The sequence below is a fragment of the Cnephaeus nilssonii genome (assembly GCF_951640355.1).
Source record: "Cnephaeus nilssonii genome assembly, chromosome: 8".
NCBI lineage: Eukaryota > Metazoa > Chordata > Mammalia > Chiroptera > Vespertilionidae > Cnephaeus > Cnephaeus nilssonii.
The window spans coordinates 22907197-22962135 of NC_137079.1; the positions used below are offsets into that span (position 1 = coordinate 22907197).

The 54939-nt window shown below is 54.5% G+C and overlaps 2 protein-coding genes across 2 annotated transcripts; one reads left to right on the plus strand and one right to left on the minus strand.

Annotated features, from left to right (window-relative positions):
- The first annotated feature begins 13114 nt into the window (after positions 1 to 13114).
- On the plus strand, positions 13115 to 47692 carry ADGRA2 (adhesion G protein-coupled receptor A2). The gene is made up of 19 exons (XM_079779422.1): positions 13115 to 13781; positions 25594 to 25665; positions 35764 to 35835; positions 36123 to 36194; positions 36363 to 36434; positions 36711 to 36874; positions 37296 to 37509; positions 38033 to 38197; positions 38779 to 38977; positions 39419 to 39568; positions 39694 to 39855; positions 40535 to 40759; positions 40945 to 41161; positions 42105 to 42313; positions 42989 to 43116; positions 43418 to 43541; positions 44038 to 44183; positions 44636 to 44725; positions 44966 to 47692. The coding sequence occupies exons 1-19, from the start codon at positions 13519 to 13521 to the stop codon at positions 46224 to 46226; spliced, it is 4005 nt and encodes a 1334-aa protein (XP_079635548.1). The 5' UTR covers positions 13115 to 13518; the 3' UTR covers positions 46227 to 47692.
- Positions 47693 to 48018: 326 nt separating this feature from the next.
- BRF2 (BRF2 general transcription factor IIIB subunit) lies at positions 48019 to 52115 on the minus strand. Its single transcript, XM_079779423.1, has 4 exons — positions 51867 to 52115; positions 51068 to 51127; positions 50120 to 50441; positions 48019 to 49358 (listed from the first exon to the last, which is right to left on the minus strand). The coding sequence occupies exons 1-4, from the start codon at positions 52018 to 52020 to the stop codon at positions 48623 to 48625; spliced, it is 1272 nt and encodes a 423-aa protein (XP_079635549.1). The 5' UTR covers positions 52021 to 52115; the 3' UTR covers positions 48019 to 48622.
- Between the last annotated feature and the right edge of the window lie 2824 nt (positions 52116 to 54939).

A 54939-nucleotide genomic window follows, 5' to 3' on the forward strand; every position in this document is an offset into this window, starting at 1 on the left:
TGCAATCTGCAGCCTCAACATTATTCTCTTGACCAGAAACTCTCCTGAGAGATAGTGTCAGAAGGAAAAACAAACAGAATAGCATCTCTGACAGCAAAGTCACTTAAAAACCTATTTGGGGGGGGTGCGATGAAGAGGGCCATGTCAGCACGTGGGGGAGGGCACTCCTCCACAGCAGGCCACCTGTGGAGACACATTTACTCTGGGAAGGGACAAGGACAGGACAGGAAGGGGAGCCCGGGAGAGGGCCGTGTGCAAGGCCAAGGCCAGCCCCAGGGAGCAGAACTCCCCGTCTTCTGCCCTCCCAGCCCCTCCAATGCTTCCAGGTCCACCTGGGTGCCTTTCTCTGCTGTGCACTCAACACCCAAATCCCTGGGACTGGGCTCCTTTGGGCCCCGTGGAGCATGGAGAGGCCCAGAGGATTGCTATAGGAGAAAGTGGTCCCGTTTGTCCGTGGAGCATGGAGATCCAGAGGATTGCTATAGGAGAAAGTGGTCCCGTTTGTCTGTGGAGCATGGAGAGGCCCAGAGGATTGCTATAGGAGAACGTGGTCCCCGTTTGTCCGTGGAGCATGGAGATCCAGAGGATTGCTATAGGAGAAAGTGGTCCCGTTTGTCCGTGGAGCATGGAGATCCAGAGGATTGCTATAGGAGAAAGTGGTCCCGTTTGTCCGTGGAGCATGGAGATCCAGAGGATTGCTATAGGAGAACGTGGTCCCCGTTTGTCCGTGGAGCATGGAGATCCAGAGGATTGCTATAGGAGAAAGTGGTCCCGTTTGTCTGTGGAGCATGGAGAGGCCCAGAGGGTTGCTATAGGAGAACGTGGTCCCGTTTGTCCGTGGAGCATGGAGATCCAGAGGATTGCTATAGGAGAAAGTGGTCCCGTTTGTCCGTGGTGCATGGAGAGGCCCAGAGGATTGCTATAGGAGAAAGTGGTCCCGTTTGTCCGTGGAGCATGGAGATCCAGAGGATTGCTATAGGAGAACGTGGTCCCGTTTGTCCGTGGAGCATGGAGAGGCCCAGAGGATTGCTATAGGAGAACGTGGTCCCGTTTGTCCGTGGAGCATGGAGATCCAGAGGATTGCTGTAGGAGAACGTGGTCCCGTTTGTCCGTGGAGCATGGAGATCCAGAGGATTGCTATAGGAGAACGTGGTCCCGTTTGTCTGTGGAGCATGGAGATCCAGAGGATTGCTATAGGAGAACGTGGTCCCGTTTGTCCGTGGAGCATGGAGATCCAGAGGATTGCTGTAGGAGAAAGTGGTCCCGTTTGTCTGTGGAGCATGGAGAGGCCCAAAGGATTGCTATAGGAGAACGTGGTCCCCATTTGTCCAGGGTGCATGGAGAGGCCCAGAGGGTTGCTATAGGAGAACGTGGTCCCCATTTGTCCAGGGTGCATGGAGAGGCCCAGAGGGTTGCTATAGGAGAACGTGGTCCCGTTTGTCCGTGGAGCATGGAGATCCAGAGGATTGCTATAGGAGAACGTGGTCCCCATTTGTCCTAGCGTCACTTTCCCATTTCTCACTGCCACCAGCTCTCCCTGGCAGCTGGCAGCCGCAGCCAGCTCCCCAGGCAGCAAAGGCCCATTCTCCCTAAGCCCCTTTGACCCGCCTTTGAGCTAAGCCGGCTACTCGGCTACTCGGGAAGCCAGGCCCCACCCTCTCCGGCAGGAGCTCAGGGGGTGAGGATTCTGGAGTGAGGGGTGCAGGGCGGGAGAGGGCACCATTCTGTGCTCAAGTTTCTGGGGCAGACATCCTGTTAGAGGAGAGAACTTCTTTTAAAGGAAGAAAAACTAATCAGGAGAAAGAAGCAAGAGCCTTCCCCTGCCTTTCGGACTTGTTTATTACTAGGATATCTGATTTCAGCAGAGGAAGCCGGCACTGGAGCAAGGTTTTTATTGGCCGTGAGCAAGAGGAATTCAGGGTTTGCCTTTGATTTGGCTTCCCCAGAACATGAGGCACTGAAGAGTGCTCACTGCTTTGATGGAGCAGCTCAGGACTTTGCGGGGTGTCCCCCCACCCCCGAACTCCGTTTTCTGAAGCACCCACTAAAATTCCTTTCGGGGGGATGAGGGTGGAGAAGGGGCCCCAGCGTGGAAGGCGGCCTCATAAACATTTCAGAGAGGAGAGCAAAATAGGGGACAAAGGTAAAAAGTTCTGAAATTGGCTCCAGGGGAGCACAAGTGAGGCCATGCTGGCCGCCCCCCTTCCCCGAGTGGGGATCTGGAGGAGGGAAGGTCTGGTTTGGATGAAAGCGCAGTGTCTCTAGCAGACAGAGCGAGGCAGGCTGCAGTCAGGCCCGGCCTGATGGTTTCAATGTGTGAGGAAGATAAAGGCAGAGATCCACAGAGGCAGCCTCTGCCAACAGCACTCCTCGCTGGGGCCTGGGCCGAGGCTGGCCTATGGGGAGGCGGGACTACCAGCTGGGCTACAGGCTCGAGGAGCTGCGGCTGATCCCCAGGGCTCCCCACAGACACCTTCACCCTCAGGCAGCCGCTGTTTGGGGTCTGGAGCCCCAGCCAGCCTGATCTTATCTAGTCCTGGCTAGCCTTCCTGCCTCCTGCTGGCTTCCAAAGAGGGGCATCGATGTGACTGGAGAAAGAGGGAGGTGTCCCTCCATTTGGGGGCTCTGGGTGAGCCCAGCAACCTCCCTTTCTCCAGTTTTCCCTCCGGAAGAACCTAGGAGCTGAGGTCTCTAAGTATCCCATGCTTTGCCTCGTCTTTACCCATTGAGGGTAGGAGTCAGCTGCCAAGGGTGCTGGGACTTGACCTGCCCTGACTGAAGAGGGCAGCCCCTCGGGTGGAGGATGGTTCTGCCTGGGTATGGCTCTCTTCCTTTCCCAGGTTTGTGCCCAGAGGACGAAGGTCACCCTCTCCCTCTCTGGGAGTGTAAGTCTTCACAGGCCTCTGTATGTGCCTCTGTGACGGGTCACGGGCGTCTCGCAGACAGAGTATGCGCCTGGGTGCTGGCTGTCCGTAGCAAGGCTCTGCTCACCTGGGAGGCCCAGGCCCGCTTTGGCAGCCACTGTGCCGCTTGGCGCTCTGAGCTGAGGCCCAGAGCCTGGGGCAGGGGGTGGGGAATGGGGAAACAGGGCTCCCACTGTGTCCACTTCAAGGAACGCAGGCATCAAAAGGACTTTATGCAGTAAGTTTGGGAACATACACGGAGAAGAGCTGCACGGGTAAAAGTAGATGGACACACACACACACACACACACACACACACACACAGCGCTTGCTCCAAGACTCTGGCACCAGTCTGTCTGGGTTTGAATCCCAAATCTGTTCCTTACCAGTCAAATTACCTTGGGCCAAAGACTTTACCCCCTTGGTGCCTCAGTTTCCTCATCTGTAAATAGGGGTGATATTAAGAGTAACTGCCCCATGTATTGCTGTGAATTTTAAATGTGCTAAAGCGTGGAAAGTGCTGTGCACAGAACCTGGCACGCAGTGGAAAGCTCAGCAAAGGTTAGGGACCGCAGGCTGGACCAGCCCGGTTGGGCTTCACAGCCTGAATTTCCATAGAGAAACAGGGTGGAGAGCTGATGGACAGAGCAGATAAGGATTGTTGGGAAAACTGTTGCCTTCCTTGGTAAATGAAACGTGATCCTCCAAGGCTGAGGAGGAGGGGGTCCCTCCAAGAAGCAATTCAAGCCCTGAGTGCCCACAAGCTCCCTCGTGGGTGTCTCACTGAGTGTGGCTTGCACACACGCTGCCCAAACACGGACACCCAAGCCTTCCCTTCCCCACCTCCCCACAGCTTTAAACTGAAGACCTAACTGGGGACTGGGGCATAAAAACAGCAAATCAGCCAGAGTGAAACCAAAACTGGATACTCTGGCTCACACACCCTGGGCGTCAAGACGCCAGTGACACACCCAAGCTGCCTGAATGAGTCCCCAGGACCGGAGGCCCAGAGGGAGGGCTCCTCTTACATTTCTCCCAGCCTCCTCTCCATGACCACGGCCTCCCAGGGCACTGAGGCAGCCTGATAGGTTTTAGGTAACAAATCCGACCTCATGCACAGAAGTCTGACCTTGACCTTCCAGAGAGAGAGAGAGAGAGAGAGAGAGAGAGAGAGAGAGAGAGAGAAAGGGAGTGGGGGGAGGAGATGCACAAAGAGGGCAAGAGAGAAGAGGAGAATAAAAAGCACAGAGAGAGGACCCAGCCGGCGTGGTTCAGTGGTTGAGCGGTGACCTATGAGACAGGAGGTCACGGTTCGATTCCTGGTCAGGTCACATGCCTGGGTTGCAGGCTCAATCCTCAGTGTGGGGCATGCAGGAGTCAGCCAATCAATGATTCTCTCTCATCATTGATGTTTCTCTCTCTCTCTCTCTCTCCTTCTCCCTTCCTCTCTGAAATCAATAAATATATTTTAAACACACACACAAGAGGCGGGGGGAGGAAAATGAGGAGAGGGAGAGGACAAGAGACACAAACTCCAAAGGGTCAGCCCTGAAAACCAGCCCACTGTGCACCAAGAAGGCAGCTGCTGCAGGGTATCAGGGTTCCATGCTATGACAGACTCTTCCAGAAAATTATAAATCCAACCTGCCAGGCTGCTGCTGTGTAAATGAGGGTCCTCCCTGACTAGAGAGGCTTCCCACTGGCTCCACGCCTGCTGAGTGACCCATGGGGAAAGAGCCGTGGTGTTGGGAGAGGGGGACAGTGACCCAGAGAACCAGGCTTGGAAACCTATGGAGAGCCACTGGGAGGTGGAGCTCCCACAGGCTGGACGTGCAAACCCACCCCAGACAGGGAAGCTCTCCCAAGTATGGAGCCTCCTTTAGGGGACTGACAGCAGGACCAGGTAAAAGCCACCGCTGGGGGGCAGGATTGGGAGACACCATTGCTTTTCATTCTAGACTCTTCCACACTATTTCATTTTTAACCATATGCGTGTATTGCTTTGATAAAAACTAATTTTTGTCTACAGTGGTGAAGCGAGAAGCAGGCTTCGCTGTAGAGGAACGTTTGAAGTTTGCCTCAACCTCAGCCCAGCCTTGGCCTTGAGCCCTGCAAAAGGAGACCCCACTCCTCACTCTCACCAGCCCTCCTGAGCCCAGGGCTGGGGACGACCTCCAGGCTTGTCCTCCACCTCTCCTCCAGCCCAGAACAACGCCTGCAACTTTCTCCACCAAACGGCGTTTTGCTCCTCCTCTGTTTTCTTCAGTGCTGCTTTAGGCCTCCCCCAGGGTGTGAGGGGCGCAGATGTCTGAGCCGGGTCCTGGATCAGGGAGAGCAGAGAGCCACACCTGCCCATACTTGCCCACCTCATTGCAAGGTAGCAGGTAGAGTGGGAGGGATGTCTCTCCCTCTTGCTCGCTGTGCTCCAACCACACAGGTCCCTAACTCTTCCTTGATTGAACACAGCAAGTGCCCTCCCACCTCACTTCCACTTGCTGTTCCCTCTGCATGGAATGCTCTGTCCTCCCAAATCCATGGGGCCTGCTCCCTCATTCCTACAGAACTTTGCTCAAAGATCGCCTCGTCAGAGAGGCCTTCCCCATCATTCTTCATTCCCTTACCCTGCTTAATTTTGCTTCATTGATCTTATACCATCGACTAGATTATACGTCGGTATCTACACATTACCTGGCTCCCTCTGCTATCATGTTAGCTCCACGAAACCACAGGCTGTCTTTTGGTTTATTGCTATATCCTCAGTGCCCCAAACTCTTATCTGGCACATAGCAGATACTCAATAAATATTGTTTAAATAAATGACGAAGGCCTCAGTAACACTTTGTTGAACAAGTTGAATAAATGTCTCCTCTATCTGTTGGACACTAACACAAGCTGGCAATCATAGAAATAAAGAAAAGAATTCCCTCTTCTGGGACCTTACATTGTAGTGGGGGCGTCAAATATGGAAGCAGTGAAGTATAACATAGAACGAAACTATGCAGGCACCAATCAGAAAAGTCGCCGCAAGCCCTGGGAGCAGCAGGTTAGCTGACATTTACTGAGGACTCGTATGTGCCAGGCTGGGGTGTTCTCTGACACCAATTCTTCAGTTCTCTGGCATCTACTGGGTGTCCCATAATTTAATCCAATTCTGACACTGACAACTCCGAGGTTGTCAGACCCCACAGGTTAAAGGCTCAGTCCCACAAGACTGCCTCTACTTCACATGTCAGTTGCAAGTCCCAGGCCACCTATATATCTGACTAACTGGCTATAAATCATCAGAGATTTCTATAACTCCCTCCTTTCAAAAAAAAAATTTTTTTTTACTAGAGTGGCTCACAGAATTTAGGAAAAACTTATATTTGCTGGTTTATTATAAAGGATATATCTCAGGGACAGCCAACTAGAAGAGATGCATAGGGCAAGGTATGGGGAGAGGGAACACGGAGCTTCCTTACCCATGCCACCCTCCCAGCACCTTGATGTGGTCACAGACCCAGAAGCTCACTGCCGTGGGCTCAAGAGGGTTTGTAAAGCTCAATCTCCAGCAGCCCCCTTCCCTTTCCTGGAGGCTGGCGGGTGGGGCTAAAAGACCAGCCCTCTAATCACTTGGTCTTTCTGGTGACTAGCCCCATCCTGAGGTTATCTAAAAGTACCACTCTACACTTACCTGGCAGCGGAGACACCATGATCACCAAGTGGTTTTCCCAGGACGAGGCTTATCCATTGCACTCCGGATGTGTTGACCCCTGAGATTTTCTCAAATGTGGGAAACTCAACTACACAATTTGTGGTAGCGGCGGGGGGGGGGGGGTGGTGGGGGGGGCTGCGTTCACACTCTCCCCAAAGAAAAGAAGTTACCACCCTAAATCACCTCATTAGTATAATTTCAGGTGTTCTCAGGGTGTCCTTGGGAATAACAAAAGACATTCCTATTGCTCAGGAAATTCCAAGGGTTGTAGGAGCTCTGGGGCAGGAACCAGGACAAAGACCAAATATATTTTTGTATCATACTGCACAGGCTTCATTTACATATGCCCACATAAGACAGGTCCAAATGTAGAGAATTTTTATGAATTTATTGGCCAAACTGACAATTGGCAGGAAGCAAACTCTAAATGGATTGAGAAAATGCTCTGGAGAATAGCAGTTTTGCAGCTTATTTTATACTAGAGGCCCGGTGCACGAAATTCATGCACGGGGGTAGGGGGGGTCCTTCAGCCTGGCCTCCGTCCTCTCACAGTCCAGGAACCCCACGATCGATTGCCCAGCCAGGGCTCTATGATGGATCGCCCCAAAGAGATAGGTCCTGTCCACCCAGCCAGGGTTCCCTGGTGGATCGCCCCCTCAGAGGAAGGCCCCACCCACCCACTGCAGCCAGCTGGTTGGTGGCCTGGGCCTCCCTCTTTGGGGTGATCATGGAGGCCCCCCCCCCATTGATCACCCCACCGGCCAGTGGCCTGGGCCTCCCTCTGCAGGGCGATCATGGGGCCCTGACCAATGGCATCACACCCGCCTTGGCTGGCCTAGCGCCAGTGGGTGTCATAGCATGGTCGTCCGGATGGTGGTTCTGCTGTTCAGCCTTTGAACGATTTGCATATTATGCTTTTATTATTATAGATACTACAATAAAAGGAGACATAAGGAGGATTACATGAAATCTATTGGTGGTAGATGACAGGGGGGTAGAAGAAAACAAAGCATAGTAATCTCTAGGATTGGAAAAAAGCAAAATGGAGAGACACATACTTCCTTTACACTGGTGGGTATAGGATAGTTAATACTTAACATTTACAGCACAGAGATGGTATTCAGGGAACAAGATAATGAGGGATTCTGTGGTCTTGTGCTTTACTGCACAGATTACTCTGACATTTCAAAGTTATCTTAGATGCAAAAAGACAATAGACTGGCTCACTTAAGGTAAAGATTGACCTTTGTCAAGGAAGCTACAGGCTTAGGACCAGACTACTTGCCATGACTTTTTAGTTAGAACTTTTTATGTTCAGACCATCCTATATGGTTTCTCTGTCTCTGAGTTTGTAAGCCATGCAGTGGCTCCTTTTTCACCCACACATATAACTGGCATCATCATCACAATCCTCTGAAGTAAATGCTGTTTCTTCCCCATTTCACAGATGAAAAAACGGAGGCACAGGTAAATTAAGTGACTTGCCCAAAGTCACATGATCGATAAAATGGAAAGACAGGATTTGTTTTTTGGGTTGTTTTTTTTTTTTAATTTCTTTATTGATTAAGGTATTACATATGTGTTCTTATCCCCCCATTACCCCCCAACCTCCCCACTCATGCCCTCAACCCCCTGTTGTCTTTGTCTATTGCTTAGGCTTATATGCATGCATACAAGTCCTTTGGTTGATCTCTCCCCCTTGAATTCAACTTCAGAGTTCATGCTCTTAGCCACTGTGCTCACAGCAAGGAGATATTCCATCATCTGGGAGAATGTGAGTAGATTTCACTCAAAGGATGAGTCAGATGTTAATAGAGACAGAGATTATAAACCCTGAAAATGTCTAAATTATGCACAGGTAGCTGGTATGTGGTGAAATCTGAGCACAAAAAGGAAGCCCTTGCAGCCCCAAGCATTCATCTAGATAGGAATGAATTCTCATCCATTCCTTCTGGTTGAGGCACAAACGTCTGTCATGAGCGCTCAGTGTGAATGCTCCAACAGGACAGGCAGTTCAACACAGCCCCCACAGGGAGGCACGAGACAGGAAGAGGGGGACAGAGTGCTCAGAAGACTGCCCAGTAGAGCCATCCTGGGAGGGAAGTGGGAGAATGGGGATGGGGGGAGGGTCACAGGCTCTGTGCCTCCACTGTCTTTATAGCTAATGGAGCCCTAGAGAAATGTCACATTTGCATTATTGATTCAATTATGGGCTATGATCGTACCCACTGTTGTCCTGGGTCTGTGTTAGGACCTTGCCTCTGAAAGGCAACAAGGCACAGAGGGAGTAAGAAAACCTAAGAATCCAAAGGCCAGCATCCAGGGAGGGGCCTCCGCCAGCTGGGAGAGGAGGGCAGGGCCGGAGCTGGGACGCGCTCTGATTCTATGTGTGTGCACAGCCTCCCAGCAGTGCTTTTCCCCCCTCGCCTGCTTTTGAGTGCTGAAGCTCCTCTGAAAAGTGTCTGTCTTCCTTGACCCCTTAGAAGAATAGGGGAGGGGGTCCTGCTTCTACCACCAGCTCTGGTTTGGGAATGGACATCTTTAAAGGTTCAGCTCAGAGAGGGGCCGAGGAATCAAAATGAAGAAACTTGAAAGGGAAACTCATGGGGGAATTGTTGAGAGCCCCTTTCCTCCCCTAGAAATTATAGAGCATGGCAGTTAAAAAATTGTGCCCTGACCGGTTTGGCTCAGTGGACTGTGGACTGTGGACTGTGGACTGAAGGGTCTCAGGTTCGGTTCCGGTCAGGGGCATGTGCCTTGGTTGTGGGCACATCCCCAGTGGCGGGGGCCGGGGTGCGGGAGGCAGCTGATCGGTGTTTCTCTCTCATCGATGTTTCTAACTCTCTATCCCTCTCCCTTCCTCTCTGTAAAAAATCAATAAAATATATTTAAAAAGTAATAACTTAAAAAAATAAAAAAATTGGAGTCCAGCCAGGCTGGTGTGGCTCAGTGGTTGAGCATTAACCTATGAACCAGGAGGTCATGGTTCGATTCCTGGTCAGGGCACATGCCCAGGTAGTGGGCTCAATCCCCAGGAGAGGGCATGCAGGAGGCAGCAGATCAATGATTCTCTCTCATCATTGATGTTGCTATCTCTTTCTCCCTCTCTGAAATCAATAAAAACATATTTTAAAAATAAATAAATAAAAATTAGAAAAATTGGAGCCCAGAATACCTGGTTCAAATCCTGGTTCTATTACTTACTGTATATCCTTGGGCAAGTTACTATTAAGGCACCTCTTCACCTCAGCTGCCTGTCTGTTAAGACAGTCATCTTCACCTTGCTGTGAGGACTGAGCTAATTCTTATAAGGTGCAGTCAACAATGCCTGGCACAGGATAAAGCACTCAGCGATGTTACCCTCCTTTTGTGCAGGTCCTGCCGTAGCTCTGCTCTGCCCCAGTCGTGGCGAGAGGGGACAGTGACTGTCACCCCATTTCCACTCTCAGCTGCTACTGATGGAGGGCCTGGTCTAGCCTGGGGTAAAAGGCCCCAGTCATTCCTTAACAAGGGGAAATGGATCAGCATTGATGTTGGGGACAAGAGAGAGGTTGGCCTGTAGCTAGCACTTGGCAAAGGCAAGCTTTTTCTGAGAGGGGCATAGCATGTAAGCCCCCAGACCTTTAAGGGAATACTTTTGGTCTAGGACAGTGGTCGGCAAACTCATTAGTCAACAGAGCCAAATATCAACAGTACAATGATTAAAATTTCTTTTGAGAGCCAAATTTTTTTTAAAAATTTGGAGACATTTATTTAACTAGACTCTAGGAGAGCCACGTGGGTTACACCTCTACCCCAGATTGGATTAAAACTTATCCCTTGCTTCAGTCAGGGTTACTTCGTCCCTATTATCATGGTTCCTTATCCCTACTCCATTCAAGAGCTTATCACACACCAGGGACTTTGGGCACACTCCCTAGCTAGATTTCCTGACATTGGGACCTAAGTTTGAGTCATCCTTCTATCCCAAACAAACCTCAAGACAAAAAGATTTTCATGTAGGCCACTCATTCACTCCACCCTGCCCCTCTGAGGACAAACAACCAGGAGCTTCCTATCAGAAAAGGTGAGTGGCTGGGAGAAAAGAGCACTTAAAAAGGAATCAACCCTGGCCTGTAGCTCCGTTGGGTAGAGTGTCATCCCAATACGCCAAGGTTGTGTGTTCGATCCCAGGTCAGGGCACGTAGAAGAATCAACCAATGGATGCATAAATATGTGGAAGAAAAATCTCTCTCTCAAAAGCAATAAATAAAAATAAAGAATCAGAAGGTAAGTTCGCACCTCTGGCTCTTTATTCCTAGTGAGTGATTCCGTTTCCTCATCCAGTCTTTTAAAATGGGACAGTAAAAAATAATAATAAAAATAAAAATAAAATAAATAAAATAAAATAAAATGGGACAGTAACCCCAGCCCCATTCACCTCCCTGGGTAGGTACCAGAAGCCAAAAATGATGAATAACAGACAGTGTTTTATAAATGTCTTGGCCAAGCCCCTCATTCCCACCTGTGGGGAGGCATCACCTTATTAAATGTCATTTGGCCTCTATTCAGCCTCAGAGAATGGGTGTTACAGCGGGATTCCTTTCCAGACTTGGAGTTTCTTCATTTAGCAAAAAGAGCTGACAGAAAAGCTGTGTGGCCCAGGCCAGAGGCCTCCTCTCCTCTCCTGTCTTCTCTGGGACGTTTTCCTCTCCCGGGCACAGGAGGGTTGGATGGCAGCGCCTGCCCTGGGCTGTGCTCGGTGGCACACTCCACTCTCAACCCTTCCTGAGGAATGCAGCCTCAGCCTGCTCACAGCCTGTGCCGAGGGCTCCTGCTGCGGGAGTCCGTTGCCCTTCTCTCTTCCCCCATTTGCAATCACTATTTATTTATCTTTGGAAGTTGAAGGAACCAGAGCCTGCAACTGGGAGAGACTTGTGGAGCCAGAGAGGGAAAGTGAAGAAGCCAGTGTCTGGGCCCCGTGTCTGCCGCCAAGGCCCACGGGTAAGGAAGAGAAGCTGCTCCCCTGCAAAGGGAGGTGGGAGACCCGATGAAAGACCACCATCCTGAGAAAGGTGCCACACACACACCAGCAGGGCCAAGAACACAGAAGGAAGGTGGGGGTCACCTTAGCGACCACTCGGGTGGCACAGTGAAGGATGGAGAGCAGGAGTCCTGCCCAGGGACCATCCCCCAACCTGGGCTGCCTGCTCCTCAGCAGCAAGGCTCTGTTAAGTGGCAGGAAAGTCAGCCTTTGTGGGGAAACTGAGGAAGCAGATGCACTGGGCCACATTTCTCTTTCCCTCTGTCCCCAGCCCGGTTCCCAGCTTGCATTCCAGTCCATCAAAGACCCACAAGGCAATTTTCATCCCCACCCCCAGCTGTCAAGGTCAGACCCTGCCCAAAGCCCTCAGACCTTTCTCTCTCTGACAAGGGAGTGCCCCTCTCACTCACTCATTCTCATGCCACAACTCACATTCATAAAGTAGGGGGCACGCAGGGCCCCATTTGACATCAGAGATTAGATAGCCTAGGACAGTGGCCGGCAAACTCATTCGTCAACAGAGCCAAATATCAATAGGACAACGATTGAAATTTCTTTTGAGAGCCAAATTTTTTAAACTTAAACTTCTTCTAACGCCACTTCTTCAAAATAGACTCGCCCAGGCCGTGGTATTTTGTGGAAGAGCCACACTCAAGGGGCCAAAGAGCTGCATGTGGCTCGCCAGCCGCAGTTTGCCCACCACGGGCCTAGGACGTTAGGGGTGATGTGCAAAGTCACAGCGCTGTCTAGAATGGGGCTCTTCTGACTGATAGTGCAGTGGTCTTCCCACACCCCAGCAATCCCTGCTTTTCCTCTTCTTGGGCTCCCTCAGTCCCACTGCCCTCTTCCCCCCTCCCCCACCCCCACCCCCCAACACACACACATAAGCACTTGGTGGTAAGAGGCAAGATCTAGCCCTTCTGCCTTGGCCTTTGCCCCCTCTTTGGCCAAGTGACATGCACGCCCGCTGGGCAAGGTCACAGCAGCGGAGGAGGGTCTGGGCCTCCTTAGGCTCCGGCTGTGTCCTGCAGGGGCTGGGGTAGGGCTGTGAGAGTGAGAGCCTGTTTCCAGGCTGACCCATCGGGTCAGGGGCCAAGGGAAGCCAAGTCTCATACTCCAGAGAGATGAACCAAGTTCAACCCAAAACATGGAGCGCCAGACACCTCTGGTCCAGCCCAGCCGGCAGGTCACTGGAAGCCCCAGAAGCATGGGGTGCAGGCTGGATGAGCGGGAGGGAGGAAGGTTTTTTGGGGGAAAGTGATGATGGTGGGCTTGAAGGTCTGAGATGGGTTGTGGAGAGGGGCGGGAGCGAGAAGGAGTCTAGGTTCTGGGCGGGTGCAGGGGACACGCGGGGCCTGAAGCCGGCTTGCCCACTCTCGCGCCCAGGAGGGCACCGGCCTGGCTGCGCATCGGGAGGCGCTAGGGCCTCGCGGACGAGCTGGCGAGGGGAGGGCGCCCCCTCGGGAAGGCGGGCGGGGTCTGGCGACGGCGGGAGCAGCGCCGCGCAGAGTTGCCTCCATCCATGGCACGAAGCGGCGGCGGCGGCGGCGGCGGCGGCAGCAGGATCCCGGCGCGATCCGTTAGGTCCCAGCCCAGCGCTGAGAGAGCAGGCGACGCGGAGCGGCCCGGGAGCCCCGCGCTGAGACTCCGGCCGCGCCGCGCAGGGCCGCCCGCTCTGCGCTGACAGCCGCGCCCGCGTCCACCCCGCCGGGGCGCGCGCCGGACATGCCCCCGGGGTGCGGCGGCGGGGACCCCCGGGCTTGCCTCCGCCCAGGGCCCCCTGCCCCGCCCTTGGGCGCCCCGGGCCCCTGCTGAACACGCCTCCCGTCCGCCCGGGTCCCTCCGGCCCGCGCGCAGCCCGGCCCCAGTGCTGTCGGTCCCCGCGGGGCTATGGGCTGATGGGCGCCGGGGGATGCAGGATGCGGAGGGCGCCCGCGCGCCTGCTGCTGCCGCTGCTGCCGTGGCTGCTGCTCCTGGCACCCGAGACCCGGGGTGCGCCCGGCTGCCCCGTCCCCATCCGCAGCTGCAAGTGCTCCGGGGAGCGGCCCAAGGGGCTAAGCGGCGGCGCCCCCAACCCGGCGCGCAGGAGGGTGGTGTGCGGCGGCGGGGACCTCCCGGAGCCTCCCGAGCCCGGCCTCCTGCCTAACGGCACCGTTACCCTGTGAGTACCCTACTCGGCCGGCCCGCCCGAGCCGACGGGAGGGCGAATGGGGACTTGACGGGAGGGGCGGGAAGAGGGGGACTGGGGCGCCACCGCCACTTCAGACCTCCGGGACCGGCGGCGGGCAGGCGCCGAGAAGGCAGGCTTGGAGAACTGGAGGAGAGGTTAGGGCTCCAGAGGTGTGGAGGGGAGGGGGGCCTCGAGGGGCCGGCGCGACCCGGAGAGAGGGGCCGCGGGCGCCCTCTCACCTGCACAGGTGAAGGGGAGCGCACGCTGGCGGTACGCCCACGCCCCTCGAGTTTCCAGCCTGGGCTTGTGTTGCGAACTTCGGGGGCCTGAGGTGGGTGGGAAGGCGGCGGGGGGGGGGAGGGGGCCAGGGGAGGGACGGAGAAATCTCTGGAAAGGTCGACGCCCGCGGCCAGTAGGTGGCTGTGGTCGTTACCACCGCGGACGCGTCCCTGGTCGGACGGGAGGAGACTCCCGGGTTGACCCGGCGGGCCAGGCTCCTCCAGTGGGGGGCGCTCCATACGCTCCCCGATCTGGCAGCCGGGCTTCCAGCCGGTTGATCTACTTAGGGCCGGCGGGAGGGTAGCTCGGAAAAGTCTGTCCTTGGGGTGACGGCGCCTGTGGTCTGAACCAGACCCCGGCGTCCCGATTCCTCTGGGATCCCTCTCCCGCCGCGCGCATCTGGGGAATGAGTTCTGCGCTGCGTCCTGCATCCCTCTCTCTCCCGTCCCTCCCCTGAATAGGATACCGCCTCGGGCTCTTTCTCGATTGACTTTTTAGAGCAAAGATGTCTAAGAAAGAAACCTGGCCGAGGAGGTTTCCTCCTTCCCCAGCCTCCTTCCGTCCTCCCGGTTCCCTTCCCAGGCAGAAACTGATTAAGCCCTCACGTTGCTGGCAACCCGACCCCAACCCTACTCGACGGGGGTCTGAAGTCCCCGCCACCGCGGGAGGGTTAGCGACCCCCTCCCCACCCCCGCGATTTCCTGCGCGGACCACGTGCTCGGAGCTCCACGCACGCCCTGTGGGGTGGAGGGTCGGGCCCTCGCGGCGGCCCTTTCCTTCCCTTTCCTGTCCTGGATCCAGCCTGCGAGCCGCTTCCCCTTCCCTGTCCTCCTGACCCCAGTGGCAACCGTTTCCCCTACGCCCCTTGCCCGAGTCGGGGCTGGCTCACAATCTACCCGATTGTGTCCAGAACAATACAGTAACGCCTCTGGTTGGGTGAGCTCAGACGCTGCCCGCTTCCTGACAGAACAGGACTGGTCAGCCTCTGACGTGGGCTGCCTGGCCTGCATTTTCTCCAGCTGGGGCGTGTGTGCGTGTGTGTGTGTGTGTGTGTGTGTGTGTGTGTGTGTGTGTGTGTGTACACACGCGCGGCGCGCGCATTGGGGAGGTGGAGGCGGTATGCCTGTCCTCTCCCACCTCCCAGCAGCTCAGAGATGTGGCCATGGCCTGAGAAGGCAGCCGTGGCTGCTCATTCCAGGTCCTGCTGCGTGTCCACTAGTGTTGAAGGGTCCAGACAGGCCTGACATTCCCCAGCCCACTCAGTTCTGGAGGAGAAAAATGCTTGCTGTGCGGGGTAGCTGGGCCATGACAATTCAGTTCCGAGAGGGGTACGTGTGTATACACCGGATCTTGTGGCTGTGCTCACACACCTGGGAAGGAGGCTGTCTGTTGGGATTGGGGAACCCTAAGGTACCGAAGGCAGAAAGAAGGGGGAGAACATGAAAAGGTGGCTTGGCAGTACACATCTTAGAATGATTTGGCAGCTAATCCTTTCCAGCCATGGCTAATTCCCACCGACGCCACTCCAAGGTGAGAGCAGGGCCAGCTCTGGGTGAGAATATATTGTGACAGGGTGGCAGCAGACACAACTGCCAGCTCATCTTCCCAAACCACCCCCACAGGAAGGGCCCCTTTCATCCTAGGCCACTGACCTCGCTGGTTTAAGATACCTTCCAAAGGAATCGCCCCCTGAGCCTGGCTGGACATCCCCACAGGGAGAACAGACCGGGCAGGCCAGAGAAGACCCTGAGCGCCCCTGGCCCATCCGCCTGGAGTGGGACCGAACCACAGCCGTGGACATATTTCTTAGGTTCTTCCTCCCACCCCCCACATAATCCTGATCCTGATTGCTGCCCACCTCCCACCCACCCACCCCCACTCTCCACCCCACCATGCTGGCTCCTAAAGGAAAAAGAAGCCACGTTCTTCAGTAGAAGCGGGGCGGGATTCTCTTCCCTGGGCTGTCCCTCCAGCACCCCCATCCCTACCCCAGCATGCATCTTGAGGGAAGAAGGAAGAGAGGCCTGAAAAGGGGCTGCCGCCTCAGCCTGGCAGCAACAGCAAGAGGCTAAGAACACGAAAACCTCCTCCACGCCTCCCAAACTCCTCCTCCCTGCTCTCTTTCATTTTCCACACCAATTTCCCCTTTCACCTTTTTGCCTGTCACCTGGTGCAAACAACAGGACTTGAGCCAATCGATTTTTGCAGTGGCTTTATCCTCCCTCCTCCTCCCCTGCTTTCGTCCAGAGTGGCCACCAGATCCCAGACCCTCCACACACCACCCTGCTGAAAGGTCCTCAGGGGAAGTGGGACGCCACCTTGGGAAGCCCAGCAGACACTGGGTGCTAGGACCATTTAGGCCAAGAAAGTGCTAGAGGAGGTGTCTGTCTGCAAAGACCCTCACTCAGAGAAGGCCTGAGAGCAGCTCAAAGGCTATTTCCCTCACAAAAACCCTTCCACCTCCACCCTATTATCTCAGCTTCTGCCTTCTGTTTTCATAGACTACATGCCCCCTCCCCACCCTTCACTTCCCCTCCCCCCTCTAATGGATTTTCATTCGCAGTTTTCCAGGCAAGCACAACTCTTGGCTTCCTTCCTGATCCATCTGTCCCACCCCATCCCACCCCCAGTCTCGAGGCCCAGTCCGCAGGACAGCTGTGGGCACTTATGCTCCTGTCCTTTATGGGGGCCGGTCCCAAAGGGGTGGCTTATTCAGGGAGGACGTGGGTGTGGGAGGGAGATGCAGACCACCGTGAGCCTCCCACCCACCCCTGGGCAGCAGCTGATGGGCCTGTTCTCTGGTTCTCAGCTCTGGCCATTAGAGTGAGGGGGAGGGGGCATTCCAAGGAATTCCAGGGAAGGACTGATAACAGAAAACGAAGGAAATCTCCTAGGAGGACATCCCAGGACATCGGAGCAGCGCCACAGAGGATACCAGCCCGTGTCATAAATTCCTAGACCGTTTGCACTGAAAAGGGCCTTGGAGATCAGCGAGTCCAGGCCTCGCTAACAGTCACCCGCTGGCTCTCAGCAGCTTCAGGACTGGTCACGTTCTCCTAGCGGTCTTCTCGGTCAGGGACTCCCTGTTCACCTGGCTAGACCTGAGACCCAACAGACACAAAAGCTGCTTTAAAAAGCCCTGTTCCTTCCCAGCAGGACCCAGGCCCTTTTGACCTGGGAGCATTCCAAGGCTGGGTGGGGAGGGAGCCAGACATGGGACAGGTCACTCAAATTCTCCCAGAGCCAACAAACCCTCATCCATTCAGCCTCCCAGGTTAGGGGAATGTGTGTGTGGGCGGGGGGGGAGGGGGTGCCCACCACATAGGGGAGGGGGCATTTGTCACACAGATGTGCCTAGCCATGGCTGGGTCCCTTTGCTCTGAGTTTGGTGGTCTTCAGAAGCACCATGGGGGGAGGGGCGGCCCCTTCACAGCCCTTGCTCCAGCCTCAGGGAAGTGGTTCTTGAGCACCAGTCTCCCTCTGGACCTCCAGCTCTGGACTGAGGCTTCCCCTCAGTGCCCCTCACCCCAGCCACCAGGATCCAGTTAGGAGAGTTTGGGGCAAAGTGTGCCAACTGCCATGCAACACAGCCTGAGGGGAGTGGAATGATGCTGGCTGGAGGGGCGGGCCCAGGCCAGCTTCCCCACCCCCTTCTCCTCCAGCCTCTTTCCCCCATATGGTTCTCATAAGGTCTGGGCTCAGAGACAGCAGCCAGAGGAAGTGGCTGTGTACAGAGAGCTTTTGTGAGGGGAGGAGGGGGGGAGGGGGAGAGAGTGAAGAGAAAGAAGGAAAGAAAAGAGGGAGAAGCAGAAGTGGGAGGAGGCCAGGACACTCCAACACACTCCCTTACCCTCCAGTGGTGCAAGGTCTCAGCTGCAACACCCCATGTGGGGTCTGGGACCCAGCCCATCTGAAATGAGGGGCCCAGAGGAAGTCTAAGTCCCTGACTCTTCCCTCCCTCCTGCTAGAGGAGCTGGAAGTTTTGGGATCCCTTGCCCTTAGGGTTCCCCCACCCGTGCAGGATGTCAGGGTCCATGGTCCCATCTCAGGGCAAGCACTGGGCAGAGAACAGAGCCCTCTGGGGTTCACTGGTTGAGTCTTCATGGCACCAAAGAGACTAGGAAGCCATGAGCTGAGCTCCAAAGACAACACGTATAATTCAGCCCCCAGTGGGTCCAGGACCCAGAATGGATTGTTTGGCCTGAATTATTCAGAACCAGGGCACGAACCCAGCCATTCCTGATCCCCTAGGAATCCCTTTCTGCTGGCTACCATGGATCATCCCTCAGTGTTGGGGTGGGGGCAGCAATCCCTCGCCTTAGGGGTGAGTCTGAGAATTTCCCCAAAGACAAAGGCAAACCAATGTAATTTGAACCTAACCAGAAATTGACCCTTAAATTTGGGGTCATGTTTTTAATGGGAGAGAGTGTTTCTAAGTTTATGCCACATGGGAGTCATTGGGATAAGAACCCTTTCCTGGAGGAGAAAACGTTCCAGCCACCTCTGAGTCGATCCTTGGCCTTCCATTCAATGGGCTTTCCTCACCAAAGCCCAGAGAGGGGAGGTGAGTTCCCCAATGCCACACAGCCTCGACCTTGGGCCCTTCATTCCCTCATCATCCTGAGGTAGAGACTGACTGCCCTGTGCCTCCTTGGGATCTGACTGAGAGCAGGGGAGGAGAGAGGAGGGAAATGGCCCTGGGCTGAGGAGCCAGAAGGAAAATCCGGTATCTGCAAGGAAGGGGCTGCTCAGAGGGGCTGTTTATTTTCATTCCCCCAGCCCAGCCGCTCTGTTCTATTTAGAGCTCAGACACTGACAGGACAAGGCTGCCTCCTCCCCTTCCTCCCTCCTTGGGCGGTGGGGGCGGGGGGGGGGCATCCTTCCCAAACTCCAGAACATTCCTTTGTTTTTAGGACTGGGTGACAGGGGTGGGAGAGCAGAGAAACTGGAGTTAGCTAACCTGGGCAGCCTCCCAGGACCCATCTTTCCTGGCCCTGGGAGTGGGGAGAGGCAGATGGGGGAGCAAAGGGTGTGCAAGATGGATGGGGCCAGGTGAGGGGCAGGGGAACCAATCTGTCACAGAGGAGCCAGGAATGGGGGAGAGGGAGCAGCCTGAGGAGGGAGTTCCAGCCTGAACTTGAGGGGCCAGACATCTCCCAGCTGGGAAGGGAAGGCTGAGCGCCCCCTCCCCCCAGGGCCCTTTGCCTGCTGGGAACTGTGTAGTGAGGCAGAAACCCTAGACTTCAGGCTCCCAGAGTCGCCCTGTCCAGGATGGGAAAGGCCATCAAACACTAGAAGGGGTGCGAGTCTTCAGTAGAGACCCATCTTTTGCAGAGAAGAAAGCCCCAAGAGAGGGGCTAGCCTGCCCAACGTCACAAAGCTCCTAGCCAGACCCCAGGGCTCCTGGCCCAGTCTGCCTTTCCCCACACTGACCAATGAGATGTCATCCCTGGGGACAGCAGGGGCGATACGCTAAGGATTTGGGAGCCAGGGAAAGGGGGCACCCACCCCCAAGGATAGCCTAACAAGTAACAGTGTACTTAGGAGACCACTGTCATCACTCAGAGTGTTTGAAATCAGACTCACCCAGGAAAAGTGGGACCAGGTTCTCTAAAGCATTCCTCCCAGTGTTTGCTCTCCCTCTCCCCTTCAGCTTCTGGACTATTCACCCGCTATGGTGGTCCAGAAGAGCTGTACTTGGAGCCGGGTTAGCTCCTAGCTCCGAAGTGAGCACTGGCAAGACTGACCTGGGATGGGAGTGGGGGGAGAGGTAGGAGGAAATTGCCTCCTGACTTGGGGAAAACCAGGGTTCAGCATGAACTGTCTATTGACTACCCCACCTTCCCTGGACCCCTGTCCCTCCAGACACCCATCCATTCACTCAGCCAGTGCCTGCGGTGTGCCCAGCCCCAGGCCGGGAGGTGAGACACCTGCTCTCTGCCCTCAGGGCCTTGGAGTCCTGTTGTGGAGACTGGATACAGACGCTCAAAGCAAGACAGGATCAGGGCCTCAGGGCTCCCAAGGAAAACTTCTGGGGTGGAAAGACGAGAGATGATTTATACTTATGTATAAACAACTGATAACAGATTGATCCTTTCAAGTTTACTTACATTTAAAAAGAAACTCACTTTCTTTACTCAAAATCTCGGCTCCCCGGTGGTGAGATTTTGGGCCATGTTTGGAGGAAGTGTTGAAGATGGATTGGAGTAATCTCCCAGCTTCCTCAAATCAGATGCACACAAACATTCCAGACACATCTCCTGTCTGACACATCCCCCTTCACCTTCCCTGCATGGACGAGTGTAGACACCCTGTCTCATTTATGCTCTTCATTCACTGAAGTTCTAGTGTGTTGCACAGGGCTGAGCACACAGTTGGTGTTAGTGTAAGTTTGAAGAACACATGAATGAATGCCTAGGTGTGAATGACCACAGCTAGGGTGCTGGGGTCCCCAAAATCCCCATCAAAGCACACTGGCCACCTACCACAAGCACCTGCTCACCAAGACGGGGTGCCTTGTAGAGAGGAGGGGTTAGAGAAAAGGAGACAAGAAAGCCCCATTCATAGAAGCCATTTCCAGACTGTTTTCTCTCTTGACCTTGACCTCAGGCCCTGCCTGGACAGCCCAGCTTCAAAGCGGAAGCCAGAGGCTGTCTCAGGACATGACCCCGTAAACCCTGGGGAAGGAAGGTCCTACCTGACTCTCCTGCTAACCAGTAGGGGTTCAGGGCTGACTGGACAGACTTCCAGCCAAGGGGCAGGATCGTGGAAAGGAGAGGCCTGCTGATGTCCTCTCCAACATTTATGTCCCCTGCAGTCAGGCGGAGTGGACACGAAAGGCCGCCTTTAGCCTGAGGGTGGGCGTCAAAGCAGAGCCCGTGGGCCAGAGGCAGTCTCACTTTTGGAGAACCTACTGTCCTATCACCCACATCAATGTGCTCCCCCATCCTTCATGGCACATAACCATTACTGCTAATCGACAGAGTGTGATATTTGGTAGTCATTTAGTTAATTAAGCATTTATTAATTTCAATTTTGAGGCATTTGTATGTCAGAGGCAGTGATTTTTTTTTTTTAAAGGTTTTAGACATCTCTGTGAGCCCTGGAATTGCTCGAAGGCCCTGGGCACTGTACCTGCAGGAGAGGCTGGGAGTTGAGCATCACTTTGATGCTCAGGGTAGATTATGGGCCTCAGGCCATTTTGGTGTCAGCAAGCAGACCACCTTCCCTCCCTCGATGTGGTCTCCCTAAGAGACTGCCGAGGTGCCAGCGGCAGGTGTGGGAGACGGGGCCTTCACAGCCCAGAAGGCCTTGGTGATGGCCTAAATTCCAGGCTCAGACTCTAGAGAGCATAGACCCAGTGTCCAGACCTGCGGTCCTTGCATCTCTGTGTTGGGGTGGGGTGTCTTACATGTATGACTCTTCCCTGCACATGGGAGAACCATTTGGTTCAGGCAACTGCTGGCCCCACGCCCTACAGAGTAGTGCCCACATGACCCCTACAGGGTCATCTTTGATGTCAGGCCGGGATCTGGTGAGTTCCTGTGGCTTCCCAGAGGCCACAGGGCCTCCCTGTAGACGCCAGCCACTCGCTCTCTTGGCCTCTAGCCTCATTAGTGGTAACTCTGCTTGCTTCTGTTCCCTAAAATAGGACCCTAGCTGGGAGACAGCTCTGAAATGGACTCGGCATGCCCCCTCTCCTTGGCCAGATTTCAGACTCTGGGGTAGAGAACAGGGGACTCCAGGGACTGGCTGCCTCCCTGTGAAAATTTGATGTTGATTGGTAGATGGGGGGAGGGAAGGTAGGGAGGAAGAAGCTGAAGATGCTGGGCGTGCCCTAGGCCTGTGAGGTGGGGCTAGTGGTTGGGAGGGAAATCCACCTGGCTGGCTCCCAGTGCTGTTGCAGGGCCAGCGGCTGGTGCAGGCCCAGGAAATGTCTGTCTGGTAGTTGGGGGAAGGGGGTTGTTAAATGGGGCCAAGCCTGGCACTGTGTCTGCAACACTAGAAAGAACCGTGGGACTGAGGCTCCCCCTTCCCTGCCCGATGGTTGGGACCACCCTGCCTGTCTTCCTCCCATGAGACAGCCTAGTGTGGTAGGAACATTTCTCTCCCCATTGGGCGAGGCTGTGCGTGTGTGTTTTCATCTACCCCACTAACAGCCCTGTAACTGCCAGTTTCCTACCTGCCCATAGCAACGCCAGACCCAAATCACTGCCCTCTCCTCCCTCACCAGACTCCCATGGGCACCTCCGGAGAAATAAACCGACAAGCATAATTGAGGCCATTCTCCGGAGAATCTGGGTCTAAAGTAAAATTTCCTCAGCCCTGTCTAGGTTGTTAAGGCCAGAAGATCCAATTCTGGGTGTTTGGGGACTTGAATCATGCAGATGTCTGCCTGAAGTCTGTCCAAGGGCTGGAAATGCAATGCGGCAGGAGGGGCCCATTGGAGAAGGATGAAGTGCTGTGTGCTGGTGGCCCTGCTTCTGTGAGTGGCTTAGAGGGTGGGGGGTCAGGAACATGTTCTCTGCAATGGGAAAAAAACACCTCATTTCAAGCGATTGGACTTTGCACCCAGCTAGCCACGCTGGAAGCGTGGCTGCAGCTGACCCCTACCCCATTCTGCCCTCTCCTCCCCAGCACAACAGAGGCTGCCTCAGAGAGCAGGCAGGGCCCTGGCCTGCAGGGGCTCTTGATTCAGGGTGGAGAGGGTTGGAATGCAAGAGATGAGCTGTTCTGGGCAAGAGGCTGGTCCTCACCTGCCTCAGGGGCTGGTCCCTGACCCTTTGCTCTGCTCTCATGCCACCCGGACATGCACACACCACCCCAGTTGCCTCAGTATCTCATGCAATCCAGACTTCCTCCTGGGGAGGTGCTGGCCACAGGGAGACTAGATAAGGGTTAAAGCCACTAGTCACAGGTGGCCCCTGAGCACTTGTGATGTGGCTGGTCTTAATTGAGATGTGCTGGAGGAGGAGCATACACACCAGATTCTGAAGACTTATTACAAAATAAAAAAGGAAAATATCTCAGTAACTTTGTATATTAATTACATGTTGAAATGATAACATATGAGTTAGGTGAATATGAAAATTTAATATTTTTATTTAATTTTTAAACTTTAAAAAATGTGGCTAGAAAAACATTTAAAATTACATATGCTGCTTGCATTGTACTTCTATTGGTGAGCTCTGGGTTAAAGAATTTGGAGTTCAATGTTGAAAACCAAAAAGTCTGGAGAATGTGGGATATTTTCCCCTCAACACCATCCCTAGATGTGTCTCTAGACCAGTTCTCAAATTAGGATCCCAGGTTTTAATCTCAGGGATCTGGGAGTTGGAGAATTTTTAAATACAGTATTGTGTTTTCAATTCAATGATCTTTTAAAAATGCTTTTGCAGATGATTTTCAATTAGAAGGCATTTTCATAGGATAAGGTTTTCATGTCTAAAGTCAATGTTTCTCAAATTGGAATCCTCAGACATTTCGCAGGAAATAAGATCCTTTTCCCTCCCTTTGACAGGTCCATACTCAACCCAAGTTTGGGAAATCATGTTCTCAGGCCTCCGGATTCGTGGATGGCACTGTGATAATCTGGCAGCTCTGTTCCTCTATCTTTTCCTACTCCCCACCTCTCCTCTTCGCCCCCCACCCCCATCAGCACCCCCATCCTCTTCCTTTCCCAGGAACCCAGGGAAGGGGCCGTCCCTGGGAGAGGCCCCTGGCGTTGAGGGGAGGCTAAAGGGGATGCCCTTTTTCCACCTTCTTCCTGACATTTCAGGACCCCTCCCTGATTTTCCTAAGGATACTGTGGGGCCTTCTTGCCTTCTCTAACTTTTGATGCAACCTCTGAAGCTCACACTTGGGGTGTATGAAGGGAATGAGGTGGGGAAGAGGCAGGCTTTTACTCTCATTCATTCATTGGTGGATTCTTGTATATGCCCTGACCAGGGATTGAATCGAAACCTTGGCGTATCAGGATAACACTCTAATCAACTGAGCTACCCAACCAGATTCAAGGCGAGCTTTAATTTAAAAGTCACACCATCAAGAACCAGTCACTCACCCTAGCCCCATTAGGGCCTGAATGAGACCATTAGAGGCACTAAGAACTGACAAGACTATTTATGTTTTATGAGCACCACCTGTAATGTGAAAAAAAAAAGCTATCTATCCTAATCTATAAAATGAGAAGAAAAGGGTTCATGAAAGTTCTAATTGCTCATATAGTGACTACTGTGATGTACTTTTGGAAATATCAAGATAACGTTATATGTGTGTGTGAAGCACTTTGGAAACCCAGCATCACACACACCCCTTTCTCCCCGCCCCCCCCCCCACCTCTCCCCCGCCCCACGCCAAACTCCTCCCCACAGTCACCCTTCAGGCCCTACTGAGAAATGCCACTGTTGGAGGGACCATTAGGTGTTAGGTGGTTAGGTGTTAGGTGGGGCCTAGAAGGACAGGAAGGGTCTATTTGGAGAGGGATGGAGGGAGGAAGGAGATGAGGGCTCCACCCCTTCCCACTGACCCAGAACCCTTCCACTCTTGCCTCCATGCTGGCCATTGTCTGTTCTCCTCTACCTCTGGCCTTCCCAGGTCCAGACGGAGCAAAGAAGGCAAACCCTTTGCCTCAGCCCAAGGCAGGCAAGAGTTGAGGTTGAGAGGCTCATTAAAGCGTTTAATAAGCAATTAACTCAAGGGATGAGCCCTTTGGCTGGCCTGGAACTCCCTCCTCCCAGCGGGGTGCCTGGCAGAGAAAGGCTGAGTGGGTGGGCGGAGTGGGTTCACACAGTTGGCCGGGGCCTCTTTCCCCCTCCCCTAAGTACAAATGAATAAATAAACAGAGCTGGGGCCGGCAGAAAGGCTGAGGCCTCGGGGGAGCCCAGGGCTCTATCCGTTTTCTGTTAAGGCTGCAGACAGGTTTAGGGAGGCAAGGGCACTCCGGTCCTCCAAGTTGGGGCCTTTTCAGTGCTGGTAGCGTCCCCTTCAGGTGAGATCCTCAGCTCACAGAGAAAGTGCTGGAGACCCCAAGAAGGGGCAGCTCTTCCCATCTGCCTCCACTCCACCTGCAGGAGCCCTGACCCAATCCAGGTCCTTCCCTCACCTCTGTCCTCAGGATATTGGGCTCAGGGCTTGGGCTAGACAGAGCTGTGGAGGGCTGGAAGGAGGCGCTATGGGCTGAACGCGGAGGTTCCAAGATATAAAGGAGCATTTCAGCTTCACATCTATTCACCTACCCATGTGCATACAGAGCCCTAAGTCAGACCCAGGCCGTAGGGGGACCCAGGGCAGGTGAAATGCCTGGTTTGGGGCTCGCTGTTGAGCAGTCTGCCTGAACCATTTGCCGGCTCCTCCCTGTGGTCTCCTGGAGCTGGCGGTGGTCTGCTGCCTTGCACAACTTTAGGTGGTGCCATTTACACAGAATGCGATGTGGCTGTAATTGTGAAATGGGCTCCCCACCCCATCCACACTTTCCAGCTTGTAACAGCACATTCTCCTATCTGTGTTCTCCCTCTGCCTTCAGGCTCTTGAGCAACAACAAGATCACTGGGCTCCGGAATGGATCCTTCCTGGGACTGTCCCTGCTGGAGAAGTTGTAAGTGCTGGGGCGAGGTGGGGCGGAAGTGGGGCATTATGGTCCTGGGCAAGAGCTTAGTTCAGGAAGGATGAGGAACGCTGGTTGCTAAGGGACCCCACAACCTAGGACCTGCTGGCCAAGAGTCAGACCCACTGGGACCCTGCCCAGGACTTGACTCCCAGGGGAAAGGCAGAGAGGGGTTGGTCTGAGAGAGAGACCAGCTCCTTCCCACGGGACAGCAGAGAGAAGTAGAGAAACCTCGCTGGTCTAGGCAGGGAGGAGCTAAGGGAAGCTCATTAATGCTCTTTAATAAACAATCAGCAACGAGGGCTGAGCCTCTTAGTTGGCCAGAAGCCTCTGCCTCCTCCCAGCTGGGGGCCCAGCATAAAGAAAGGGCTGAGGCAGGATTTAGTGTGACTGGGACCTCTTTCCTCCTTCCTTGAAAGCAAATCAACAAACAAAGCCCTGAGGGGCCAGCGCCCTGGGCCCAGGGTGGGGATAGCGGCCACATCCAAATCTCCATGTACCCACACCCCTCCTCCCTAGTTTAGAGCTGCAGCCTCCATCTGTCCATCCACCCTGCAGACCCAGGCGAGCTGGGGTTGGACTCAGGAGGGCCCTGCTAGCCCACAAGAAACTTCTTCCCAGAGTTGGGGACTTGACCTCATCATGGGCAAGTCACTTAACCCGCCAAATGAGGGGATTGAACCAACCCCTCTGTCAGCTTCCTGGTGAGTTGGCATGCTCCAGGATCTGGGTCCTGTCTCCACAAAAGACCTGGCCTCCCATCCTACTTGGAGACTGAGTCCTCCTTCCATCTGCCCCTCCTCAACCCCCCTCTCTCCCATCTCTGCTCCCACCCTTCTGGGCATTTCCAAGTCCTCCAACAGAGCCCCTGCCCGCTCTAGTACCATTTTGCCTAAAAGGCTTGGATCAATGCAATGGTGGATACAAAAGAATAAGGCAGCAAAGACCCAAAGAGATGACAATCTAGTGGAGACCACAGACAATGCCCTATGTATTAGAATTAAGTAGGATGGGGTTTGTGTACGTCAAGTCCAAAAGAAGGATCCGTGAAGTTCAAGGGGAATAGAGATGCAGTATCTACGTGACAAGGAGTTTAGATCTTTAACCAGGACAACAACCTTATGAGGTTGTCTCTATTATACCCACCTCACAGGGGAAGGGAAAGCCTCTCCTCCACCCCCCTCCCCACGCAGTGAGGAAAGCTTGATTAGTGGTTTGGTTAGTGGGGGTGGGGAGGCAGAGCATGTTCTGTCTGATCTGGGCCATTCTAGGCGTGGGAGGGGGTCTTGGGATGTTGACCTTAGCGTCAACACAGCTCTGTGACCATCTGATCATCTGCTCTGCAGCTCACAAACAGGGTGGTCCAGGCAAGGAGAAAGAGCTGCCACCATCTGTTATTTAATGTCTCCTTGGGCACCAACAAACAGGGCAGGTTTTATCTTCCCTGCGCAGCTAGCATTTGGGAGTCCGATTCCACCGCTCAGCCCAGGCACAGTCTTAGAGGGCTGACTGGCAGGAAACCAGACTCTCCTTCCAGGATCTTTGGGAGGAAGACAAACCGCAGCTGCCTCTCCAGCCCTTTGCTTCGCTCCACCAGGGCCAGTCCCCGCCCGGAGACATTCTCCCTTCTCTTAGCACAAGCAAGCACCGCTCTGAGCCTTTCATGCCTCACTGACATCTTCCCATCTTTATCCTTTCGGTTTATCAATCAGACCCACTGGGTCTGCCCCCTCCTCATCCTTCAATCTCATGAGGATAGAGCTTCTGATGAAGATGAAAAGATGGCCTTTTTCTTCCCACCCATGTCAGCATACTGAATCAGATGCCTCTCCTCAGCACTGTGACTCTGGTCACCACACAGCAGGTGCATGCAAAGCATGGGAGGCAATCAGAGAAAAGTGGGAGAATAGTCCAGGAACAATGACTAAATCCGGAGTCATCTGAGGTGGGAGGGCTGCTAGGCATGAGGCAGGGCCCTCCGGGCCCGAGTTTGAGCCCCTGCTCTGTTAGGAATCATTCTAGTCATTCATTCTAGAGAACTCTATTGAGCCCCTTTTATTTATTTTCCTAGGGGCCCAGTGCACAAATTTGTGCGCTTTGAAAGGAACTGTGGGCTGCAAGGCTGCGGTAGGCACAGGGGCTGGTCTCAGCCCATCCTCTGCGCCCCCGCCCGGCCCCTCCCACCACCCCCTCCTCCCCCCCATCCCCTGTGTGCCCACACTCCACTCCCGCCACCACCTCTCCCACACGCTGATGGCGCTGGCCCCGCTCGCACCTGCCGACGGCGCGGAGCAATTGGGGTCAGCACCAACAGTGAGTGCAAGCCAGCCTGGTACCATCAGCGGGTGTGAGTGGTGGCTCTGGCGCCAGCTGCAGGTGCAAGTGGGGTCAGCACTGACAGAGGATGTGAGCAATGGCTCCAGCACTGGCAGTGGGTGCGAGAGGCAGTTGCTGGCCCTGATCGCCCCTCAGGAGCAGGGGGATGTAGAGAAGCCCTGAGGGGTGATTGGTGCCAGCAGTTGCAGCTTGCACCCATTGACAGTGCAGAGTGATCAGGGCCAGCGCCGGGCGCCTGCAGCGGATGCAAGTGGGGCGGCGCTGAGAGCAGGTGCAAGCACTGGGTGGGACTGTGGCACATGGGAGCAAAGAATTTTCAGTAACCACCAGAGGCTCGCCCCAATGACAGCAACTGGCGCCCCACCTTGGTCTGATGCCCCCGCTCACCTGCTCCACCATCCCGCTGTGGCCGCCTGCCATGTTTTGCGCATGCCCCCTGGTGGTCAGCCCACATCATAGGGACCGGTTGTTTGGTTGTTCCAGTTGTCCCACCATTCGGTCTATTTGCATATTAGCCTTTTATTATATAAGATTGTTCATTTATATATCACAAATCTCCCTTATGTTTGTGCAAAGCTCTGTTCTAGGCATTGGGAGTGAACACAATAGACCAAGTGCCTGCCCTCATTGAATTTACCCCCTCTTGATGGGACCCAGAAAATAGCAAATAAATGTATATTATGTCAGGAGACAATAAGTGTTACAAAGAAAAATGAATCAGGGTAAGGAGGATAGAAAGCAATGGCGGCGGGGGGGGGGGGGGGGTGCTGTTTTATGTAGTGAGGTCAAGAAAGGCCTCGCTGACTGAGCCTGAGACTCAAGGGATGGGGGAATCAGAAAAATCAGAAGGCTAGAGAGAGCAGCAGTTGGCAAGGTCCTCGGGTCCAGAGTATGCCTGGTGAGTCTGAGGAACAGAAGGGCATTGTGACTGGGAATTGGTCAGAGATGAGGTCAGAGAGATGCAGGGGTGGGCGCCAGGTTTGGGGCCTCAGTTTCATCATCTGTGAAAAGGGGGGCGGTGGAGATAGGGTGATTTGTAAGGTGCATTGTGGATTTAAAATTCTATGATCCTGCGTGTGTGTGTGTGTGTGTGTGTGTGAGAGAGAGAGAGAGAGAGATATCCACAAGTGAAGGAAAAGATCACAGAGCAAAGTGATGTGGCCGGTTATTCCAAAGGAGGGGAGACCTCTGTGCCGAAGGATGGAGAGGCAGTGCAGGGGCTGGAGGACCCAGGGTCTCCATCCTGGTTGATCATGACTGTATCAGTCGGGATTCTCCAGAGAAACAGAATCAGTCGGAGATGCGTATATGTGTGTGTGTATATCTTTATAAAACCTATAAAGAAATTTTAAGGAAATGGCTCACATGATATGAGGCCTGGCAAGTCCAAAACCTGTAGGGCAAACCCACAGGCTGGTAAGTCAGGCAGGAGTCGATGGTATAGTCTTGAGACAGAATTTCTTTTCAGCTTTTGCTATTAAGGCCTTCCACTGATTGGATGAGGCCCACCACATTATCAAAGGTAATCTCCTTTATTTAAAGCCAGCCGATGTGGTTACCATCTACAAAATGCCTACACAACACCTTCGGATTAATGTTTTGATTAAGTTACCGGGTTCTGCAGCCTGGCCTCGTGGACACATACTAGTAAAACTAATCATCGCAAACACTATCCCACTATCTCAGAGATGGGAGCGGGCCTGGGCCCCCGCTGCTGGAGACGCTAATTCATCAGGTTGGAAGGGGCCTGGGAATTTCTTACAAGGTACGCAGGCGATTCTCATGCTCGTCTGGGGTTGGGAACCAGTGGGCCAGATGACCCGTAGACTGTGGGCCTATTCATCACAAACGAGACGCCGTGGCCTGGCGTGCAGTTGGTGCCAGGAAACACTGATCTCTCTGTCCTGTCAGGCTGAGACGTCCAGGCTTGGGCAGCCGAGCCCGTGGCAGCCTCACATCCCACAGCCCAAAGCAGCAAGTCCTGTAGGAGGGTCGGGGCCTCGACTAATAACTGAAGTGGTAGGTCTGGGCTGCTCCAGAAAATGCTGGCAGTGCCTCCCTGTGCGAGGGCTCCTCTGCCTCTGAGAATGGGTCCAGTGTAAGTGTGTGGGGGGAATAGGCCGGCCTGGTCCCTGTTTCTCAATGCAGGACCCTGAGGCTGGGGAGGGGACAGAAAGGGCGGGGAGTGGGAATGTGCCAGCGTTGATCCCATGGGAGTACCCATGCTCCAGAGAAGTTGGGGGCGAAGGTGAGGGTGAGGATGCAGGGGGCACACCTTTATCAGCCAGGCAGGATAGACAAGAAAACCTGGAAGAGGGACCAGCGGAGGCAGTTCATGGTCAGCCCAAGGAGTGTATAGAAGGGCCCAGACATGGGTGAGGCCCCCCTCTCTGGATTCCACAACCCCTCGGCATGGGCCAGCCTGTTTGTTGCCCAGAGGAAGGATATCTGGCATGGGGGTGGGCAGGCTATGAAAGGGCCCAGAGCTTTACTCTGGGATTGAATCATGCCTTTGCCATTCACCGTTTGGGTGCCTCGGGTTCCTCGCCTGGAAAATGGGGCAATGCATGTTCCCCTGACAGGGATGTCATGGGAATGCGTTCCTCTAGGGAGAGAGCCGGGGACAGCGGGGACTTTCAGGCAGTAAATGGCAGTTCCCTTCTCCTCGGAAGGGTTCCAAGTTACACGGTGTTATACGCCCCCTCATTGCGTGGGATTGTCCAGAGCTCCCAGCCTGCAGCAGGCAGTCACGTAGATGGAATGGAGGTGCTGAAAGGACCAGGGCTGGCCCATTCCTCCGGTGCCTCGCCTCTCTGCCCAGAACCCCCACCCTGCGCAGTCAAAGGGGAGCAAGCCACTGCGCTCCGAGGGCGCCCCAATCCCAGTGAGAGCCCGGGACCAAGTGGGCCACAGGGCACACAGCCCCGGAAGAGGCCGCAGGAGCGAGGCTGGCGTGCCAGCGAGTGGCTGCGTGGACACCGCCCCCAGAGGCTGTGCGCTCGGAGGGAGGGAGGGCCCGGGGCGGGGAGCCCGCGCAGCCCCAGGATGATTTGTCATTGCCTAATGAGATTAATAAGCCCGGGGGGCTGGTATGCAGGGGGATGGGGTTCTCATTAGAAGCAGATGGTCATGGGAATGGTGGCAAGTGGGGTCTGGGGGTGGAGCGCCGCTCACCCGCCAGGTGGTTTCCATTAATCTGTAGGCGGGGCCGGGGGCGCGGTCCCTCCTCCCCTTCCCACCCCCCTGACTCGGGGAGGAATGCGGCGGAGAGCTGCTCTAGGCTCAGGCTAATGGGTTCAGGGACAGCCCTCCCGCTTGCTGCTGTAGCTCCATGTCTGGCACAGGGTATGTGCTCAATAAATACCTGTTGGATGATATCAGAGATGAGAGGGGCCTGGGGCTTGGGGGTAGGAGGGAGGCTAGGACCACCTTGGCTTTCCTCCCGGCCACCAGAACCTCTCCCTCTCCCCCGCCCCCCCAAACAGCCCCTATACCTACGGGGGTGTTTTAACCCCCGTCTCAGCCAGGCCCCGCTTTCTAGTGAACCCTGGAAGTCCTGGAGGGCTCGGGGAAAGCTGCTCTGCAGCCTCCGAACCAATAATTTGGTTTTCAAACCCACAAGCAGGGAGGTCTGCAGGGGCCAGAGGGAGCCAACTTTGCCGCCCCACCCTGTCCAAACGTGGTGCGCGCACGCACGCACACACGTACACAAACATATAAACACGCACACTGTTAGACAAATTCACGCTCAATCTCTTTTGACAGTTTTAGTGAGATATAATTTACATACCATAAAGTTTGTCCCGTTAAAGCATTCAATCCAATGGTTTTTAGTATATTTACACAGTTGTGCAATCATCATCATAATCTAATTTTAGAACATTTTCATCATCCCCAAACCTTGAATCATTAGCAGTCACTCCCTATTTTCCTAGCCCTAAGCAACCACTAATCTACTTTCTGTCTCAGTAGATTTGCCTATTCTGGACATTTCATATAAATGGGATTATGTGGTCTTTTGTAACTGGATTTTTTTCACTTAGCATAATGTTTTCAAGGCTCATTCATACGATAGCATGTATCAGCACTTCATTCCTTTTTATGATCAAATAATATTTCTTGTGTGCCTATAGCACATTTTTGTTTATTCATTTATCAGTTGATGGACATTTGAGGTTTTTCCACTTCTGGGCTTATTGTGAATAATGCTACTATGAACATTCCTGTCCAGGTTTTGTGTGTGGATGTATGTTCACTTCTCTGGAATATCCACCTAGGAGTGGAATTGCTGGGTCACATGGTTACTCTAATTGTCCTACTGTTTTCCAAAGTGGCTGCACCATTTACACTCCTAGCAATAATGTACAAGCGCTCCAATCTTTCCACATTTTCATCACCACTTGCAGTTGTCTGTCTTTTTTTTAAATTACTTTATTGATTAAGGTGTCACATATTTGTCATCAACCCCCCCCCCCATTCCCTCCCCAAACGCCTCCACACGCATGCCCCCTCCCCCTGTTGCAGTTGTCTGTCTTTTTTAAAATATATATTTTATTTATTTCGGAGAGGAAGGGAGAAGGAGAGAAAGAAACATCAGTGATGAGAATCATTGATCAGCTGCCGCCTGCACGCTCCCTACTGGGGATCGAGCCCACAACCCAGGCATGTGCCCTGATAGGGAATTGAACCATGACCTCCTAGTTCATAGTTTGACACTCAACCACTGAGACACTCTGGCCAGGCTTGTCTGTCTTTTTTATTGGATGTGAAGTGGCATCTCATTGTGGTTTTGATTTGCATTTTCCTAATGACTAACAGTGTTGAGCACCTTTTCATGCGTTAATTGGTCATTTGTAAATCATCTTTGAAGAAATGTCTATTCAAATCCTTTGCCCATTTTTTCATCTGGGTTGTCTTTATAACTGAGCTGTAAGAGTTCTTTATAAATTCTGGATAGAAGTCCCTTATCAAGCATATGATTTATGGAAATATTTTCTCTCATTCCATAGGTCATCTTTCACTTTATTTTTTAAAATATATTTTTATTGATTTCAGAGAGGAAGAGAGAGGGAGAGAGAACTAGAAACATCAATGATGAGAGAGCATCATTGATCAGCTGCCTCCTGCACGCCCCCTACTGGGGATTGAGCCCGCAACCCAGACATGTGCCCTTCAGAATAGAACCTGGGGCCCTTCAGTCCACAGGTTGACACTCTATCCACTGAGCCAAACCAACTAGGGCACCTTTTACTTTCTTAATTGTGTCCTTTAAGAGCAAAAGTTTTAATTTTTTATTAAATCCAACTTATCTATCTGCTATTTTGTTGCTTGTGCTCACACGTTCACTCTTACACACTCAGCTTCCTGAGTTTCTATTTCCCCCAGAAGGGTCTAGGATATGATTTGCTCCCAGAACCAACACACACACACACACACACACACACACACACACACACACACACTTTTGCCATGGGTGGGTTGTCCTACTACTCCATATTGACATAGATACAGGGAGAGGAGTGTGCTGAGTCAAGGGAGCCTGGTCTGGCTTGGGCAAGTGGTTTGGGGGAGGGGAGGCTCCATCCGCTCCCTGCACCTCCTCCAGGTTCCAAGACCACAGCTCTGTGGAAGCAGAGGGCAGAGAGGGACGGGAGATGCCACATCACAGAAACATCTGTGCATCCTCATGACCTCATGGAAGAAATGAAGGGATCAGATTAGACAACCCAGAGCAGGGGTTCCTCACAGCCCCTGAAATCATATGCACAATGTTGGGTGTATGCATTTTTCTGGGGCGGGAGTCCATAGCCATCATCACATTTTCAAAGGGATGTGCTTAGCAATTACGGTGCAGAACCACCGACCTACGAGGGCCTCATAGGTCTGAAGAAATTATCCAAGTTCTGTCGTAGTGTCCCTTCCTGCTGCTGGGAGGGCACCGCCCCGGAGCTGCTTAGGGACCAGGGACCAGATCCCCTGGGGCTGTCAGAGCTCAGCCCAGGCCCGTGCCCTTCAGGAGAGGACCCAGGACTACTGGTCTGGGCGAGCAGGCCCGCTCCCAAGGGGCTGCCTTGGTGGCCAGGAAGCCACTCTTCAGGTGGGAGGCAAGCGGGAAGGAGTGCCCACCCTTGGTGGAAGCGCCCCTTTCAGTAGCCCCGGCCGGGCCGGGCTGCAGGAAGTCCAAGGCAGGAAAGCGCTGGGGCCAGCAGCCGCCTTGCTCCCATCTGCAGAGCATCAGTGGGGCAGGCGGGTGGAGGTTCTCGAGGAGAGGAGGGCCGGGCCGGAGGAAATGAGAATAAACACAAGCGAGCTGGAGGGAAGGAGCGGGGGGCTGCAGCCTCAGCCCCTTGGCAGCCCATGAAGGGAAGTGACACAATGAGGAATGTGTTTCCCTCTGCCGTCCCCCGCACAGGGGTGGGATACGGAGCCCTGAGAATGGCCAGACCCGAACGGGGGCCAGGGGGCACACGCTGGACTAGCATCGGAGGGGGGCGGGGTGGGGGCGAGGGTCTGGGCAGCAAAAGGGGGCTGACAGGCAGGAAGGACAACCCTGGGTCCTCTCCAGTCTCCACTCCGCAGGGTGTTCCAGGGGCTGCGTGCTTGCACGTTCCCTGCGAGTGCCCGGCCTGGGGCACCTCCCAGCACGCCTGCGTATGGAAGCCATCCCTCTGGGAAGCTGACCCCTTCTGGTGGCGTTCCCTTCTTTCCCAAGGGACTCAGGGTTAGGGAGGCTGGCTGAGCCCTTGGTATGAGAGGAAGCTGGGGTATGAGGACCCCTGGCCATGATGTTTCATTTCTGTGTGTGTGTGTGTGTGTGTGTGTGTGTGTGTGTGTGTGTTTGTCCCCAACTCAGACTGTCAGTGCGAAAACAGGCCCCCTGGTGGGAGGGCACCTCCCCATCCTGGACACCCATTTCCTCTCCTCCCAGCAGGGAGCTGGCTCAGTTAACCCCCTCCTGCCCGCGGTCCAGAGCTGTCCCTGAGGCTTTGGCAGGAGCGTCTGTCCCACATTCTGGGCTGGAGAGTGGCAGGCGGTGCCCTGCTGGAGCTCAGCCCTGAGTGGTACTCCCCTTGCCACCTTCCCTCAGCTCCTTGGAGACCCTGGGGGGAGGCGGGCACAGGACTGAGCAAACCTCCGCTCTGAGGGGCCAGGCCAGGTGATTTATAGCCTTGCCTTGGAGTCCGGGACCCTGAGACCAGGTCAGCATCCATGCAGTCATCAATCCACTGCCTGACCTATTTCCTCACTTGTCAGCTGGAGAGATTCGCAGGATAGCCATAAAATACCTCCCGACAGCCAGGCAGAGGGAGATTTCATCTTTGTAGAGCAATTTGTAACACCCATTTTGAAATGATTCTCACAGCGGCCCCATGAGATACTCAGGGCAGCTCAGAGGTGGAACCAGGGCCTCCCAGCTCCGAGCCCAGGGCCCGCACTTCTTGTTCACATGCTCCGCCTCCTGCTTCCTCCTCTGAGGCCTGTCATCCCTCTCCTGGCATCTACATCCTCGCTCGTCTTCCTGACCAAGTACCCCTTGTGCCGGGCAGGAGGCCGCAGAGGCCTGTTTGAGGGGCAGGGCCTTCATCCAGCTTCCCCGCCAGTGCTAAGGAGTGCCGGGATGGGATTTAGGAGGAAACTGAGTCCCGGCACTTCCTGTGACAGTGAGGCTACCAGGCCCCAGGGGAGCGAGGGGGGGGGGGGTGTTGGGCAGAGCCGGAGAGGTATGAGGGCCTCCCCACTTTCCTCCCACAGGGACCTGAGGAATAATGTCATCAGCACCGTGCAGCCCGGTGCCTTCCTGGGCCTGGGGGAGCTGAAGCGCTTGTAAGTGGCATGTCCTGCCCCCACACCGCCCAGCCCTCCCGTTATCCCTGCAGAGAAGGTCCATGGATCCCATGAGCCACACCCCTCCTACTCACCCACCATCCCTTCTTCTCACCCACCCCTAGCGGCCCCCTCCCCACACAGCTTACTGGCTGGGGGCAAACATTTGAACCCCCAACCTCCTCTCCTTCGTCACTCTGTTCCCACACAAGCCACACTTGTGTGTCCCTCACAAGCGGCTCTGTGTGCAGCCATGTGGCCTGCTGAGGTCGTGTGTGTCTTTCTAGAGATCTCTCCAACAACCGGATTGGCTGTCTCACCTCTGAGACTTTCCAAGGCCTCCCCAGGCTTCTCCGACTGTGAGTGAGGGGCGAGGGGAGAGGGAAGGTTCGCCCCAAAGGATGGTTTGGGAGGAGGAAGGTAGCTCCAAACCCTTACAGGTCCCTGCATGCGCTTCACTCCTTCCTCCTCCTCCCTCTGGCGCCAGGAGACCCTAAGATCGCCTCACTGTTCCCTGTCCCCTGCAGAAACATATCTGGAAACATCTTCTCCAGTCTGCAACCTGGGGTCTTTGATGAGCTGCCAGCCCTTAAGCTTGTGTGCGTATCTTTTCCCAGCCCAAGGACTCAGACCCCACTTTGTTCCTCTGCCCTGGAGGGAGACACCTGGGCATCTGACCACAGTGGCCAGCCTCATGAGTAGGCGGGACAGACAGTGGCTGAGACGCCACCACATTTGCCTTCCCGTGATTGCTGGGCCGGAGCACACGTACCCACGTTTGCCCTCTCCAGCTCAGTCCCTTCCCGGGGCTCCATCCCCCACTCAGGGAGCCCACACCCCTCTGCTCCACTCCGTGCCCTCTACCCACTCTGCAGGGACTTCGGCACCGAGTTCCTGACTTGCGACTGCCGCCTGCGCTGGCTGCCGTCCTGGGCCCGCAATCGCTCCCTGCAGCTGTCCGAGCGCACGCTCTGTGCCTACCCCAGTGCCCTCCACGCCCAGGCCCTGGGTGGCCTCCAGGAGGCCCAGCTGCGCTGCGGTGAGCAAACCCTCACCCTGCGCACCTGCCTGGGACCCTGCCCACCCCTCGGGCCCGGGCTCCCTCCTGAAGGGCCCGGCCGCCTCCAGCCCCTCAGCATGAAGTGTTCCTGGGTGGTGGGCAGGCTCTCCCCGGCATCCTCTCCCTCCGATCCCACTGGGGGTCGCCTTCCATCAGCTTTTCTCAACTTCCCTCGGGCCTGCTGCTCTACGTTTTTATCTGGGGTGACGTGTGCTGTGGAAATGAGAACTTTTACTAGTTTGTTCTAAACCCTCCTGCCCCTCGCCTGTGCTCCTGCCCCTGGAGGCCTCCTCCTGCCCCCTCCTCCTCGCCCAGGGCCCAGACCGAGGAGGCCCCGCCCGGCCCCTCCTGGACTCTCCCATACTGTGCACTCAGCCCCCACCGCTCTCTCCTCCCACAGAGGGGGCCCTGGAGCTACACACGCACTACCTCATCCCATCCCGACGCCAAGTGGTGTTCCAGGGTGACCGCCTGCCCTTCCAGTGCTCCGCCAGCTACCTGGGCAACGACACCCGCATCCGCTGGTACCACAACCGGGCCCCCGTGGACAGCGATGAGCAGGCGGGCATCCTCCTGGCCGAGAGCCTCATCCACGACTGCACCATCATCACCAGGTACAGGCCCCGCTGCCCCTACCCAGCCACAGCACCCATGCCCCACCCCCCAGAGAGCCGTGCCCACACCGTTCCTGGGAGTGCGCCGCCTGTGTCGGAGTGCGTGCGTGTGCGTGGTCACGGAAGGCCGGGGCTAAGTCAATGGTCCAGATAAGGGATAGAAAGTAATTGCCTAATAGAGAAAATGATTGTATCTGACCTTTCTTTAGAGCTTTTACGGAGTATGCTATAGTGGCTCTCACCTGTGTTATCAGACTCAGTCTCTCCAATCGCCTTGTAAGACAGCTATTAACTGCACGATAAAGATGGGGAAAGTGAAGCTCAGAAAAGCATTGTCACAAGGCCAATCAGAATGAAGGGAGTATGTCCTTGTATCCCTCACTCAGTTGAAGAATAAACAACTTGAAGCTCATCCTACACACCCCGGGGCAGGGCGCCTGTGGGTGGCCAGGCCAGGGGCATTTAGGGGGGTGGCGTGGCCCCTGAGTACCTCACCAAGCCGGCCCTGCCCCCCTGCTTGCAGTGAGCTGACCCTGTCTCACATCGGCGTGGGCGCCTCAGGCGAATGGGAGTGCTCCGTGTCCACGGTCCAGGGCAACGCCAGCAAGAAGGTGGAGATTGTGGTGCTGGAGATCTCTGCCTCCTACTGCCCAGCCGAGCGTGTCGCCAACAACCGAGGGGACTTCAGGTTCGGTGTGCTCAGCTGCCCCAGAGACCCAACGGCTTCCGACCCAGCCCCCCACCCCATCCCCAACTCCTGCATCTGAGACCCAGGTGACCAGGGTCTCCCATCCACTCTAAGTTGGAGAACACACTCCCTTTAGTCATTCAGCTCCAAGTCCTGCTGCTGTATTCAGAGACCTCATCCTTTGACTATAACCATCTGAAATGTGTGGTGCAGAACAGAAAGGCTTTTATTTGCTTCTTTACATTAATAGTTTACAAAGCTTGCCTACTTGAATATCACATTTAATATCCCAATGGGTGTCTCAGTTAGGAAGGAGGTATGATTCTCCCCATTGTACAGCTGAGAATACTGAGGCCCAGAAAGGGTCAGTGACTTGAACTCGGGACTCAAGTCCAGCCTCCACAGCACTAGCAGTACAAATATAGTTAGAACGTGGAGCTTGGGAACCCCTTGAAGGCCAGCCCCAAACCTCTCTTCTGGATCCTTTCCTCTAAGGGTCTGGCATCACAGTTCTAAGGGGAGGGGAGGGGGCCTTGCCTTGAGGGGCCTGGGTCATTGGCAATTCCTGCCTCTGCCCCCAGGTGGCCTCGAACTCTGGCTGGCATCACAGCCTACCAATCCTGCCTGCAGTATCCCTTCACCTCGGTGCCTCTGAGCGGGGGCACTCCGGGTACCCAGGCCTCCCGCCTGTGTGACCGAGCTGGCCGCTGGGAGCCAGGGGACTACTCCCACTGTCTGTACACCAACGACATTACCCGGGTGCTCTACACCTTCGTGCTGGTGAGGCCAGGACAGGGGGTGGCGGGCACCCTATCCGCTCTGGTTTCAGGGACTGGGCGGGGAGAGGCCTCACAACTGCTCCTCTGCTCCCTGGGTGTGCACCGTGAGGGGCTCTTGCTCTTCTCCAGCTCTCCTTCTTCCAGGGGATTCAGACCCCCAAGGCCACACCCAGAAAGTGCAAGCCACCCCAGCATCTTCATCCCCCAACACAGCAAGGGCAGCCTTAAGGGGGGCAGAAAGGACAGCATGAGTCAGCCACTGTGCTTCAGCCAGTGGCCTAGAAGTGGGTTGCCTGCTATCTTGATTAGACCCAGCCGGTGGGCCAGACCCTCTCCCCAGGCACTCCCCTAAGCATTAGCACAGAGGAGAGGTCCCTAGGGGCAATTCTGGAGAAGAAGGAGAAAGACTGGACTATCCACTATCTTCCCCTAACACTCCTAGATGCCCATCAATGCCTCCAACGCGCTGACCCTGGCCCACCAGCTGCGAGTATACACAGCCGAGGCTGCCAGCTTCTCAGACATGATGGATGTAGTCTATGTGGCTCAGATGATCCAGAAATTTTTGGGTTATGTGGACCAGATCAAAGAGGTGAGATTCAACCAGGCCTCTGGGGCCCCTACAAACTTCCTGCTCCCCATTTGAGGCTCAAGCCTCTCACTCCCCAGCCCCTGGGTACCAAGCCCCACCCATGTCTCAGTGACTCCCCCCCACAGCTGGTGGAGGTCATGGTGGACATGGCCAGCAACCTGATGCTGGTAGATGAGCACCTGCTGTGGCTGGCCCAGCGAGAGGACAAGGCCTGCAGCGGCATCGTGGGTGCCCTGGAGCGCATTGGGGGGGCCATCTTGAGCCCCCACGCCCAGCACATCTCTGTGGTAATGTGGGTCAGCCAGGAGGGGAGTTCCGGGGGCCTGGAGGGAACTTAGAGTCACCCAGAAGGGAAAGGCTTCTCTCAGGCAGCAAGCCCTCCAACTGTGCACCTGCCGTGAGCACTGAACTTGACTAGGTTCCCAGTCGTGTGGCCTCAGATCCCGAGTAGTCAGGGGCAGTGAAAGAGAGGGAGGCCAGTGACACCGGGGAAGTTATGTTTGGTGTTATAGTGGGGAACCAAGTTGCCGGGGGATAGCACTGTGGTGGAGTGTAGAGTAATGGAGATTTCTGTCCCCTGAGGCCAGGGTGACATTTCTGATGGTGGGTCGAGAGCCAATTAGCAACCACGGCAGAGCACCTACTACTTGAGAGATATTGTGCTGGTCCCTTGGGAGATGCAGGAGGTCAAACAGGCCGCTCTGCGGCTTAGTTAGGGAGGCAGAACAAGCCCGAGTTAAGAGGGGAGCAAGATACAAGGTGGGGTGTGAATGAGTGGGAGGAAGAAGGCACCATGCCAGGGACTGGGGAAGATCCATGGCGACGTAAGACTGGCCAAGCCTGGAGAAGACAGTGAGGAGTAAAGGTAGAGGGACAGGGCCTGAGCAGACAGGGACTGGGCAGTCTCAGGCAAGAGAAGGCCACACCATATCTCAGAGGGCTGGGTGACACGTTCCCTGTCCCTAGAACTCGAGGAACGTGGCATTGGAGGCCTACCTCATCAAGCCGCACAGCTATGTGGGCCTGACCTGCACGGCCTTCCAGAGGAGGGAGGCCGGTGTGCCCGGCACCCGGCCCGCAGGCCTTGGCCAGAACCCCTCTCCCGAGCTGGAGCCCCTGGCTGATCAGCAGCTCCGCTTCCGCTGCACCACCGGGAGGCCCAACATTTCTCTGTCATCCTTCCACATCAAGGTGGGTGCCGGGGTAGGGAGGACACTAAAAGGGGAGGTGCCCAGATGCGGGTGCCCGGTGAGGGTAGAAGATCTGAGAGGGGACAGGCCCCAGAAAAGGGGGTAGGGGAGGCAGAAGGAGGGGTTGGAAGACATCAGAGTCCCAGGGGATCTTGTGTCTCTGAGGAATTCCTGTGTCCCCCCCAGAACAGCGTTGCCCTGGCCTCCATCCAGCTGCCGCCCAGTCTCTTCTCATCCCTTCCGGCCTCCCTGGCGCCCCCAGTCTCCCCAGACTGCACCCTGCAACTGCTCGTCTTCCGAAATGGCCGCCTCTTCCGCAGCCATGGCAACACCTCCCGCCCTGGAGCTGTGGGACCCGGCAAGAGGCGTGGCGTGGCCACCCCTGTCATCTTTGCAGGAACAAGTAAGGGGATGAACTCTGGGTACCAGGTACCGAATGGGACCCCTCCTAAATGTCTGTCCTGTGCCCCTTCATCCTGCTCTTCCTCACCTACCAGCGCCCCCTCACTTCCTGGTGGAGGTGGCCGAGAATGGTGGCCCCTCACCATCTCCAAGAAGGATGGGGGACACAGACATCCCATGAAGAAAGGGGTTGGTGGGGAAAAGGTTCAGAAGACACTGGGCTTTATATCCCAGATGTGTCAAATTTCAGAAGGGCTATAAGTACAAACCCTTGACCCACCCAGACCGCCCTCCGTCCCGCCTTCCTAACCTGGGGCCAACTCTCCCCATCAGGGTGGCCCTCCTAAGTCTCCTCTTTGCCTGGGCTTTCCCTCCCTCAGCATGACCTCCTGACCCCAGCCCTGGACTCCTCTCTTTTAGAGTGTGTCACCACCGCACTTTTGGCCCTTAGAGTGGGCCACGTCCCAGTGCTTTTATTTTTATTTATTTATTTTTAATCCTCACCCAAGGATATGTTGTTGTTTTTTGTTGATTTCAGAGGAAGGGGCAGACACACACACACACACACACACACACACACACATCTTGACTGGGTGCCTCCTGCAGGCCGCTCTGCAGCTTAGTTATGGAACTTGAAATCTGGGTGTGTGCCCTGACTGGGAATCGAACCCCCCCCCCACCCCTTTTGGTGTACAGGACAACACCCAACCGACTGAGCCACACTGGCCAGGGCCCAGTGCTTTCATTTGATTCATCCCGGTGTCTCCCCAGTGAGACCGAGGACCCGGAAGGAGGCCCACATCTCACTGTCTCCACCAAGCCCAGCGCACACCCAGCCCAAGGGTGTTCTGCTGCTGCTTGGTCCCACCCAGCCAGCCCCACCCCCCCCCACCCCCACTCCCGTGGCCTTGTGTGTGCCTGTGTGGACTTCCTTCCCCCTGTAGGTGGCTGTGGCGTGGGAAACCTGACGGAGCCAGTGGCCATTTCCTTGCGGCACTGGGCTGAGGGGGCTGAGCCTGTGGCAGCTTGGTGGAGCCAGGAAGGGCCCGGCGGCGCTGGGGGCTGGAGCTCCGAAGGCTGCCAGCTCCGCTCCAGCCAGCCCAACGTCAGCGCCCTGCACTGCCAGCACCTGGGCAATGTGGCCGTGCTCATGGTGAGTCAAGTAGGACTGGGGGGTGCGGGCCAGGGAACAAGGGAGGGGGGTGGGGTGGAGGTGGGGCTCTCTGATCACCCAAGGCCACAGAGAAACCAAGGACAGCAGCCTTGTCAGGCCTCAAAGCTGTCAGGACTCAGGGAAATGTCCCTCTGGTCTCCCCCCCCACACACTTTTCATCTTCAGGAGACAGGGAGGTCCTGCTTCCACTCCCAGAATGAGAGAGGGGGACCTGGCACTACCCAGCCTGGTCTTCTGAGACCCAGCCTGCACTCCCCGAGATCCAGGTTATTAAAGTGGGGGGGAATCTGGGAACATGTCTCCTTTCTGATCACCCTCCTCACTCACCCCCATTCGTTCCCCCTTCCTCACCACATTTCACACCCTGCGCAGGCATGCAGCTGTATTATAGACAGACTTTCCCCTCTCTCCTCATCTCCGGTTTCCAGGCTGGGCACCTGGAAAGTTCCTAGAAAGGCAGGCAGTAGATTATTAATGCTACATAGGCCAACTTTCTAAGAGTGGATATCACGGTACCTACACCTTTGTCTACGCAGATGGACTAAGCTGAGGATCAAACCGGGCTTGGGAAGAGGAAAACTGGCCTGGGACTCCACGAGACAGCCCTCACCCCCGGCTTCCTAGTACACACATCCTCTTTCCTACTCTTTCCAGGAGCTGAGTGCCTTTCCCAGGGAGGTGGGGGCCTCCGGGGCAGGGCTGCATCCAGTCGTGTACCCCTGCACAGCCCTGCTGCTGCTCTGCCTCTTCTCCACCATCATCACCTACATCCTCAACCACAGGTGGGAGCTGTTGCAGGAAAGGAGGGTGTGGTGGGAAGGTTTGGGGGTGGGGGGTGTTTCACTAAGTACTGGCAAGTGTTCCTTTTTCTAGGCTCTTGCCTAGCATTGTATTTGAAGGTCCTGGGGTTGGAAAACACATTTTGTGGGTTAAGACCTGCCTTCCCTGGCGCCTCTGTCACATTCACATATATGCATGCACACAGATATCTGCTACCCCCTCTGTGGCCCTGCCCACGGCCTTGAGACCCCCATGGGCCTGACCTTGGGCTGGGTGGCCCATTAATTGCTGTTTCTGGGGCAGCTCCATCCATGTGTCCCGGAAGGGCTGGCACATGCTGCTGAACCTGTGCTTCCACATGGCCATGACCTCCGCGGTCTTTGCAGGAGGCATCACACTCACCAACTACCAGATGGTCTGCCAGGCGGTAAGAGGAGAAGGGGCTGAGGTGGGGGTTGGGGGGCTCCAAGATCAGTCATGGCAGCCTAGGCAGTAGGGAGGGGCAGGGGAAGGAAAAGGGGGCTCGTGCTAATAGGCCGCAGCTCCATTGTCTTCTCTGTGTCCAGTCTTACTGGTCAGGGGAGAGGAGCATGAGAGTAGAAGGTAAGGAGTAAGAAGCAGGAAAACTAGGAGGTGGGACCTCAAAGTGGAGAGCGGGAACCTGCAGTGGAGGAGAGGACAGGGACGAAGCAGATAGCAATAACTAAGCCATGGAGTCACCAGAGTGGGGGGAAAGCCTGGATGGAAGCAGAGAGGGAAATAGCAGAGACAGACCTGGGGGAAGGGCTGGGGGACGTTGGGGGCTGGGAACATGGGAGGAGTGGGAGCACACTGTGGGGCTGAGGCTCTGGCATGGCCCCAGCGGAAGCAGCCCGGTCCCCGGATGTGGTAGCAGTCCCAGCCTCAGCACCTTGATCCCGCAGGTGGGCATCACTCTGCACTACTCTTCACTGTCCACACTGCTCTGGATGGGTGTGAAGGCCCGCGTCCTCCACAAGGAGCTCACCTGGAGGGCGCCCCCTCCACAGGAAGGGGACTCTGCCCCACCTGCTCCCCGTCCCATGCTCCGGTACATGCTTCCAGATATCAGCTTTGCAGCGGGGAAGGGCTCGGGGGGGGGGGGGGGGGCCTAGGACACCAAATCAACTCTCCCCGGGTGGATGCAGGGTGGGTCCAAGGTCCCGGGAGACCACTGTCCAACGACAGAAGAGGCAAGCCTCTAGGTGGTGCCCGGTTGCTGAAGGTCATGTAGTGGGCACTGAGCAGGGAACCTGGAAACCCTCAAATTCTGCACCTAAGGTGAGAGAGAGGTCTGGCCTCTGTCCCTTAGAACAGTCTTGGCCAAGTCCCCTAGGGATCTACCAAGCCTGCCTTGTAAGCGCCTTGCATCCATGGCAAAAAATTCTGACAGAATTTAAAAGGGAAAGAAGATGGGACGGAGACCCCGAGTCTAGGGCTCTGAGCACCTGGTTCCTCTCCCTTGTTCCTCATCTCTGACTCCCCAAACTCATTCCTTTCCAGGTTCTATTTGATCGCTGGAGGGATCCCTCTCATTATCTGTGGCATCACAGCTGCTGTCAACATCCACAACTACCGGGACCACAGCCCCTAGTGAGCACACTGCCTGCCTGCCTGCCCCAAACCTACCCACCCCAGCACCAGATGCCTTCTACTCCACGGCAGGGGCACCTGCCGGCTCACCCCGCCAGGGACCCCACCCAAGCCCGTGCATGTTGACTAAGCCAGTCTCTGCCTGTCAACTCACTGCATCCTCTGTCCCCAACCACCCAGCCTCTGGGCCCCGCCTCAGACTTGCTCCCCTCCTCATCCACTGCCTGTGTCTCCCCTCAGCTGCTGGCTGGTGTGGCGTCCAAGCTTAGGAGCCTTCTACATCCCGGTGGCTTTGATTCTGCTGATCACCTGGATCTATTTCCTGTGTGCAGGGCTGCATCTGAGGGGTCCTCTGGCACAGAGCCCCAAGGGGGTCACAAGCAGGGTCTCCCTGGACCAAGGGGAGGAGCTGAGGGGTTCCGCCAGGCTCAGGAGCAGCGGCCCCCTCCTGAGTGACTCGGGTTCCCTTCTGGCCACTGGGAGCGCAGGGGTGGTGACGCCTGGACCCCCCGAGGATGGTGATGGCCTCTATTCTCCAGGAGTCCAGCTGGGCGCGCTGGTGACCACGCACTTCCTGTACCTGGCCATGTGGGCCTGCGGGGCTCTGGCCGTGTCCCAGCGCTGGCTGCCCCGGGTGGTGTGCAGCTGCCTGTACGGGGTGGCGGCCTCGGCCCTGGGCCTCTTCGTCTTCACCCACCACTGTGCCAGGCGCAGGGACGTCAGGGCCTCCTGGCGCGCCTGCTGCCCCCCTGCCTCGGCCTCGCGCGCCTCACCCCAAGCTGTGTCCGCAGCCCCCGAGGACGGTTCCCCAGTGTTCGGAGAGGGGCCCCCTTCCCTGAAGTCATCCCCGAGCGGTAGCAGCGGCCACGCGCCGCCCCCGGGCCCCTGCAAGCTCACCAACCTGCAGCTGGCCCAGAGTCAGGCTTGCGAGGCGGGGGCGGCGGCCCGGGGGGAAGGGGAGCCAGAGCCCGCGGGCTCCCGCGGCAGTCTGGCCTCCCGTCACCCCAACAACCTGCCCCACGGGCGCCGCGTGCACAAGAGCCGGGCCAAGGGGCACCGGGCCGGGGAGGCGGGCAGCAAGAACCGGCTCAAGGCGCTGCGCGGGGGCGCGGCGGCCGGGGCGCCCGAGCTGTTGTCCAGCGAGAGCGGCAGCCTGCACAACAGCCCGTCCGACAGCTACCCGGGCAGCAGCCGCAACAGCCCGGGCGCCGGCCTCCCGCTGGAGGGCGAGCCCGCGCTCACGCTGTCCGAGGGCAGCGACACGAGCGCCGCGCCGCCCCCGGAGGCGGGCCGACCGGGCCAGCGCCGCAGCGCCAGCCGCGACAACCTCAAGGGCGCGCTGGAGAAGGAGAGCAAGCGCCGCTCGTACCCGCTCAACACGGCCAGCCTGAACGGCGCCCCCAAGGGCGGCAAGTACGAGGACATCACCCTGACGGGCGCCGAGGCGGCGGGGGGCGGCTGCATGAAGACAGGCCTCTGGAAGAGCGAGACCACCGTCTAGGTGGGCGGGTGGCACTTTAGGGCAGGCTGGCCGCACGGACTTGTTTTCCTGGCTTCGCGGGGCCCCTCGGGACGTCTAGGGGTACCCCAATGGGTGAAGTGCCGAGGGCTGCGCCTGGGCTCACTAGCCTCAGCCCTGAGGCTGGGGTAAAGGACAGCGGACGCCTGCGCTGCTAAGAGGGCCTCCCGCGGGGGTAGCGACAGACAATCCCAGGGCCGCTGGCGGGATACATTCTGCCCCAGCCCAGGCTGGTTTGTGCCATCCAGGGTCGGGAAGGTCCTGTCAGTCTGTGGATTGAGTACTGGACGGGCCAGCAAGCCCAGGTGGGCTCTTCCTATGGTGCCCGCATCTTGCCCACCCGCCTCTCTGGTGGTGTCAGCCCTTCCGGGAAAACACAGATGGGGGCTTGGGAGCAATGTTCCCTCACCGCCCTCCTCTGAAGGCGGCCTCTGTGCCTAGCTCCCAGGGCCTCTCCCCACCCAGTGTTTGGCTAACTGGGGAGCCAGCCTAGGAGATATGCCAGGTGACCAGGACCCATTGCAGGTGACAAGGTGCTACTTTTCAGACTATGCAAGAGGCGAAGGTGGGGCAGTGTGGAAGTCAGCTTGGGAGGTCAAGCAGGAGGGGAGGGGCACCATTAGGGAGCGACACCATCCCCACGAGTGTACACACACCACGCAGCAGGCCTCGGGGTGGCACTTGAAGACAAAGCTGACCCCGCCTGGGGATAATCTGAGGGAAGTAGAGAGAGTGCTTAGTTTTGGGGCTGAAGATAGCCATGCCTTAAACCTAGTCCTACAAACAATGCCCTGAAGAGGGGCTCCACCACAGGGCTGCAAGTGGTGCTGAAGACGTACTTACCAGTCAATCACAGGACCTGGGTCTCAGCCTCCCAACGCTGGGGGCTAAGGAAGATATTTCCCTGCCTCCTTGAGGCCACATGGAGGAACCATTCCAATCATTCGACCTCTAGCCCCCTATTAGGGAGAAACTTCCAAAACATCAAAAACATCTTCCTGCCACACAGAAGCCCAGGCCAAATCCTTCGGGGCGGTGGGCAGGGTCCCTACAGCCCCGGGGCCTTCACCCCCACGTTTAAACACCAGCACTCCTATTCCCCCGCCCCCCCCCCCCCCAACCTAAAAAGCAACCACCAGCCTTTTACTACAGGACCCAGTGAAAGTGGAGGGAACCTGAGGCCTTGTGAAGAGCATCGTGAAAATGAGGCCTGGTCCAGGGCCCCTCCTAGTCCCCATGTCACCCCAGCCTGGTCACCAAAGTGAAAGAAGACATCGGGAGGAAAGGAAACCCACATTCCTTGGGATGGATCCTGTTATTTATGCTTGCTGCACAGACAATATTAGACAGGAAAAAAAAAGCTTTGTATTATTCTTCCACATATGCTGGCTGCTGTTTACATACCCTGCCAATGCCTTAGCACTGGAGAGCTTTTTGCAATACGCTGGGGAAAGGGGAGGGAGGGGATAAAAAGTGCCAAAGAAAACATGTTTTTAAAAGCTCGGGTTTTATACAATAGAATGTTTTCTAGCAGATGCCTCTTGTTTTAATATATTAAAATTTTGCAAAGCCCTTTGAGCTCTAACCTCAGTCCACCCACAGTCCTTTTGTTATGAGGTAGAAGAACTCATGAACCATACACATTAACCCACCAATACCTAGGACACAGGGCCAAGAGTTGCCCAGTTCCTGCCCTCTGAGGGCTGGTACCATTGAGAATGCCAACAGGTACTGAGAGAAGACGGGTGAGTTTTCTGCTTGTGAGGTGAAGGACAGGAGAATGCAGAAGGGAGCTAACATGTCAGCCTTTATTCTGAGTGCTTTACAAGTGTTCTTTTACCTTCTCTACACCTCGTTATGTGCATTTATAGTTGCAAAACTCGTCCCCAGTCTAGGAAGTAACCAAGCTGCAAACCCAAAACTATTTGACACTGATAGCCTTTGCTTTCTACTATATTTCTCAGGAGAGAAAAATAACACAGCTACTTGGGAAAAAAAAAGAAAAAGAAGAATTAGCTTCTATCTATAGCTCTGTGGTCTCCTAATATTCCTTCAGCTCCACACCAGTAGGGAGGCCCCATGAGCCCTTTTAGTTTATCCAGTTCAGACCAGGAGCAGAAGGAAGCCCAACATCTAAGAGGAAAGCCATCCCACAGAATGAACATATGCAACCTGCTCTCTGGCACTAAAGGATGGGGCCCTCTCCAACCCAGGGATTCCTACAGTCTTTCTCATTTCTACTCCAGGACCTGGGCTCTAATTAACTGCAGAGACAATACCTAAGGACTTGTACACATTTATTTCTCTGGATATGACAGGCCTATTATCAAGCTGCTGTCAGAATGAAGTGACCCCTGCTCCACCAAACCCGAAGTGCATCATGGGGGGTTAGGACTACTTGTGGCAGCTCGTTTAGCAGCTTGGGCTCTCTGAAAGTCCCTCACTTCCTGAGGGGTACGCAAATACTGCTCTATTTCACTATCAGAAATGTCCTCATCTCCGGTGACCGTGGAGGCAGGGGGAGTGGGGCAGACCCGCTTTGGGGGCTTCAACATGCAGGGTGGGAGGAGAAGGGCAGGACTAGCTGGCCGCTTCCCCTCAGGTAAATCAGAGGAGCTATTCCCCACTTCCTCTTTTCCCTGTCCTTGTCCTTGTCCCTGTCCCCATCCCTGCAGCTCCTTCTCCGGGGCCTCCACCTCTAATGTCCCTTCTCGAAAGGCTTTGCGGATCAAAGTGTGGCGGTGCTGCAGCAGGTCACTAATGTGCTTCACCACAGACCGTTTGTCAAGTTTCAGAACCTGCAGCCAGGCCAGCTGCTCAGCCATCCGCAGCAGCACAGCCAGCAGTTCCTGTAGTCGGGAGGAAGCGGGGTAGGGCAGGTCCACATTTGCCAATTTACAAAATCGGGCCAGGGAGCATGTCAGACGAGCTGAGGGCTGCAGCGACTGCCAAGCCAGGAAAGCAGCAGCAGTGATAACAGGCAAGGGATGCCGCCCGGTCACCAGCCACGTCTCATCCGCCAGCTCCACCAACTGCAGTGTTCGTGACAGCATCTTCTCTTTGTCTTCCATGTATTTGGCTGGCACTGATGGGGAGGCTTGGAAAAGTTTGAAGCTGAAATAACCAAAATGAGGGTCGTGTCTCAATGCCTATGGGGAAGAGCAGTCTGCTCAGGATGGGCAAGCTGTTCTAGCTTCTTGGGAACACTCAAGCTTGCTGGCAGCAAGTTTCATACGGGTACTGAGAGACCGGTGAGTTTTCTGCTTGTGAGGTGAAGGGCAGGAGAATGCAGAAGGGAGCTAACATGTGTTGAGCTACTCCCGTCAGCCTATATTCTGAGTGCTTTACAAGTGTTCTTTTACCTTCTCTACACCTCGTTATGTGCATTTATAGTTGCAAAACGCGTCCCCAGTATCCAGCTAGGAAGTAACCAAGCTGCAAACCCAAAACTATTTGACACTGATAGCCTTTGCTTTCTACTATATTTCTCAGGAGAGAAAATAACACAGCTACTTAAAAAAAAAAAAAAAGAATTAGCTTCTATCTACAGTTCTGTTGTCTCCTAATATTCCTTCAGCTCCATTCCCAGTTGATCCACACAGGCCACACATGTGAGTGGTGCAACTCAGGAGCCCTGTGCCAAGGCTAATACCTACTTTTCTACATCAGTAGGTTGCTGTGCGGGCAAAAAGATTTGAAATTACAGCATTCTAGAAATATAAAATGGGATTAGTACTAGGCACAGGAGAGGGAGAACAGATTTTTCTCCCACATCTTTTTAGATGGGCTTTGGTCAAAAAGACAGCCAAAGGTAAAAGGATTCAGGTCTAAGGACCCATCCCCTCCCATCCCCACAACTTCCACTAGGCAGGTACCTGCTACAGTAGGTCTTCACCAGGTCTGCCAAGCACAGAGATGGCACATCCAGCCCCAGGAGCTTCACTATCTGCATGTAGGTGCCAGAAAACATATCCAAATCTGCATACAACAGGGTGCAGATGGTCCCCATGGTCAGGGGCCAGTTATGCTGCCTACAGGTGATTAAGACACAGCACCCAACCAACACCTCCTTCTTTTGTAGCCTGGCAGCACGAATGCCAGGGTGCTGGTATGCCTTTTGGTAGTAGGCAACTGCTGTGTCCTCAAATGTTGATGGCAACTGCAGAACTCGACAGAGATCTCTCACTCGGCGGAGACCTAGGAAAACCCACAAGAGTTAGAGAGGTCAAAGGAGTAACTGTGTAGCTCCTAGCAATTTCTGCTAAACTTGCCTCTGATACAAGATGCAGTACTAGCCCTGGATAGTGTTGTTCAGTTGGTTGGAGCATCATCCTGTAAACCACAAGGTCATGGGTTCGATTCCCACCAGGGCACGTGCAGAGGCAACCAGTCAATCTTTCTCTCTCTCTCTCTCTCATATATATATATATATATATATATATATATATATATATATATATATATATATATAATCTTTTTACAATGACAGGAGCGACATCTGGTGAAGCTTCCAAAGGCACAAAGCAATTCGTGGAAAGAAGTCACATTTTAGCCCACCATTTTTTGGAGGCTGGTTTGATTCAGGGCCAAGCCCAAGTTTGATCTGGAATCCTTGCGTCTACCTCAAACATATCCCTGAGCAAATCCCAAACTTACACGGATTTGCTACCTCTCCTAGAACCACCCCCATCCTTTATCTAATCACCATTTTCTTCTCCTCTGCCTTACACGATAAAGCTGAAATCAGGAAAAGCAAGCACATGGGCTGGACCATCAGGAGGATTTTCTTGAAAGCCACTGTGTCATGAAAGGTTTGTTCTCACCTCGTTGCTGACTGCGACTAACTTGTTCATTTTCCCCTGTGCTTCGGGAATATGCTACTTCTGTAAAAACAAAAACAAAACAAAACAGGGTTAGCCTTTATTCACCAGACCCCTGCCCTCCTACCACACAAAGCCAGGGAGCGGAATTCCAATCATTAGGCATCTGCGCCCTGCCTCACAGAAGGTGCCCATCTATGCATATTAAAGGTCCATCTGGTTTTCTATGTCCACAGGCACCATCACATACACAGAGATTGAGGAAGATCGGGACTACACTAAAGCAGTTCCAAGTGTTCCAAGTTTTCAGAAATTTCAGTACAAGTTTGTACCCTCCCATACATCCAATCCAGACCATTTTCCTGGCTGCAGATTTTGAGGGCTGCCCTGCTCAGGAACTTGGAAAGCAAAGGAAGAAAAAGACGTTTTACCAGTTAGTACTAAAAACGACTTCTGGTGCTGTATCCGTCAAGAGTTGACCCACAATATTCCCACCACGACCAGACTGGGTAAATTGAGTAGAAGCTTGTTTCATTTGTTGAACGTTTATACCTGTCAGACATTGTACTAGATAATTACAGGCTGTTGTTGTTCCTTGTGATTAAGCCCCGATGCTAGAAAAACACAGATGAAAGGCAGTCCCTAACATTTCGCAGCTCATTCCTACACTTTGGGTCGTTTTCTCTCGTATTTAAATGCGTACGAGAAAAAGAGTGGACGGGAGATAAGAGGAATCGGGTTTCAGTCCTTCCGCTGCCCCAGGCTGCACCCACAGCTCTGCACCCACAGCTCTGCCAGGTACCTCGGAGGTTGCCCTCGTCGCTGAAGGTGGTAGTGAGAACTCCCTCGGTGACCACACAGCCGCAGTCAGAGCACACCAGCTGGCTCTGCGAATAATGCGCGTCTTCCACCAGCTCAGTGGAGCCGCAGTCGGGGCAGCGGCCTCCGCCCGGCATCTCACACTCGGCCCAGCGCCGCGGAAGCTCTCGGATCTCCAACCGAAGGTCTGTAACAGCAACCGTGCGGAAGCGGGAATTAAGAGGGGAACTTCCTAAGGAATGCACCTTCCTTTTCCGGTCAGCGCGGCGGCATTTGGAGTAGCTCTCTTGGCTCTGCCACTGCACGCCACTTCCGGTCCGTTCCTTTGTGGAGTCGGGTGAAAACGTAAGCAAGGAGAGGAGGTTCCTGGTGTGGACTGTGTCGTTGGGCTCCCAGCTATCAGTAGCTGGTTTGAGGCAAGTCAGACGGGGGGTTGAATTTGGGTGAACATTCTGCCTACATGAACATACATAACAAACAAGAAATTGTTGCTATCCTCAAACAACTCTCCTTTCTAAAGTGCCAGGGGAATCTTGGATTCTCCATTTCTCTCTCTCGCTCTCTTTTTTTGTAATCCTCACCTGAGAATATTTTTCTATTGATTTTGAGAGAGAGTTGAAGAGAGAGGGAAAGAACGTAAGAAACATCAATGTGAGAGAAACACATCAATTGGTTGCCTCCTGCATGCACCCTGACCAGGACCTGGGCCAGGGAGGAGCCTGCAACCCAACCAAGGTACGTGCCCTTGACTGGAATTGAACCCGGGACCCTTCCATCTACAGGACGACACTCTATCCAGTGAGCCAAACTGGCTAGGGTTCCATTTCTCTTTGGTAACAAATGTTGATTCTGGCCATAGAACAATGTGCCTAAAAGGGAGAGTAGTGTAGTGAGAGAGTAGGAAATTGTGTTCTATGTTCTAGAGTGGCTTTCCCAAGCAAGTTGTTGTTCCTCTTTGCAGTCAGTTTGTCTCAACTGTAGAATGAGGGAGTAGAATTAAAATCCAGAGTGGCAAACTCAAATACTTTCAAAGGCTAGGCAAGGAATGTCTCAGGGAGTTGGAGTGAAAGCATATGGAGTAGTGTGGACTTTGACAAACTGGGGAGTTCAAGAAAATTCAGATGTTTTTAAAAGTTTGAGCTTTAAGCCCAGCCAGTGTTGCTCAGTGGTTGGAGGTTCTATGCATCAAAGGGTCACTGATTCCATTCCCAGTCAGGGCAGTCAGGACACATACCAGGTTATGGATTTGATTCCAGTCAGGGCACATGTAGGAGGCAACCAATCAATTTTTTCTCTCTCCCTCTCTTTTCCTCTCTCTCTGGAATCAATGAAGAGAAGAGGAAAGAAACATACCCTCAGGTAAGGGTTTGTGGGTTTTTTTAAAGCTTGAGCTTTAAGATTCTTCAAGATTCTGGCTCCAGAATTCTTAGCTTGGTATAGTATAGATCAGCAATTTCTGACCTTTTTTTATCTCATGGCACACAAAGTAATTACTAAAATTCTGCAGCACACCCAAAAGTATATTGTAATTTTGCCAATCTGACAAAAAAATAAATGTAATTTTGATTAATTCACTCTGGACAGCTATTGTGTTGGCTGTTGCCATTTTTTAATTTGACAATCTAAAGGCAAAGAGGTCAGTGCCCCTGACTAAAAAGTCAGGTATTGTTCACAACTGGCACACTGGTTGAAAAATTGCTGGTATAGATCAAAGAATCTTGAACAAAATTTTCTTATGAGTAAATCTTAATTGCACTCTAAGAATAACTATTTTAATGCTTGGAAGTTTTAGAACCAGTTGTGTCTGAAAAATAAGAAAGTTGAATCAAATGACAAGTACAGCCAGGGCCTGTCCTAATGACTCCAAAAAAAGTAGATGGGCGTCACCATAACAAGTGTGGAGAATTTCTTTTTCTCAGGCTGACAATGCAGAGTTTCAGGGAGGCCTCTGACAGTTTTCAGGGAGGCCAGAGTTTCAGGGAGGCCTCTGTACATTTTAGAAGCTGTTGTGGGCTCAATTTCAGCCTTGCAGAATGAACTCATCCCTTCCCACTGAGAACAGAAATCATTGAATAGCTCCTGTGCAGAATGAATTAAAAGGTAAGGGTGTCTTGTCAGCCCCTTAACAAATAAGGGATATTCCCTTGAGGAATGAGATACAGATTACTGCAGCCTTCTTTAGAAGATCAGTAAATTATTATGCATCCTAGAGCTGGAATTTTTCAAAAGAAAAACGGTACCTATTAGTCTGAAGAGTCAAATCTACACAATGACATGTATCCAGTGAGTCCTCATACAGAGCATTTGAGCCTCAAAAATAAAGGGATCTCATCAGACAGAACTATAGGTTCTTTTGGAAAAGCTATAATCAGTGGTCAGATATAGAAAGCTTCCTCTATGCCCAATGAAACTGTGAGTTCCCTGGACTGCAATGCAGAGCAAGGGCATATATGACAAAAAAGACTGCATGTTGTCTGTCATCCAAGCATCAGCCTTGGGCTTTCCAAATCCCCTCTCTCCTAGACTTCCCCACTAGTGTGATGTATGTAATGAGGACTTATTTCTGGTTGTCCAGCAGATAGATATTGAGACACGCTTGCATGCTCATGTGCACACACTCATCTCAGAATTTCTGAATCAGTTTTAGACAGTACAGTCGACATTCTTACTGAGGGAAACATGTCCCTAAAAATAACATAATTGGCATTGAAAGTAGCTCTTTACATTATCATACAAGACCAGCATAAGACTCCTCTCATCCCTAATTCTGTGCAGATCTTGAACATAAACTGCATTTTTAGGAGTGGGGTTTTATTACAGTCGTGTACCCATGACAGAAGTTTTAAAATTCTACTTTCCCCCACATGACACATAGTAAAGTGGAAGAGCTGTTTTATGATCCTCCAACCAAACTGTAAGGGGTGGAGGGGTGATTCTCTTTCCAGTCACAAGTGTGTGATAGCACAGAAGAGCCTGGGCCTCAGACACTAACAGGCTGGGAGGTGGGCGGGACCAGGCCAGAAGATGGCGCACTCTACTAAGACGTATAAGTCTGG

Coding starts and splice junctions, on each gene's coding strand:
- ADGRA2 (XM_079779422.1), top strand. CDS start 13,519: ATGGGCGCCGGGGGATGCAGGATGCGGAGGGCGCCCGCGCGCCTGCTG. Junction 38,198..38,778: donor AACAACCGAGGGGACTTCAG/GTTCGGTGTGCT, acceptor CTCTGCCCCCAG/GTGGCCTCGAACTCTGGCTG. Junction 39,856..40,534: donor ACGCCCAGCACATCTCTGTG/GTAATGTGGGTC, acceptor CCCTGTCCCTAG/AACTCGAGGAACGTGGCATT.
- BRF2 (XM_079779423.1), bottom strand. CDS start 52,020: ATGCCGGGCGGAGGCCGCTGCCCCGACTGCGGCTCCACTGAGCTGGTG. Junction 50,442..51,067: donor TAGTCGCAGTCAGCAACGAG/GTGAGAACAAAC, acceptor GGGTTTTCCTAG/GTCTCCGCCGAGTGAGAGAT. Junction 49,359..50,119: donor GTGAAGACCTACTGTAGCAG/GTACCTGCCTAG, acceptor TGGTTATTTCAG/CTTCAAACTTTTCCAAGCCT.